The sequence below is a fragment of the Pollicipes pollicipes genome, unplaced genomic scaffold (assembly GCF_011947565.3).
Source record: "Pollicipes pollicipes isolate AB1234 unplaced genomic scaffold, Ppol_2.1 Scaffold_5724;HRSCAF=6776_pilon_pilon_pilon, whole genome shotgun sequence".
In the NCBI taxonomy this organism is placed as follows: Eukaryota; Metazoa; Arthropoda; class Thecostraca; order Pollicipedomorpha; family Pollicipedidae; genus Pollicipes; species Pollicipes pollicipes.
In genome coordinates, this window is record NW_023596746.1 from 20,327,197 (window position 1) to 20,398,971 (window position 71,775).

Here is a 71,775-nt window from a genome sequence, read left to right on the forward strand (position 1 = left end):
CTCATTTACTTTTAGCAAACATGAGCATAGTGGCGAACATATTTCAGGTCAACAGTATCCCCCTTGTTGTTACATATGGGCAGCCAATCATTGTTCCGAGGGTGTAGCCTCTTGACTGAAGCGAATTGCGCGGGTCATGAGCGGACCACGTGATATGTCGTAGCTGTCATTACCTTCATCCGCGTGATAATTTTGGCAACTGCAAGTTACCGCAACACAGCTGCGAATGTCACTTGCTGCAGCTTCACCCGTCGAACCGGCTGAAACAAATGTGTTCTGATACGAGTGTACTTTGTGATCGCTGGTTGGCGTAATTATTGGCGGGAGGCGTTAATATTGTCCAAGGTACAGAATGCCCAAAGACACAGAATGTCCAAAGTACCGAATGTCCAAGGTACAGAATGTCCAAATTTCATAACGTCCAAGGTACACAATGTTTAAGATGAGAAATAACTTCCGTGGAAGGGGCCCGTTTCGTAATGCCCAATATACAGAATGACCAGAATTTCGCTGCCCCAGGAGGGACAATGTTAAAATGGACGAATAATCTTGGAAGCTGGGTAGCCTTATATGCCAGATGACAGGTGAGTCGAGTAGGCAACAATATGCACCAGCGAGAAACAGCTCTAGATGCATATCTAGCATAACAGCCATGCCATTGGAATAAAGAGAGATAACAACCTCCATCCCTACCCCCCCCCCCCCCCCCTCCCGCCGGTCATCGGCGTCGCCTTCCACAAAAAGTTCCCGAAGAACACCCTGAGCTTGGCCCCCAACTTTTTGAAATGTTCCTACGCCTTTGACTGAGGCATATATGACAAGTTTGATGAAGTTTTTATGACAGTCCTTTTTCTATCGATTTCGGCAAAGAAGCTTGGCATGACCTAGTTCCATGAACGAAAACGCGCAAATGTCATCGGCGTGTCGCTGTGCGATCATGGTTTGACATGTCTTATAACTGGAAGAAAAGATGGATCCAGACATAGCACAAATAATAAAGTCCAGCAGGATTATAGTTCAGATACTACCGCTACACGTGAAAACACAAAACGTGGCAAATAATGCCACAACCTGCAGGAATATTCCGTTTCCAGAATGAACAGGGTCGGTACAGTGAGCGTAATCGAGGAAAACTTCATAGCATATCATTCTTCGGTATTACACCAACGAAGTGCTTCCTGACTGTTTCCAAGAACCATCTCACAGATTTGACAATAGCCTGGTGCTCTTCGCAAACTCAGTGCACAACTTGAACGTATAGCTATAGGTGATAGCCGTGCACCACCCCTAGCTCTAGCATTTGTTTTCATTCATCTGTCTTTCCAAATGAGGCTTAAATCAAGGTTGTACATCAGATGTATTGACGAAATTTGTTTCATCGGTGACTAGGAAACTGACTGGTTAGATTTCTTTGGTAAAATTAGAAACGCCACGCCAACATGTCTGTCATACCGGTACAGAGCGCCCAATAAAGTTGATTGCTTCTTCGACGCCTAATTTGTAGTACCGCTAGATGGGACCTACACCACAGGAATACTCTTCAAGCCCATGGTTACCCGATTATACTACACTTCGCGTCGGCACGCGCATGACTAAGCAACAAACAGCCATGAAATCTCTTAAGAGCGTTGCGCGTTTCTTCTGGCCTTCAGCCGTGTGAGCGTAATGTGTTTGAAATGGAATTAAATGGGAAGTGCTCCTTGTTTTCCATGACGATAAATATCCGTCAAAACGAGTGTCCGGTACCGTTTGTATTGCGCCTCCTCGATGCGATTCCTCTTCGCACCCATAAAGAAGCCGTGAAAAGGTGAAGCAAACGCATTCTGCATATGTGGAGCACATCTTTATAGATGACGCACGTGAGGACAGGGATATACCGCGCTACCACTGCACAACGAAATGATTACACACGGGGGCAGATCCAGCACTTCGTGAAGGGGGGGGGGGGGCACGTAATATTGTGGTGCCCGCTAGAGTCGAGTCGGTGCCCCCTCCCCGCTTGGGGCCTCGCCAAAAAAGTATGCCATTGCATTTTAAGATAAAAAGTATAGGTACATTACATCCCCAGCTTTGTAGCCAAAGTGGCGCTAGCTTTTGGCCTTAATTTTTAAAGCTTTTTTAGCCCTGGTTTTATATGGGCTGCGCAGTGTAACATAGGTTTCAATACTTATATGATTTATTATATGCATTTATATGCGTGCATATATATATATATATATATATATATATATATATGTATCTCTCTCTCTCTCTCTCTCTCTCTCTCTCTCTCTCTCTCTCTCTCTCTGTCTCTCTCTCTCTCTCTCTCTCTCTCTCTCTCTCTCTCTCTCTCTCTCTCTCTCTCTCTCTCTCTCTCTCTCTCTCTCTCTCTCTCTCTCTCTCTCTCTCTCTCTCTCTCTCTCCTCTCTCTCTCTCTCTCTCTAAATGCATATATGCAATAACAAATATGGGACCCCACGCAAAAAATATGCACGACCTTAGGGTAGTATAACTAGCAGTTCTTTTCTGAACTTCATTCTTGTTGACCGCTCCAGGAAAACCTAACGTTCCGTTGGCGGTAAAAGTTCGTCATGTATGCGCCAAAGGAATTGGAAATGAAATGAAAAAAGATGGGGTAAGATACAAAATATCCAGGAACTTTAGTACAGGGACAGTTCAGGTGCGATAATCGAAACGTAAGATTTCAGACCGGTTCATCGGACACCTCAATGGCGCACGTATACGAAAGGTGTGCACATCGTTGCAAGGAAAACATGACATGTAAACACGTTAAGTATACCTATTGTTGAATTAAGAAATTGCATCGCGTGGGTAGTTTGATAGATGCAGCATTGCACAAGAAACACTAGCTGTAAAGAAGATATTTTAACGGCAGGAGACAAGCATTCATATATTTAAATTGTTGCGCGCAATCGTCAACTTTGTTCGAGGCAAGTAAGCATGCATTATCTTGGGACGTCACATGAGCAGCGTTTTTCATGTGAAGTACATCTAGAAATGGCGCTTTAGTTATTGCCTTGAAGACCTTGACCTAATTCTTGGTGCTGTTCATCAATGACTTCAAATTCAACCGTCTCTGTTTCGATCGTCTCTCCGTACGCGCTGAATATGGGGTGTTTCTATGATACCACATTGAAGAATATTTACTCTCATTCAACGATATTCACTACCGAACAAGAAACATTTTTGATGCTAGCTTGCTATTGCTGAAAACCCATCCCATGGTAACCACAATGCTGGTGTACGATGCCGGAATCGATTGTTAACCAGAGCTTATTTGTTATTTGATTTTGTTTGAACTTATTAACCCGAACTTATATATCTGAATGATACTGACAATCGAGCAGTCAGGATCGGCATCCAGAATTGCCTAATGCTGGTGTCGATTTCGACAAACATATTTTCGGGCATAGTGCGGCTATAATTTCATTTCATTTTCCGCCCGATCTCAATGTTTTTTAGAAGCCCAAAATGCAGACAAACCATACCGCGCTCCACTTTGACAATCAGCGATTAATGCTTGGTGCGGCACCTCCATCCGGCTCCATTGCGTCGTGGAGCGGACATGGATTTGTTTCTAAGCTTGTAATCCGGCCGGGCAGCCTCAAGCGCGTGGTCTTTGTAATGGTGTGGACTGTATCGCGCGGCCGGCGCTGTCGTCGGGCAACGCGGCCCGCCAATAAGGGCGATTACTCATACCCTGGCGGCCGCTCCAGGAACTAGTTTGGAAGCTTTGGTCTTTGAACATTCTGTACCTTGGACAATATGTACATTGGCCACTTTGTACTTTGGACATTCTGTACCTTGGACATTCTGTGCATTGGGAATTATAATACGGACCTCTTCCACTCTGCACCATGTTAGAAGTTATTTCTCATTTTGGACGTTGTGTGCTTTGGACATTATGAACTTTGGACATTCTGTACCTTAGACATCCTGTATTTTGGGCATGCTGTACTTTTGGACATTCTGTACCTTGGACCATATGATACGGACCCGTAATTAGCTGCCACCTAAACTGCGGGTACTTCGTGTTGATTCTGGTCTGCCCTTTGTTGTCTACTCGATCCTTCGGCCGGACTGCAAAAAATTATTGTTTCCTGACCGTCAGGTTCCATGCTTGCCATATCCGAGCATCGCATTAAGCTGACATTGTTTATCGATGGTCTGACCCGGCAAGTAAATTCACAAATTCCACAAAAGTTGACCATCGCGCAAAACCTATTTTCTTATGGGATTAAAAATGTGGTCAGTTAAAATAAGGAACGCTGCATCCGTTAAGCAAAATTACTTGTGGGTAAGGTCAGGTGGCTCAGGCCTCGGTTCGGCATCCCAGTCATTGACAAGCATTGACACTCTTGTGTTTTCTTTAAAACAGGGACGAAACCCGGGAGATTAATGCTGCTATCGCAACCACAGAGATATTTCACAGACTGTACAACACATTCGGCATTAGTTTCATCACACCTAAATATGCTTTTATATGCCTATGTTTTTGTTGCTTACTTATACGTGTCCTACTTATCTAGCCATCAGAACTGCCCCTTGCTTCGAGAGCTGGCCTGGTTCTGAGAGGCCGCGTTTGTCCTCGCCGCCCGTCCAGGAACGGTGGAGCCTCATGGCTCGGAGGCCAGTGCACTTGGCCTCATGCCTCATGGCTTGGAGGTCATTGGAAATCCACCAATCGCGACCCCAGCTTGAATGCATGGAGCTGGGCTTACGCCAAACCACTGAATGGTAAGCAATAACAGCCCAGATGTGTCAAAAAACGCATAATCGCTACTCAGAAGAATGTTCTTAAGCTGATTTTAGGAGTGTGTTACCTCGTATGATGCGGCTTGCTTTAGAACCACCATGGGGCGTGCCGGTGTCATCTCCTTGACGGTCGCTTACCAGCGGTTACATGCGGCAGTGGTGGCATGCATTACATTTAGCCGTTATCCCAGTTCACTTCATAGCTTCTATTTTATTCAGTGGAGCAGCCAGCGGCCTTTAGTCCCCCCCCCCCGCCCTCTCAGGCTGGAGCGTAGTTTTTCACTACGACACTATTTGACATAATTCCGGAATCTGGTGATCAGGAGAACCGTTTTGCATTTGACGTCGTAGACACCAGCATGGGCAGCGACGTATAGAGCCCAGCCGAGATTTGGTAACAAGACCAGCAAACACCTGAATGCATTTGTACGGTATGCAACTGAAACAGCCGTGTAAGGCATCAGGGCAGGCCAACATGGGTAGTTCATTGACACGCTAGATACTGTGCTTATTAATATTTGTTTGTGTTTCTCTAGTCTCCTTGCAGTATGTAGGTACCGTCAGTTGGGTTGGGACTCGCTCGTAAGAACTGGTCCCCCCTCCCCTCCCGCCAGTTCAAAATTATGGCAGCACCTTTCTTCGAAAATCTTGACTGCACCCCTGCTTTCGCCCACGTAAGATTACGACCTCTGCAAGGTAATAAAACATGTTCTGAGCTGCATATTTTACGACGAACTTGGGGACAATTTTCATTTCTTATCTCACTTAATTCTCCGCTTTTAAAACCTGAAAACACCCTTTGAAAAGTGACGACTTTAAATAAAGTGGAAATTGTACCAAGAGAGCTTATTTTTTGCTAGCATATTATGTGGCGCAGGTAGATCGGCTTCTCGAATACAGATTGGGCATGTTATAACAACGCATATTTTAGAGTACATTAATCAAGATAATTTTTGTTGCACGTTCGCATGAGTTTTGTTGTCCAATGATGCTCGTTTCAAGGTCCAGTTGTGTGCATTCGAGACGTAATTTATCAGCATCATCCCGCCTGATTACTGGCACTCTTGCCGAACGAGCAATCATCCCGCCAGGTTACTGGCACTCATGCCGAATGAGCAATCATCCCGCTGGATTACTGACACTCCTGCCGAACGAGCAATCATCCCGCCTGATTACTGGCACTGCTGCCGAACCAGCAATCATCCCGCCTGATTACTGGCACTGCTGCCGAACGAGTAATCATCCCGCCTGATTACTGGCACTCCTGCCAAACGAGGACCGTTGAACTTTCTACCTGTCTGGCAGTAGAATCACCAGTGTGCAATGTCTACACGGTCAGATACTAAGGTAATATTAAGGTAAAAATAACCGTTTCTAGGACTATACAGCGTGGATAATAATTAAGAAATACCATGCTTTCTTTCAGTTATTTCCATAACAGCTGAAAACGCATGCTGCATCGCCCGGGGCGAGGTCATTCGGCCGTGAAGGATGCGTTGCTTTGTGTTTGAATGTTAATTGATCTCTTTAACATAGCGAATGAAATGCACTCCAATCCTCATCGACATGATTTTGGGTCCTGCTGGGTCCACGAATTGCTCCGGTATGCCAGACATGCGTCCATAACAACTGCGATCGCCTCTGTACTGTGCCAGCAATGGCTCCAGACATTTAGCTAGTTGTTTAGCACAAACCATTTTTTACTTTGATGATCATGATTTGGGGTAGTCTGTTGGTATTGGTCAAAACCAATACATTCAACTCGCGCTCGTTCACGCGTCGGAAGCCGCTTGCCTCTCGAGTAGCCTTGTCCTTCCGGTAGTGTGGGAAGCAAGGCATTTGACAGTGACAAAAGTGGGTCAGGCGCACTAGACAAGCAGCATTCTGAGACAAGACAAGCGAAAGAGGGACGGCACTTATCACTGTCAGCAGCAAATGATAATTCGACCGACAAAGGCTCCTAAGGTTGAATTGTTGACGAAATGAGAATTCTTACTAAGTGGTTGCATCCGAGAGCTTGTTATTGTGTGCATGTCATGTCATTGGGGCTTTACGACGCACTCAGTCCCTAAGGCTATATGGTGTCGCCTGCCTCTCATCCTGGCAGGAAGGGCAGGCACCGCGGGAAGTCGAACCCCGTACCCCTGGTTTCCCAGACACGCAGTGGTTAACGCAGACGCGTTAACCAATACACTACCGGCACCCCAAGAGCTTGTCATTGAAAACAAATACTGGAAGAGTTACTGCAGCCTGTCCTCAAAGTGTTAGAAAAGAAAAGATTAGTAGCTTTCAAATTTCATCACACTGCTTAGGCCAATGTTCGTTTCCAGCATTGGAAACCTCATTCCAGTGCTCGTTAAACCCGATCCATCCCAGTCAGTGCTCTTAATCTGCCGTTGGTCTTGTGGCAGAAGAAACCACGAAAGCCAGTATACCTGCGCCTCAGCTACGAGCAAATCCCTTCATCACACGTAGAGATGCCAGCGTGGACTGAAACCGCGCGGATCCAAGTCCCGGGAGACCTCGCACGAATTGGGTTAAAAGAACGGCTCCTGTTTGAGAGCCGGCGTGGGCGCGCAGCTGGTGTGGTGCGTCGCACCATGACCAGCCGGCTGGCAGGCGGCCTGCAGCTTTATGACGCATCTCCGCAACCAATGGGTTTGGGGAGATGGGATCAATAGGAAGGGGGGAGGGGGGAGGTGGAGATTAAAGCCAATGGGGTCGTATCACTGGTAGCTCCCTCCCTTAGCTACCTTTAGCTCTCATCATTCGCGCTTAGTTTTGTCGAAATTGAGTTTTTTCGGCCCAGAGCACACATGACCTATTACCTTCATGCATAAGTGAAACATCTTAGACCGACAGGGGCTGATTATGTTGACGCGTTGCTACTCCAAGCGTTCATTCTTGAAGGTGCCAAAATTTGGTAGTGCTTGTCTTCACCATGAGTATTCTATGAGCACGCTGTCCACGTATGGTGCAGTTCCATTAGATGCATTGCGGAAAGGTTGTCGTTGCGGCGCAGTTTGCAGACATCTTCCTCGTGCAACCGGCGATTTCATTATTACTCTGGATTGGCTGCGGCTAAGCAGCTGCGTCGAAGGTTTAAGCAGTGTCGGCATACGTTGAGTTAACGACCTTGGGTACACTTGGAGGCGTTTTTAAACAACGTTGTAGTATCGAATAACAAGTATATTCACGATTAATGTTTCACAAACGATTAGCGGACGATACACGGTCATATTGTTTGTTATAATCTCGCACTCGGGTGGGTAGGTGGGGGGAGGAGGAGGGATCAGTCAAATTGACCCCCGTCCGGAGGTTCTTCCAGAATGAATTCCGAACGCAGGAGTAACTTATAAGGTCGTTAGCCTATGGCAGGTCATAGTCACGCCATGGCTGTCAGCGAAGGGCATTTCTTAGGAATCGTTCAATGTGTTGTAACAACAGACCGTCAAATGAAGCCGCACATGTCTGAGATAGTTAATTTAGCAACAAACCAATTCAATTTAGAATTACCATCAATTCAAATGACTTAGCGTTAGCTATAAAGGTTGGAGCGACGTCAAAACTAACCTTTTTGCTCGAAGGCTTAGTTTTATGGAGTAGTTTCTGGTGCCGATTTATAATAAAATAATGACAGGGACGGCAACATACATGTTCCATGGTCTTTCTATAGGTCAGAGTAGGTAACTGACCAAAAATGTTTTAGGTCAATATTTTGTCTTCAGAAACCCACCGCCTAGCGTAATTCCTGAAGCTTATTCCAATGGTAAAATAGCAGTAATCCAGTAGGTTTTTGGCCATCTTCACGTTATGAAGGTCAAACAAGGTCACTGAATCCAATGACCTTTTGCTCAGAACATCAGAACAGGTACCTAGCGTTACAGCGGTTGTACGAGGAAGGCTGAGGGCAACTGGGACACCGATCTGGAGTTTGACTGTGTTTGACCAGACTTAACCGCAAAGTCATAACCAAGGAATCTCAAATTTTGATACAAGTGAGTTCACGCACAGGCTAATCTATTGTGCGAGTTTGGTGTACCTAGTGGCTTCAGTTTGCGCGAGTTCAGGGGAGGGGTCAGATTGGGCCACCATCCGAGCGAAGGGTATTTAACCGGCCACCCGGTACCTGGCTATTTTAGTTTGCAAGATCTCAGGGGAGGGGCCAAATTGACCAACTTCCAACTCCTACCCAGGCGAAAGGCATTCAGCTGGCCACCCGGGCGCGTATTAACAATCAACAGTTAACGAACGACGAAAAACCATATTCATATAATCGTTACCTAGCATTTTAATGTCGCTTAATCAGTACCTTCTAGAATACTGAAGGGCGTTAACTCAACATATGAACTTTTAACCCATAATGCCGAAAAAGAGGACCTGAAGGCCTTTCTTTCTCATGTTGAGTTACGGAAACTATAGGATTATAAAAAATTTCCGTAAGCCAAACCCTTCCACGCGGAAGTCGCTTAAATTTGAATGCTCCACATTTGAAGAGATTGATAAAAGCATCAGATAGAATGAAATAAATTCACTTATAGATATTGGTATACTTTCGAGTGTGAAAGACTGCTCTAGACAACGCAATTTCTCGGTTCATAAATATAGTCCTCAATACGTTATTGTTTAATAACCTCATCGTTCCTTGCGCAACATTGATTATTGAGAGCCAATTGACGGCATTTATATTTGGAAATTGTCCTCACGAACGCCAGATATGAACGACTCATAACAACGATATGAACGACTCAACGATATAAACGCCAGATATGAACGACCTCGACATTTTATTTTTCTTGGCCTTGCTCACAGCATGGCTAATGGAATGACATAATTCGAATGGCGTTATTACGGCGTCGCGGATGCTTAGGTGACCTTGAACTAGTATCCCGGAAATAGTCTGCACATCTCCGCGGACGTGTAACTCAAAAACTAGAGTGGTATAGGCCTTAAGCAGGACAGGGCTGTGAACCGCATCGAATGATCTTTAAAATGATCACATTTGAACGCCCCAGACACATGTGGAATGCTCCCTTTAAAGAGACTACTCTGCATTTGAAAAGATTGAGGCCAACATCAGATATGATAAGGAAAGCTCGTTTGTAACTACTGATCTGCTTTTAAACGCAACTGACTGCTCAAAATACATAATGCGATTTCGCTAATGTGGTTCGATTGTGTTCCGATCATAATATAGCTTCTTACATCTTTGTTTTTAACTTTAACTTTTGTCCTATGGGTTTTTTACGTGATCTCACCAATTATTAGATATGGTCCTGATTACGTCATGGTTTTATTGCGTCATGGAACATCTTTGTGAAGTGACAGTCCCTGCCAGAGTAAACGCGTCAGTCCCGCCGCTGTAGCGGACGGCGTGGCTAACATGTAGAGCTTCTACGCCATGACGCCACAACAACGGGGTGGCATAGTTGATTGATGGGCTTCAACAAAGGAGCGCATGCGCGTGTTCTGGCGTGTTTTTGGCTTTCTTACATATTTTCCGCGACATCATCCTGCCTACTTGCATTGTAATTGTCAGCTACGTCGCCATTGCTCAGTTTTCTTATTATCAGCTTTGTGTCTGTCGTTTCTAGTATTTACCCAAATGCCTGCGTTATTCATGGTGGAGCGCGGTTCGTAATCAAGATATGCCATCGGCAGCGAAATCCAACCACCAATCTTGTAGTTGGAACGTTTGGAGCAGCATCACCGCAATCACAAAAGATTAAGTGGCCATACCAAGTACCAAGTGGCCAGGTGCCTTTAAGTAGGATGCGTATATACTTCTTCTTTTCAGCCAATGCGATGGGGTGCTTGCTCGTGGAACAGTGCCTGCTTTCGGCAGCGTTCACTCCGCCTCTGCGCCTCGTGTTATGTGGCCTCGGTGCGTTGTTCCCGGGCTCCACTCTCCCACATCCATTCTGTGGGGTCGGGCCCAATCGGCTCTAAGAGCGTTTCGTTTGGCCTTTCGTAACTAGCTTTAAGGTTAATTACGAAAGTTCAAGGCCCCCACCACCACGTAGCAGCCAGGCTGCATTTATATTATTGATTACGATCATGCGGTCATCCTCGTAACCTGGCGCTCGGTTCCGAGTGAGCTGAAATAACGAAGGCACAATGGGTTGAAGATAATACCTAAGCGTTTATGGATAGATACTAACCGCGTGGGTTAGTACCGCAAGAAAATAGCGTGTTATATTTTACTTTTATTTTTTTCAGCTCTTCGACGCCCTGCGCACAGGCTCCTATCCCACTCAGCCAGCATTTCCATAGCCTCCAGCGCACAGTTGAAGGGACAATATCTCCCGAGTTCAAACAAGGGGGGAGGGGAAATAGCCGAATGAAGACGCCTCAGGAGCGGCGGGGCTCACTGGGTTGAAAACACAGCAATTGAAAGCTACAATGAAAGTAAGGGTGGAAACAACTGAAAATAATACTTGAATTACACCGTTTCATGTCAAATCCGGTCACTGTCAAAGACAAATCCACACCTTTTCAGGTTCGCTGGAGTGCAAAAAGCCACACATTTGCTGCATATATTCTCGTTACGATGAATGAGGCGTACGATCAACAACCGATCACAGGATGCAACGGTGATGGAAAACGGACATTGACACACGCCCCCCCCCCCCCCCACACACACACACGCGCGCTATCTCTCCAGCTCAGACCTCGACTTACCCTTGCCCTTAGGCATTTTCTTGTTAGTGGAGTCCTCCAGCTCTTTGCCCTTGTAGTAGTGCGGTGCCACCTCCAGCAGCCAGGCGCTCTCGATCTCCACAATCTGCCGCATGAACTCCTTCGTGGTGAAGACCAGCTCAAAGTAGATGACCCAGCGCGGCAGTTCCTCGAAGAGGCACGAGTTGGGATGGATGTGCACCGTCTGGACTCTGCTTGACCGTCTGGTAGCCGCCGCTCTTGGTGAGCCGCGCCGTGTGGTAGAAGAAGCCGGCCGTAATGGCCTTGCGGACACCGGTGTTGTCCTCCTTGCTGGCCGCCACCAGCGGCACCTCGATCCGCTCCATCATGCTGGCCAGCTGGTCCCGTACGTCGCGCGCGCGTTTCATCGACCTGCCGGCCAGAGCGGGAGGGTCATTGGCGGAGTCAGCGCGACCGAGACGCGCCGACACAACGGGCCACGGGCTGCTAACAGGCGTGACAAAGTCTCGGACACGTTCGAGGTCGGGCAACACATTCATGTCCAAACGTATCGATCTTATAGAACATAACTGGCCGACTGCCTTTTCTGGAGCGGAGAAAATATCGAAATTCCTAGAAGCAGTTGGAATCAATAATCTTTGAGTCACTTAACACTAATCTTTAAAACCAACCACCGCAGTGTCGACTACCGGCATTGGTGCGGCATTTAACCGTGAACAACTATGACCAGCTGCTCATGGTCTGCAAACCACGTCCGGGCCGTATCCTCCAGATGGACGTGCCCTGTGTTGCACATTGCCAAATAGGAAACCGACGGCAACGGAAACAACTATCAGAGCAATGTTACCGTCAGCATACGAAGGTACCAGAAAGCATTTCGCCAGTCAACAGGGATTAGTACAGTTACCGAGTATGCTTAAAATACGACTGAATCGTACAAGCCTGGCGCTGAAAATGGACGTAAGAATAGCTCAGGCTGAAAGGCATCTCTTCCAAGGATGACTTCCAGACCAAACCGACATTTCAGCAGAAAACACTGTCTCAACAAAAATCACAACCGCGCAGTCCGAACCACTCCCAACAGAATGACGGCTAGCATTGCGAACAGCTGCCGCTACAAGCGCGCAAGCTATGCAAATTAGCAAACAGACATCAAGGCTCCGCGGGTGCGCTACCGCCCGGTCATATTTGCATGCCCTCCGAACGCAGAGCATGCAAATAGCCTTGCCTTCGCCTCCACACGCAATCTGCGCTTGCGGTCTTGCTATGAAACTGACATCGAAAACGGCAGTGGCAGCTGACCGTCTTCCCAGGCGGGACAAAAGACGGCCGCTCTGATCAGCAGGGCCGTCCAATGAGCGACACAGCCCGCTACAAGACATGCCTCACTGTCGCAGTTCGTAATAAGCCCAGCCGGTCTCCAAATCCCGCAGTCCCAGCAGGGCGCGCGCGGAACGGCTCCACCGCCCGAAGCGGCGACGAAAAACCAGCCGACTCAAATTGCACGGTCGGCCGTGATTTGTTCTCATCATTTGGCCGGCGCGCAAACGACCTGCTGACAGGAGATTCGGCGCGAGTGCGGTAGCGCGAACGGCCGAGGCCGCCAGCCGCCGGCTGGCGCGAGCGGCCAATGGCCCTAGAGAGATCTCACGATGAAGACGCCGGCACTACTGCGCAACAAGAGGTGAAACGTGGCGTGAGACGGCGGTCAGAAACCAACACCGACCGACCGAAGTATAAATCCGCGCCACCACCACACGGGACTGCAGCTTCTAGGGACCATCACAGCGGGGTTGGGGGGTGGGGAGGTGCTAGGTGAGCAGTGTAGGAGCCCTCCACAGCTCAGGTACCCGTTACCACTGCAGTGCGAATATCAGGCTGCTTGGGAACCACCACAATAGAAACCGGGGTGTCTCCGGCTGCCACAACAGAGAACCAGGACGCATGAGGAGCACAGTACAGGGTCGAGGTGTCCATGGAGCGGGAAACCGGTGTGTGAGTGTGTGACGGTGCATGGCAGAGGAGAGGGAAACCACGGAGCCACAGAACAAGATACCACAGAACAGGGAGCCGGTGAGTGTGTGAAGGAGCACGGCAGAGGAGACAGAAACCATGGAGCCACAGAACAAGATCGCACAGAACAGGGAGCCGGTGATTGTATGAAGGAGCACGGCAGAGAAGACAGAAACCATGGAGCCACAGAGCAAGATACTGCACAACATGGAGCCGGTGAGTGTATGAAGGAACACGGCAGAGGAGGCCGGCGCTCGAGGAGGGGGAAAAGGAGGGCGGCGCTCGAGGAGGGGGGAAGAGGAGGGCGGCGCTCGAGGAGGGGGAAGAGGAGGGCGGTACTCGAGGAGGGGGAAGAGGAGGGCGGCGCTCGAGGAGGGGAAGAGGAGGGCGGCGCTCGAGGAGGGGGAAGAGGAGGCGGTGCTCGAGGGGGAAGAGGAGGGCGGCGCTCGAGAAGGGGGAGGAGGAGGCTGGCGTTCGAGGAGTGCGGGCCGAGGCTGGTCTTTGTCTGTGGCAGCCGGACCGCTCGATCAGTCCAGCTATTCTAAGCACGTGCTGTCGCAGGCGGGCGCTTTCAACTCCGCCCGGTCAACACGTCGCGAAGTCATAACGACGCGGCGAGGCCGGTGGCGTGCCCTCACGTCCGGTCGGCGCCGCGCCGCATCAAGAGTCGCCCGCGCCGTGCGCCGCATCAAGTCGTCCGCGCCGTGCCCCGCATCAAGTGTCGCCGGCGTCGGTGATTTACCGCGGCCGACGGGCCCTTCATTACGAGCCGAGCGGAGGCCGGTCGGGGGCGCCGCTACTCCGAACTTGGCGTCGGGGCCGCCAGCTGAACGCTCGTCGAAAGATCATGGTGTATGTTTAAGGTTAAAATAGGGGAGAAAAATGGCCCAGCGTGTAACGAGCCCCAATGGCATCGCAGTTTGGTTGACAGATGGGAGGCCTTCCAGGGAATTCTCGGAGGTCTAACGCGCAGCGTGAAAAATGTGAGTAAAATAACAGCTTTCATCCTCGTTCAAAATGCCACAAATTAAACGCTCGAGGACAGGCTAACTCACAACAGGCCACATACCAACGCCTACAACCACATGTCCAAGTTATTGCCAACTTAATGTGCTCTGTACCTTTTTGACATTACATCTTCTCTGTGCCCTGCATGGCCCATATCTGTATGCATCCATGAGCGAGCGATTGACCGCACATGTACGGGATTATGAGTGCGGATGTAAAATGCGCGCATGTTTTTTACAGAGACTGTGCGCATGCCTGCTTCAACTGCGGCATTGATGCAAGCAAGCATTACTCAGGGGTCCGGCAATGCACAGCAACTTAGCTGAGCCTTGCGAGACGTCATCCGGCCACCCTATAACCCCTACCTCGCGATTTAGGACGCCGGTGTCAAGTGCAAGGCTCCATGCAGCACATCCTCCCTCAACCCGACACAAATACCGGCCCATCACAGACCACAGTCGAATTCCGAGATGGTTTTGCGGCTATGCTCTCGGCTGTGAGCCTGGGACTGCCCAACCCGGCCCCGGTGAGCCACCCAGCGGGCCCCGACCCCGAACGTCGGAGCGCCGGCCGTCCGTCCGACAGAGACCTCTGGCAGTAGATTAGTCCAGCCGCGCACCGGCCGGCCGTCCGACAGAGACCTCTGTCAGTGGACTAGTCCCACCGCGCACCGGCCGTCAGTCCGACAGAGACGTCAGGCAACGGATCAGTCCCATCGCACACCGGCCGCCCGTCCGACAGAGACGTCTGGCCACGGATCAGGCCCACCGCGCACCGGCCGTCCGTCCGAAGGCGACGTCTGGCCACGGATCAGGCCCGTCGCACATCGGCCGTCCGTCCGACAGAGACGTCTGGCCACGGATCAGTCCCGCCGCACACCGGCCGTCCGCCCGACAGACGTCTGGCCACGGATCAGTACCGTCGCACACCGGCCGTCCGTCCGACAGGGACGTCTGGTCGCGGATCAGTCCCGCCGCACACCGGTCGTCCGCCCGACAGAGACGTCTGGTCGCGGATCAGTCCCGCCGCACACCGGCCGTCCGCCCGACAGGGACGTCTGGTCGCAGATCAGTCCCGCCGCACACCGGCCGTCCGTCCGACAGAGACGTCTGGTCGTGGATCAGGCCAGCCGCACACCGGCCGTCCGTCCGACAGAGACGTCTGATCGTGGATCAGGCCAGCCGCACACCGGCCGTCCGTCCGACAGACGTCTGGTCGTGGATCAGGCCAGCCGCACACCGGCCGTCCGTCCGACAGAGACGTCTGGTCGTGGATCAATCCCGCCGCACACCGGCCGTCCGTCCGACAGAGACGTCTGGTCGTGGATCAGGCCAGCCGCACACCGGCCGCCGTTACAGCACCCCGTGCGCCAGACTGCACGCACACAATGGCGCCGGCCGAACTGACGTGTGAGAGTATGCATCGCCAGCAACAGACGTCCAGTCGCAGGCGGCGGCAGGCGAGCCGGCGTGACCTGCCCAGAGTACCACGTGCACAAACACGTGTACCGTGTACCGAGTGCCGAAGTGCGGAACGAGACGTAACCAGCCCATCGCTATGTAGCGAGTACTACGCTCCGGGCGACGCGCACTGAGTAACACGCAGCCGGCACTACGCGCCGAGCAAGCTCACTGACCTGTACTGGATGAAGTTCTCGTAACACCACTGCGTGCTGAAGTCGGTCTCCGCCCACTGCTCGTACACGTTAAGCAGCACCAGGTGGTCGCCGCCCGGCACGAAGAAGTTCTTGCGCGCCGTGTCGGCGTGCACGGCCTTGTCCTTCGGTCGGTAGAAGACGGAGCTGTTGACGGAGAGCATGGCGGCGATGGTGACGATCTCCTCCGAGCACTTGTAGCGCTCGGACGCGATGATCATCTTGGAGAGCTGCGGGTCGACAGGCAGCTCGGACATGCGCCGGCCGAGCGTGGTCAGCTCGCCGCGGTGGTTTAGCGCCCCCAGCGCGTACAGCTGCTCCAGCGCCAGCATCAGCGTCTCCTGCGGCGGCCGGTCCAGGAAGTCGAAGCTCAGCAGGTCGTCGATGCCCAGCGACTTGAGCAGAAGCACCACGTTGCCCAGGTTGACGCGCTGAATCTCGGGGATGGCGTTGTCCTCCAGCTCGCTGCGCGAACGACCAGGCCGTGTAGAGGCGGAAGCACTTGCCGGCGGCGACGCGACCGGCGCGGCCGGCTCGCTGGTTGGCCGACGCCTTCGAGACGGGCGTCACGATCAGCGACTCCATGCCGGTGCGGGCGTTGTAGCTGTTCTGCTTGGAGAAGCCCGGGTCGATGACGTAGATGATGCCATCGATGGTGAGTGACGTTTCGGCTATGTTCGTGGCCAGGATGACCTTGCGCGCGCCCGGCGGCGTCGGCTCGAAGATCTTGGCCTGCATCTCGGACGGCAGGTTGGCGTAGATGGGCAGCACGATCATCTCCTTGATCTTGGAGCCGAGCCGGCGCGTGCGCTCGAGCAGCAGCTCCTGGCATGTCTCGATCTCCTCCTGACCGGTGAGGAAGACGAGCACGTCGCCCAACGGCTGCGTGACGTGGATCTGCAACACGGTCACCACGCAGGCGTCGATGTAGTCCGCCTCGGGCGCCTTCGTGTAGTAGATGTCCACCGGGTACCGCCGGCCGGGAATGCGGAATACCGGCGCATCGTCAAAGAACTCGGCGAACTTCTCGGCGTCGAGTGTGGCCGACGAGATGAGCAGCTTGAGGTCCTTGCGGAAGCGCGCGATGTCCTTCATCAGGCCGAACAGCACGTCCGTGTGCAGCGTGCGCTCGTGCGCCTCGTCGATGATCATGACGCTGTAGGAGGCCAGGTCGGGCTCCGAGAGGAATTCTCGCAACAGCATGCCATCCGTCATGTACTTCAGCCGCGTCCGCTCGGACGTGCAGTCCTCGAAGCGGATGCTGTAGCCGACCTCGTTGCCCAGCTTGACGCCCAGCTCCTCGGCTACGCGCGAGGCGACAGACATGGCGGCCACGCGGCGCGGCTGTGTGCAGCCGATCTTCATGTTGTTGTCGCAGAAGCCGGCGTGGTAGAGGTACTGCGGAATCTGGGTCGTCTTGCCACTGCCCGTCTCGCCCTCGATGATCAGCACCTGGTGGTCGCGGATCGCCTGGATCAGGTCGTCCCGGAACGGGAAGACGGGCAGGCTGCGCTGGCACTCCTCAATCTCTTTCATCTTCTTCTCGCGCGCCGACAGCTGGCGCTCCGCGTCCACATCCAGCTGCGACTTCACCTTGACTTTCTTCTTCTTCTTCTTCTTGCGTCGGCCGTCGCCGTCGCTGTCGTCCTCCTCCTCCGAGCTGGAGCTCTTCAGCGTACCGGGCATCTTCATCGCCTGCACAAACTCCACCGTATCCTCCAGCACCAGTTCGTACTTGGTCTCCTCCTTGGGCTTGGCGTCGCGCGCGCCGAACCGGTACTGTGCCGTCTGCAGCTTCTCCTCCTCCCACTTCTTCTGCTCGGAGTTGGGCACCCGCTCGCGCGCGTCCACCTCCGTGTAGCGTTTAGTCGGCTCCTCCTGCACGTCCTCGGGCATGTGGTAGCGCTGCACTTTCTCCAGCTCGCGGGCCCGCTCGTGGTCCTTGGCCAGCGCCAGCACGCGCTTCTTGTAGTCGCGCTCGCGGCGTTCGCGCTCGGTCAGCTGCGACGCGTCGAACAGGTATTCGTCAGTCGGCGATGTCGGCCTCCAGCTCCGTCATCTTGTCCTCCTTGCGCTTGGAGAGGTACTTACGGCGCGACTCGACGCGCAGCTTAGGCACCGCCTTGGCGCGGTCCTCGGCCTCCAGGCGCAGCCGCTTGGCGGCCTCTTCGAAGCCGCGTTTGTCTGGAGCGGAACCACCACACGGGTGTGAGCTGGACACGCGGTGACCACATGGCATGTGCAGGGTTTCAGACCCAGGTGATACAGCCAGGGTGAAACGGCTAAAAGCCGTCGCGCACTGCACACATCAGTGGCGCGTTAACGTGTAATTTAACAGACAAAGGGTGCGTCTCCCAAAGGCCAGGCCGGAAACGAGTTACAGCACACTGACTGGTGTGCCATGAGCAGGAACTGAAGGCAACAAATTCATCTGATTTCTGCAAAGACGAGTCACATGTCAGAAGTTGCAAGTCGGCGCAAGTTCTGGCGTTCCGCGAAGCAAAGAAGTTAGAACATAATCAGACGAAACACAAAACGAAAAACGTCATTGACGACAAGTAGTCACTCGAATTGCAATAGAACAAACCGGAACCGGGCTTTCCACAAATGATCTGATTTGACACGCAAATAGGCACACACATGAATGCCTACTGAGAGTAACAAATCGCAGGCGCATATGTAATTATACCGCATCATGAGATGCTCTCTTTCCGTGAAGGTTCACTTTTTCGAAACCGAAATATCATCCTGTCTAAGTCGACCAAATAATCTATTATCAATGCTGCCGGCAACCTGGTGGCCAAATGTATAGCTGTTAATATGTTTGTCATGCCATGCCTGCCCGCGAAGACGTTTTGACCACTTCGTGCAGGCCTTCTCAATGTCACCCAGTCATCCATAACGTCATCATAACGTCATTCATATCCTGCCAGTCCACTGGCCATGAGGCGATCAGGGCAAATACAAATATAATTGTCCAGTTGTTCATATCTGGCGTTCGTGAGCACCACTTCCGGATATAACGGCGATCAATTGGCTCTCAATCGCTGTTGTGCAAGGTACAAGGAGGCACCTTAATACTGACGCATCGAGGAGCATATTCACTCACAAGAGACTGTGTTGTCTAGTGCAGTCTTTTCCAGTTAAAAGCATATCAATTGTAAAAAGTGAGCTAATTTCATCATACCTGATGATTGCGTCAATATCTTCAAATGTGGAACATTTGGACGGCGTTTGCTTTGCAGCGGATACGCTACCAACTACAGTACCCCGGCAATCGGCAAGAACAAATGAAGGAACAAAACACGAACAAAGGGAAAGGGTGCCCAGGTTTATCAGTTATCGAACCAGTCGCTACTTCGAGAGGCAACATTCGCCACACGTCACAGCGTTCCGCGATACGGGAATGTTAGGAGCCAACTGATATATCATTCTTCTAAAAAAGTGTCTTTATCACCAATGGAGACTACTATTCTGCTGTCATCAATAAGTCCTAATCTCTATCGATTCGACAAATATTGCTGGAAGGTGACTGGCACGTCTCAAAAGTTGATGATAACCGAACCGTTCGAGCCTAACAGCTTGTGACTGTACGAAGTATGCGGGGTTTAGACATTGTCTGTTACATGATAACATTTGTGTGCAGCCAATCCATTCCCTGATATAACTGAGAGGTTTATGAAATAAATCTGCGAGCGCTGTGCAACACGTCCAACATGCCATCGCATTCAATTTCTAGCAATGTAAGCAGTGCAGCAGGCTAAACAAAAACAGACCAAAGTCAATGAACAGAACTTGAGAATTGTCCTTGACGTGGATCGCCTACCCTTGAAGCCCAAATTCAGGATTCGTGAGATATATTACACATCGAAATGCGTTACATTCCATCACGCGTGAGGGTTGCTAGAGCCCTGCATTCATACCTGATTTTTCTGCGACTTTCCTGGTCTTGTCCTTGTCCCGTTTTTTTATTCTCTCGGAGAAAGCGTCCCGTTCGGCCAGATCCTTGATGCGCTCCTTCTCCTCACGCTCCAGCTCGTCTTCGGAGCTGGTAGCGCCATCCTGCGGCGCGCCGCTAGCGCCACCCTGCGGCCGATCGTCGGGAGCCGAGTCAGAGCTGGACGACGTCTTCCGCTTCCTACGGGCACAAGGTGACATGGGACTGTCATTAAACACAGGTTCAGACGAAGCACCGAATGACAATCTGTGAGATGATTGAATAGACTCTGTTCAACGGTGACCTGGTGAAGGACAACACACCAAATTCCGTGACTGAAGCTCGTATTTTTCTGTATGTTATCCACTCCGCAACTAAATAACTGCAGAGTATGTTTCTGTGGAGCATGCCAAACGAGGATCATAAGAACAAAGATGGCGGCCAACAAGGAACGATATGGACGCCTAATTCACTCCTGCTGTAACATGTCATACAACATTGATAAACAGTGAAATGCATTGTTCATAACCTGATAGGCATAGTGTCTTCGGTCGTCACAATTCTGACGCATTCTAAGATGCACGAACGATTATCTACCACATTGGCGACATCGAGAGGGATGCATGACACATTTTCGGAGGATCAGCGAAGTAGTAGCTTATCTGAGCACTGATAATGGGCATGTACTGCAACTGGTCATGGTGTATGTTGAGACCACTGCCTTACCCCAATCTAGTGAGGAAAAATTGTCCCCAGCAGGCCTACGGACGTTAACAGACATGAACAGCTACGAACGATGGCACGCGTTTTTAGATCCAGTGCAGAGAACATAACTATAAGATTGGAACAAGCAACCATGGTAGCACATGGAATCATCACTTTATGCTGCCCTTGGGGTAGTGGTGGATATAGCGGCGTGGTGGTGCAGAAAGACATTGTGTTGCTGGTTTGCAATTAACTATGCTTTGTATTATCTTCCTTCTTTTCTGTTGCTGGAAAGTAATGTTGTAAATGTAAAATCTGTTCCATGACCCACCCTGTCGCCAATTTCTGACCATAAGTGGATGCAACAAAACCAACAAACCATTCAAAATCTGCTGCTTTTTTAGAACAAATGCTTGCAAGCCTCATTATTGGAATAAAGAGCTTGCTTGCCACGCCTCAGTGCACGTGATCTAACACCAGATGTAAGCCTCCAGCCCCCTGATGCCCCTCCCACCCCACCCACCTGATATGCTTCCTACGCTTGGCGGGCTTGGCTGTCGTGGCAGCCGCACCCGCCTCCTCGTCTTCGTCATCGTCGGAGAGCAGGCGGTACTGCTGGTTGCGGCGGTACACGTCGGCCAGCGCCGCTTCGCGGGCGCGCTGCGGCGGCGGCGCGGCGGCGGCGCGCGGCACGCGACCATGCAGCTGACGCGCAAACGCCGCCACCCGCTCGTCGACGTCGATGGTGCCCGTGTCACGGATCTTGTCCAGCAGCTGGTCAGCCGAGCCGCTGCGCTGCGCCAGCTCGATCAGGAACTGGCTGACATACTTGTCTGAGAGGCCGAGCACCTCGTGCAGCTGGTCGTCCACCCAGCCGCGTAGAGACATGGCAGCAGGCCTGCCAGCAGAGGGGCAGAGGGTCAAGTACTAAGACACTTCTCAGGTTAATATATTAGCTCACCAAAACACTCACAATAACTGGCAACTTGGTGTAGCTACCTATCTCCAACCAAAGAATGTTAGCACTGTATGACTGGCACAACAACAATCATGCTGCTTTGAGCCAGCCTTTCACCAGATGGTCTACAAGAACACTTGAGACAACCTAATACCCCTGGTTAGCACAAACCTTGCTGATTTGGTGTGTGCTGTTCCTTTCAGCACAACCACAACCACTTTCTCACAGTAAGCATGCCACAATTTTTAAATACCATTAGAAATTATAAAAATAGGGGGCTGAGCCCAATCACAAGAGACTGCTCAAATAAAAGAGTTACAAAAAATACAGCATGGAGCTGTAGTAGTGCTGGCAATTTGTGATATTGTGAAGCAGGCACCCACAGCCTGGATGCTCAAGTAGTTTCCTATATCAATGAGATATGAGACTTGTTTACAGTTGCAGTGCCAGTTGACACACACTCCTAATTTGAATATTGAGCACAATCTGACCTGACCAGAGTTTTTGTTACATGGTCATGAGGCTTAGCCCACAGATTTCATGAATGAATCCAGTATATGGCTTGGGTTTTTGTAAGACCACTGGCAAGGCAGTAGTATTAAAAAGCCACTTAGCCTGTGGTTCATATGACTGAGCAGCAACAATCTCAAATTAGGGATTGATCAGTGTGGGATGTCAAACATGATGCCAGCCCAGTATAAATCAAGCCTAGATTTGAACTCATCAATTTGGGTTAAGGATGCACCACCTCGGGGGGTTGGGGGATACAGAATATTCCAATCATTGACAGCCTCTGCGCTGAACAAGCTTTGATAGACAAGATACAGCTTTTCTTTGTACTTTCCTACATATGCAGATATGAATATGTTCCTTACTAAGAAGCATACATAGAGACACTAAGCAGGTAGGGCTCTCTAAGTGTGGTGAATTGTGTAAGTTTATTTATACGTGGTTCAGCTGCCTAACATTGAAGCATAAACAGCAACATGTGACAGTTTAAATCATTCAATGCCAATGTGCCACTGGTGACAGTATTTGTAAATGTTGTGAAATCAATGTGCAAGCATGCTGAAGCATCAGAATTTCCAGTAACTCCATTAGTAATGTTTGACAGTAGCTCAACATTCAGAGAACACAGCACTGAGCACAGTGCTCTAATTCCTACTACTTCTCATTTGATTTGCAAAAACAACTATCTTCAGTGTATTTGTGACCAAAACTACATATGCAATGCCACAATTCCTTCAATATTTTGTTTTCTATGCACTGAGACTGGTAGCAGCCTAGAAGAAAGCACTGGAAATTCGAAGTTACAACATACACATCAAAACTGTTGCTAAAATGCTGCTGCTGCACCGACATGCTCACTCTGGATACGTCCAGCAGCACGTGCATTTTTGTGGTCTGCTGCATCAATGGTTGAAATGTTTCTCCAAACCCAGTGAATGTCTATGGAAACCATGAGGGTCCTCCGGCGAGTCTTACCTTAGACGAAGGTTGTAACGACTTTCTCGGTATCAAACGCTACCTCCTACGGTGCGCTTAATACTCCACAATTCCGTAATTCCACGGTAATCCACATACCCAAGCATGTAACATCGCACACTGCGACTGTGAACAAGAACCAAGGCCGTGTAACAAGTTCAACGCGGTGCCCGTCTTGCCCTGGATTCGGGCGTACAGCTTCCTGGGCTGAAACGCTATAAAACGAACCTCATTTTTGCCGCTGTTGTGTCAATCTATGTCTCAAGCGAATTTGGTAGCTTTCACAAGCTAAAGGGAGTATACCACATTTTTGTACTTTTCACTTTTAGTTACGCGCGTACGTGTTTGTAACACGCCCGTCACCCGCGTCAGCCGAGGATCACCCTGCAGTGTTCTTAATATCGCTGTCTGCACTTCCGTTGCAGACCAGATGTTGAATTGGATGACCTTAAGCAATCCATCAAATATTGAATGATGGTTGAGACTTATCTACTCAAATCATCAAAGACGTACTTAACGTAACTAGCCCTGCAGGGGTGCAGTTTCCTATTCAGTTGAAGGAATTGTCTCCTGACCAGGGATGTAACACTAAATCACGTGTTGAAATCGCCCGCCAATAAAATAAACTTGAACATGAAGTTAGACGGGCCGGGCATACCGCAGCGGACACGGCTGGCTCATATGTCGGGTGGTAGACCGCCGCGGTCACATCGGACGCTCCGCGCTTATACTCAGAAAGCTTGATAGTGAAGATACGATTCTGTATTGTACTGATGCTGAGACGATATCATTCACATACGAGAAAACACAGCCACCTCTTTCGCTACAAAACCCGGCATGACTCAATATGTACACCGTACATGTCTCATCACGTCTGTAGAGATAAAACGCTTAAGTAAAGACCATACATGCACCGTGGTAAAGGCGGTGTCACGGTTTCCTTCCTGGAAACGAACGGCCCGAACACTGTGCCCGAAACGAATCATCCGCACAGCCGCACAGCGGCACGACCAGGCACAAAACGAGCGCGGCCCTCCCTGTCGGCATCAGCACCGGCGCTGCTGGCAGCGAGGGCCGCTGCCCGCCCGGTCAGCCGGCACAGGGAGGCGGGGGCCTGCACAGGATGCTTTCCAGCGACACAGCCACAGTTACACCCGCCACAAGGGTGGCAGAAATACAGCCAGAGGGGCTCCGCGCGGCCGGGATGCCGCCGCGAGTGGCGACGGGCGCCGGCTCGCGCGACCCAATCGGTGCCGGACATTAACACCTCGCACACATGAGCGAACCGAAAGCTCGTGATCTTCTCTCCCGGAATACAGCGGCGAGAGGGACTCGCCAGCAGCACACGACAATGGCGACGACATGGGTAACTTGGGACGACACGGTGGGCCGCACCGCCGGGCGGCCCCGCCGGGAAGTAAACCTACAGCTCGTCACGCGTATGACGACGACATATCTCTAGATCGCTGAGTGACAATTGCTTCAGACGGATTCAGCACTGATCCCACCCGAGCGGATGGACAACATGTCGGCCCCCGCGGCAAGCCTCAGATCTTCTGCTCTTCGCCGGCGCTCACTATTCGCCGTCGGACGACGCCGCCACCGCCGACGACGACTCGGGGTCGTGCCGACTGCGGCGCAGCAGCTCCTGCCAGACGTTGGTGCGGAAGCCCTCGTGGCCGGCCCACTGGACGAGCCAGACGCGCGGCCGCAGCGCCGGCCTCGCCGTCAGGTATCGCAGCAGCAGCCGCCACATGGCCGGCGACGGCTTCGTGAGGCCGAGCCGCGTACCCGGCCGGTCGACCAGCAGCATATCCAACAGGCGCGTGACGTGGCCGCGGCGCCGACAAGCGCGCCGCACCGCCACCATGTCCACCACGTCCATGGCGAACGCCTCGGGCCCGCCGTCGATCAGCTGACCACGCCGCTTGAGCGTGACGAAGCCAACGGCTTCGGAGCGGCTCCAGAGCAGCAGCGCCGAGTCCTCGAGCGGCGTGGGCATGATGGGCGGCTCGCCAGCAGCATCCGACCGCTCGCGCTCGCCGTACACGTACTGGCTGAGCAGGTAGAGCGCGGTGCGGTCGGACGGCGTGCGCACCGGACGCCAGCCATCGCGACCGTCGGGCGCGCGCAGCAGCGGCTCCAGCGTGGTCCAGCGCTGGCCCACCTGGATGGCGGCGCAGGCGTCGCACAGCGCGCAGAAGAGGCCGGGCAGACCGCGATCCAGGCCGCTGCTGCTATCCGGGTCAGCCACGATGAAGTGAGTGGGTACGGCGACTCGCGGCAACTCGTACCATGCCCGCGCACGCCGCTGGTGCTCCTCGCGTACACGGGACGGGCAGCCGGGCCGTGGACACGGCACTGCAATAAAGGCAGTTTCAGGGTGATGTTGGCTGCCACAGCGCCACACAAGCACTTTTTTGTACATATATACGACCCCGTAATATTTTCTGAAATATTGACCGCATATCTTACATTGAAAAATCCTTAAAATGAATATACTTAAGATATCCTGTCGGCGAAGCAGTTGGCCATACTTTTAATATTGATCACAAGTACTAAGGGTCCACCCCAATATGCTTTGAAATATGCTTCAACAGTGGGAAACTCTCCATAAACACGCCTGTGGGACGGAGTTGGATTGCCGGGCTCTCGGCTTCTCCACGAGTTGGTGGACCACGGTGGCCACGCCGGGACCGTGTCACTGCAGACGGCCGCAGCCGGCACCGGCCCGTCGTCAGCTGGCGCGACGACAGCCCACGGCCACGGACAAGTGCGAACGACTGCCGTGATGGCAACGGTCAGGCCTGAGGTGTGACACGCGCGGTGACAGCTCCGCACGCGCAGCAGACGGCCCACTCACCTTCGTAGTTGCCGCCACGGGACCGGACGAGCTGGTGTCGGTTGGCGGCCGCCTCCAACCGCTGGCACACGGTCAGACCATCTGCCTCCACGACCACCGGCTGTGGGGTGGTGCCGCACGAGGTCAGGCGACGCTTTCAAAACAAAAATATTTTTGGCGTCCACCCTGGGCTTTTTCTTGGTAGTAGCAAGCTAGTTAAAACACGATGTCTACACGGCAGATATTTCACTTTTTCGGCACCCTTGCGGAACAGTCTTGGTCGAAACGCTTATTGTCGGACATCCCAGGTGGCACCACTGGCGTGCGCGGGTCTGGTGAGGCGTAAATACAGCGCACAGCGTAAATCCCGCGACAAGGCGACCTCTCCCCAGTTACTACCATCTCCTGGGTACGAGCCACTCGAGAAAAGTTTGCCACGAGTTAGAATCGAATCCAACACCTTCCGCCAACCAGTGAGGCCTGATTTGGACAGTCGCCCTAACCGACTGCTCTCCGAGGGTGGTAGGTCAGGCGAGGTCATGCCACCAGCAGTTGTAGCGCGACAAAGGGGGATTCCTCACTCTTCACGGGACGGGGGGGAAGGGGGCGGGGGGCAGGCGCCAGGAGTGCCGAGGAAATACTCCGAGGAAATCCAATTACAATAAATCACTCACATCTATTGTGGGGTCACGGGTGCTGCAACTGCAAAGCCATGTAACATAACTGAGCTGTATGGTACTCCCGACAGTGTATAACTACGAAACAGTGGAAGACATCCACGGCTGGGCGATGCAACCCCAAATCCTCGCAGTCCCATCCGATGCCTCATGTGAGCGCGTGACGAGCCAGCAACGGTCGGCATCTCCAGACAGGAACACAGCGACAACAGTCACACGCCAGTCAAGCCACCCGGACGCCATGACACCCAATGTGCGCCCGACGTCCGCAGCCGCCTGTGTGCCGCGGGAGCGGAGAGCGCGTTCACCTGCATGGTGTCGGTCTCGGAAGCGGCGACGGCGCGGCGCACCGGCGCTAGACGGCAGGAGGCTCGCTTCAGGCGCCAGGCGGCGTGCGGCTGCTTGGGCGTGTCGAGGCCGGCGGCCGGCCTGTAGAGGTAGGACCCCAGTCAGCATGGCAACTGACACGGGCGGATGAACCACCCACAGCATAGGGGTTCGCAGGGGTCCGCCCGGACGGAGCGCCAGAGGGGAGATTACCCACGGTACAGGGGTCCGCCCAGACGGAAAGTTAGAGGGGAGACTACACACGGTACAGGGGTGGACCCAAGGCGGCACGCCAGGGGAGAGACTATCCACAGTACAATGGTCCACCCAGACGGAACGCCGGAGGGGAGACTACCCACGGTACAGGGGTCCGCCCAGACGGCACGTCAAAGGGGAGACTACCCACGGTACAGGGGTCCGCCCAGACGGCACGTCAGAGGGGAGACCACCCACAGCACAGTGGTCCGCCCAGACGGCACGTCAGAGGGGAGACTACCCACGGTACAGGGGTAGACCCAGACGGCACGTCAGAGGGGAGACTACCCACGGCACAGGGGTCCACCCAGACGGCACGTCAAAGGGGAGGCCACCCACAGCACAGGGGTCCGCCCAGACGGAATGCCAGAGACGAGACTACCCACGATACAGGGGTCCACCAAGACGGCACATCAGAGAGGAGACTACCCACGGCACAGGGGTCCACCCAGACGGCACGTCAGAGGGGAGACTACCCACAGCACAGGGGTCCGCCCAGACGGAATACTAGCGAGGGGACTACCCACGGTACAGGGGTCCACCCAGACGGCACGCCAGAGGGGAGACTACCCACGTTACAGGGGTCCACCCAGACGGCACATCAGACAGGAGACTACCCACGGTACAGGGGTCCGCCCAGACGGCACGCCAGGGAGGAAACTACCCACAGCACAGGGGTCCGCATATGCGTAACGTCATAGGGTGGAGCCACCTACAGCACAAGGGTCCGCACAGATGGAACGTGAGGTGGGGAGGGGGGGGGGGGAAGGGCAATGACATTCGTAACTAGGGTCCGTACAGACCCTAGGTCGTAGGTCGTTCCCCCCCCCCTCCCCCCCCCCGCTGACGCACCGTCAGCGGGGGGGAGGGGGGGGGGACGACCGGAACACAGGGTCCGCACAGATGGAACGTCAGCGGGGGGCATGGACCACCCGAAACACAGGGTCCGCATATACGGACCGTCACGACCGGGACAGGCGCCTGTGTGCACACGGTTGAGTGAGGCACGGGAACAACGTCAATCTTTGAGCGCAGACAGGTACAAGGGAAAACAAAGCCGCATGGTGTTTGTGATCGATAAATGCGGGATATATGTATATAAAAGCAAGATACTTGAGCACGCATCAAAACAACGCATCGAGATAGCTGTTAGCAAGGAAAATATTTAACGACTGAGGGAATCAAAGCAGTCAAACCGTGCTAGGAAATAAGAACGCTTAATGCAGGTACCGAGAGAGATTTCAAATCAGAGTGTTCGCACGGGCCTTTCCCACCTAGTTTGAATGGTTAAGAATTCCATTCAATTTAGCACGGATCAACATGTCTCAGCCGAGACGGAGCCTGCTGGTACAGGCCGGCCACAATACAGCCGGTAACGATGGTGCACTGGCCGCCGGTGCTGTGCGCCGTCGGCTTCTCAGTCGCCCCCTCCCCTCCGCTCCCTCAGCGGCTGCTTGCCGTAGCTGTGCTGCCCGACACTGCTCCGCCCCGGCTGCAGTGTCGGGCAGCACTGTCGGTCTGTACACATGTCTGTGCACAGGCGATGGTGCAGCGCCCGACTCTTTGTCCGCACACTGGGCTGGTGCAGTGCCCGTACTCTTTGTCCGCACACTGGCGCTAGTGCAGCGTCGGTACTGTTTGTCTGCACACTGGCGCTGGTGCAGCGCCCGTACTATATGTCTGCACACCGGCGCTGGTGCAGCGTCGGTACTCTTTCTCGGCACACTGGCGCTGGTGCAGTGCCCGTACTCTATGTCTGTACACAGGCGCAGGCGCAGTGCCCGTACTATATGTCTGCACACTGGCGCTGGTGCAGTGCCCGTAATCTTTGGAGGTTGTGTACGCACAGCCTTTCCGTAAAGTTGTCGTTATCTTGCAAAATACCATGGACAGAGCCAGGCCTGTTTTGCTGTCTCAATACGTCATGCTTGTCACCGTGCATGCCTTATGCAATGTGACAAGTTGAGGCAGGATGAAATGATTCCTTTGTTGCAATAACCAACTGCGCCAGAAAAGGCAACATTAGTTGATTACAGTGTAAAAAACACACACCTTACTTGTAGCTTTCAATGATACCTGACATTCAAACTTCATGTGCCTGCTTTTCCCCGCTGCAATTTTGGCAATAGGCGATTGGTAAGAAAATGTCCCCCAGCTGTGGCACCATGATGAATAAACACGATCATTCCTACCCTGAGAGAGATACATGTCATGTTGTTGGCCGAGCCCGATAACGAATCCAAAGGTGGTGCACTACACCGCATGTACTCACCACTTCCCCGTGAGCGGCCGGGGCACGTCGGGGACGTCCTCTTCGCCGATGGCCGCCTCGGCCGCACGGGCCGCACCGAGCTCTTTCTTCGGTACACAGAAGTCCGTCGGCGAGATGATGACAACCTCGTCGCCACTCGAAGAGCAGTGCCGCACCGTCTGCGACAGGAAGATGACGTCGTCGTCCACCGTCTCGGCTCCCGCGCCGGGCTTCAGCAGACTGGACCTCGCCTCCGACGACCTGCGGAGACAGATGCAGTTCAAGCTTCGTCAACCGGCCGCCTCACAGCGTGACCAGACCTACAGATCGGCGGCGCGACGGCTGAGCGCGCCCAAACCGCCCCACCTGCCGCCCAGCATAGCAAAACTGAGCGGAGGCTTCGCCCAATTAGAAATAGGTCTAAGTCTGCCCGCAAACGCCATGGCGCAGCACGCACCGCGGACCTGTGTTGCGGACAATACCGAGACACACCTGGATGCGTTCTAAGCGCCCGAAATGAAACTCGCACGGCGCAGGCTTGAGCTCAAATTCAAGACGCAGTCGGAGCCAAATCAAAAACTTTGCCATTCATAAAATGTGGACGATTCACATTATGTAAACAGATCACATTTGAGCGAAGAAATAAGTCACAGAATGTTACCACCCGCCAGTAATTACCATAACTACCTTTCCCATGAGTAGCAACAACCCTAGCTCACAACTGCAAACAGAATATCAGAGAACGTGAGCGGGATGCAACAAGACATACGGAAGCCCACCACCAATAAAATTCAATGAAGAAAAACAAATGAAAGACAGATGAAAGTCACGCGCTGGTTAAACAAAACTGCAACTTGGTTCCCCAGTCCAGCTCTAGATCCAGCATAATAAGAAAAGCACGTTTTCGGAAATTACCTAACCCGCAATATAAACTCCTCGCGGTTGCGCCGAGCACCACGAACAAGTACCTAAACAGCAGCAAATAAGAACCGCTGCGTTCTTACCTGGTTAACAGTTTCTGTTAATGACGTAGCAGTGCCATGCTCCACTTTCACCGTACATTTATCAATAAACGACTCCCACTTTGCATGCCTACGTTTAGACGACGCATTTGACGACGCATTTGTGTATATATATATATATATATATATATATATATATATATATATATATATATATATATATAATTGCCAAGGTAGATCCGGGAGGGGGCGGGGGGTACGTGGGGTCGCCCGCCCAGTTTTCTACAGGCACAGTGCGTCATAGTTTAGGATTTTACATTTTTATCCCCTATGATGAAACAGGTGGATGACACAAGCTGCATAAAGTCGTTTGTTCTCATACTTTCGAACGCACCCAGACCACACCTTTTCGGCCGGTCCACGGCACCGGGTGGCGCCTGGAATAAGTTTCGAACGGCCCGACACTCCCTCGGGGGGTGATCACCGCAAGGGTGACCCCGGTGCTAAAGGGGCGAACGACGCATCACACACGGCCAGGTGGAACCGGAGAGATACCCTCCACGTCCTGAACGTGGTTCAGCGCCGCCGCCCCTTGACCCTTAAGCCATCACACGCGGCATACAATGCAAGCAGCAGGCTGCTAGACCCATATGAAGCCCCACGGCCCACCGCGCCTTCGGATATCCTGGCTTAAAAGGAATGTTCCACATTTGTATGTATTTCCGCAAGCATCAGATACGAAGAAAAAAATTCATTTATAAACATTGGTATACCTTTAGTGGAAAAGGCCGCTGTGGACAGTACAACTTCTCTGTTTAGCAAATGTCCTCCTGGACACGTCCCCGCTTGATTACACCATTGTACCTTGCACAAAGTTGATTGAGAGCCAATTGACAGCCGGCATGTCTGGAAGCCGTGCTTACGAACACCAGATATGAACGACTCGACAGTGACATTTTTCGTGGCCGATTGTTGCATGGCCAACGGAATGGAAAGATTTGAGTGACCTTATTATGGCGTCATGGATGTCTGGGTGACCTTGAAAAGGTTTCCGCGAAATAGTCCGCACACCTTCGCGGGTATGTAGCTCAAAAACTAAAGGGATTTCGGTTTTAAGAAGGGCAGGGCTGTGAACTGCACCGAGTGATCTCCAAGATAGCTATTCCAGTTCAAAATCCCATACAAATGTGCCCCACTCCCTTCAAGTGGACAGCTGGAACGTGCCGCAATTAGCCCTCAGGGCGCGTCGATCAGTCCCCAGGATCGGATCAACCCGGGGACGAGGGCGAGGAGACACGGCGAACCCAATACAACGAGAATGACGGATGAAAAAAGCGAGATGCGTGCGCGGACGCGGGGGGGGGGGAGGTGAGGCAGGAAGTTAGGGCTCACGTACCGGCCGGGTCGCTAGGCCCTGAAACGCACACCTACTGTCCAGCCACTACTGGAGCCGGGAACCGCGGCGGCGCTGGTCCCCTCCACTAGCCGAGGCCTCAAGCCTCAATTCCTCTACGGGCCGCACATGTCGGGCAAAGAGTGACTTTGAGTGACTTTAATTTTAAAGCAGACTAAGAGACATGCGACAAATTACCAAACGTATCTGCGATGCAGCCACCAAATGCATGCATGCCAGCACTCCAAGTGCCAAAATCCACCACTTCTCATCCGGTTGGACGTGCCTGCGCCTGCGGTGGCGACGCCCGGACCGACAGGGAGAGGGGAGGGGGATGGGGCGGGGTGGGCGGCGGTCCACCTCACTCCTGCATCGCCACTGTCGCCGGCTAGGGGCGATCCGCGGCGGCGAGAGCGTGTCGGGACGCGACACCAGCGGCACGGCTCACGCGCCACCGCCGTAACCAGACCAGACGGAAGTGCGCGCCACTCGGACCGGTCGGAGACGACAAAAGCCGGCCAGGTGGCCCGGAGCACCGGCCGCGCATTGGACAACCAAACTGCAGTGTTGGAGGGAAGGACCTGAGTTTACAACGCTGCATCGATGTTGGGACTTTCGACGTTAATGATCACAGCGCTCAGACGCACCCTTCAACTAAAAGGCGGGATATGACCATACCTTTAGCAGACACATAAGACGCCAAATATACATAGCCTGTTTGCCGTGCATCTCATAGTGCTTTTGTTTGATTTCTGGACTCGTAAATCCGGATGTGCGTACCTTGCACTTCGCGGTCGTACCCCACCATGTCAGTTGACAATGGCGGCGGGTTGGCGGATCAAAGCGCGCACAGCCGAGAGGGTGCACAGTTGCGGCACGCGCCGCGCAAGCTTGGCGAATTTGTGAGGGACGAGCTTACATCGTGTAGGATGTCACACGTCAAACTCATATGGTTAAAGCCCAAACTTGTGCAATTTCTGGTCGAAGTGAACTGGGTCCCTCCAGTCAGTTTTCCACAGTTTGTGACTCAACACCCGAAAATGAAGGATCACTTACCCAATGCCCCCTGTGTTTGCAGGTTCATCCATATAAAAGCAACATAACATTACATGCAAAACAGATCTAAAACAGGAGCAAGTACTTGCCTGATGAGGGAGGAGCATAATTTACTTATTCATAATGTGCATTTGTTCTTTATCTGTATCCCAGCCACAATGTACTGTTCAATTCCACCAATTCCACCTGGCCTGCTAACTCCACATGGCCTCTACCTCTCTCCTTTGCTAAGCATCAACAATGACTGCCCATATAGACAGGATGTTGCCCAGTCAGCTTGTCACCCCCATCTCCACCCCCATTCCCGGATGAAACTATCACCAGGGCCTACCCCCACCTGGTGCGGCCAGTCCTGCTGTGGTGCCGCCTGCCGCCAGGCCGCATCTGTTGTTCATGGTCAACCCGCCAGGGGCGCATGAGCCACCGGAGCCGACCCACCTCTTCGCACTTGTGCAGCTCACCATGAAGCTCAGACAGCTGTTGACAACATGGTGGTGAGCATAAGTTAAGACAATGCAGTGCAGCAGCAGTGGAATGTAACAGGTACCAGATCAGTCAGGCATACTGCAGCATCTCCTGGCCAGAATGAAAAACAATGAAAAATTTGTGATTCATTGCTAACAGTGTGACATTAATCAGAAACATAAAATTAGGGTAATCATTATTGTCAGTATGGTGGAGAAGTGCACCAGCTTAGGCTATCCTGACTCCAGGTGATGGGTGACATCAGGCAGAACAAGCAGTGCTTTAAGCAATGGCCTTGATACTAACACTGAGATGTCTCAAACCTTGCATAGTCTGCAATGACACTGACCATGTCCAAGATACATAGCAAAAGGACCATCAACAAGTCTGTAAGCATTACATAGGTTGCACAGATCACCACTGATTCAATAATCAGCCTTCACATGAAAAGCTATGGACGCCATCCATACCCTCCCAGCACAACCCCAACAATACAGCACCTGCACTCCTTATTTCTTCATTTCCTCTAGTTCACTGAGACTGACATTTACCTACTGTAATGACAACTGAATGCAAAATCACCAGCTTACCAAAGGTGATCCAAAAGCAATGCCATTTTCTTGGTTCATAATGCTGCTTATGCAAACCAGCACAGCAAGCAACACCATAATGCAAAAGGTTGATTCATTGTTGAATTTCTGTGCAGCTGGAGATTGCCACACCTGCAGGATAGACAACAGTTAACTCAATGTCCATGATAATAATCACAATTGGCAGCTTGAGTTACAACTGCATGCTAAGAGAACATACCCCTGAAGTTATCACACTTTGGTGCACCTGGAACAAGCCACACATCAACATCATATGAAAAATCAGTCAATGATACACATGGGAGCAAGGGGGTCACAGGGGCATGGCCCCTCTCTTCTTGCTGTAGTTTAGTCATTGATACACATGGGAATGGGGGGGGGGGGGGTAACAGGGACATGACCTCCCACTTCTTGCTGTATTTTAAGAAAGAGCTTTTGGCTGATCACCTTCGGCAGAGAACTTCTTAGAAGTACTCCTGGTTCTTTCACTTTTGAGGTATCTCAAATATTTAAGTATATTTTTTCAGCATATGTGAGTCTGCGTATAGGTCACATTAGTTAAAACGGCCACCCGAAAATATTCGCCCACCCATTTTCTCTGCAAGCCCATTTATTTTCCACATTGAAATATGACATGCACACATAATACCCGTACAACATTTTGTTTTTCAAAATCATTGGGATAACTCACAACTTTGGCATAAGGTTCCCTGGTGCACCCAAACAATAAAAAGCCACACATATGCCAACCGCGAACAATACGCGGCACGGCGCCCTGACGCGGCGGACTGAAATTTACCTGCTGCAAGGCCGTATATACTACGAAAAGTCATCGAGCAATGCCTTTACTCCATGTGATCCGCAACATGACGTCACTGAAAACCAGTTGGCCACTGGGCCGAGGCAAGCACTGACACGCGACCGAGATTTCAGCCGACAGACGACTCGGGCTATGTAACGCAATTTTGGCGGACGTAGTAGTGTGCCACATGACTCATACGCACCGTGCATTTAGTGTCCTCGTGTCCTCCTTCGGCCGTCACCGGCGCGTCTGCCGTCGTCGCCGCCGTGGCCGCCAGCGGCGAGGCAGCCCCGCCGCTGCTTTTCGACCGCTGCCGCCACTCTACGATCCGTCACGAGCGGACGTAGGTCGGGAAGATACCGGTAGTTGCCCCAGCGCAGTCGCCCGTTGAACCGTCTACCGACGTCCGTCACGCCCCTCTCCCCGACCGGTCCCACAGACCTGTCTCGGGTCCTGCACAAAGACCCGTACCGTAGATCCGTACTCCGTACCTTCCGGTACGGAGGCGCCTGAGCGGACCGAAGGCTTGCGGCGAAGCGTTCGACTGTGACCAGACCGGATCCCTGCATTCGTCAAAGACCTCCTGATGCTGCGCCGGCACGGCCTCCTACACATGAAGAATAGTGCACCTCCAGGAGCTCGTGGGCATAGGTCAAGCGTTAGTCCCAGGCCCCTTCGGCCCTCAGAACCGACGATAAAAGGCCAGATTGAAGAGCTCGAAGGTCCCGAAAGGCTGGCCAGAGTTCGACCGAAAAGGAATGCTGTTGCGTGAATGAGGGCCTCTGCGTAGATCAGGGTCAGGGCTGCTCGGGTCAGAGAGCTCCCCGTGCTAGGAAGCGGACCAATGTATGATTTATCCAAATAAGGACCCCCCGGATCAGTTCGGGGAACCCGCTCCCCGTGCATGAATGGGAGCCGGTATGACAACCAGCGGGCACTCCGCGCTGAAACGGAATGACCCTTCTGCCTCTGAACGAGAAAGATCATGTGCCCTTTAGCTTTCTAACAACAGGGTCCTTTTGTTCAACACGATGGATCAAAATGAGATAAAAAATGAAAAAGACAACACCATGCCCACTTGAAAACGTCCATCCTCTTTTACCCTACCTGTGAAGCAAATGAGATGAAAGGGTATGAAACTGCGCGCTCACAGCCTCGAGGGCAAAAATACCGATTGCCGGAATCGCAGTTCCTACCAAACCGAGCACTGCAGCTGGATGGCCGTAGCACTGGATGGCCGTAGCCGGACGTGCGAGAACGATCGTTGTGAAAAAAGCTTCAGAATATATTTCAAATTGAAAGCTTTCACTTCACCGTGGAATTCAGCCGCATCATTTATAAGGTTGCCCTATGACCAAATTTGCAGTTACGAGGTGTTCTACAGCGTGGAAAGGTACTTCCTTCAGACGCGTTATCGTTTTCGCCGCTTGGCGACTGCTCCGCAGTGTAAGCTGCGGGGCCGACGCCGCGCGGCCTGAAGAGACTGCAACGCTCAGAGGGTGTTTGCTTCTAAAACTTGCGAGCGAGTATGGTCAAACTACACATGCATTTTTTCACTACTTAATTGTGAGCAAAGGTTGGACATTCCCAGAGGAGCGTGGGTTGGCCATGTCAATGTTAAATGATGACCACTTTTCGGTCTATAATGCTCGTTCACGGGGTGCCCATTATTCCTGCATAATCCAGACAAATGCCAGCAGAGCCCCTGAGTGGCATCATAGAGCCCCTGGGTGTCAAGACAAAACATAGCGTCACTGAAAAGCACCGGTGGCTTATTCCATACGGGCATTTAGCATCTGGTCCATTCACTTTATTAGCTAAATGTGCAAACATAATCGCATCTTCCGGCATCTTCTGGCTCCTGTTTCAGTGCAAAAGGAAATATTAAAACATAATGAGCATTACTGCGTCCCCTCAAAACTAAGCGATAAAGTGGGCCATATCCGGTAATAATATTCTTAAGGGAGAGGGGGGAGGCAGGCACCAACAAAAGGCCTTTGTAAGCTATGCCCCCCTCCCATCCTGACTGAGACTCTGGCTGCGTATCTGATAGCGCCACCATTAGGGCATGGGGCACAGGTTGCAGATTGCGACATCCCTTGCTCGACTCCCGCTTATCCTTAATGCGGGCCGGAGGATGTTTGTCATCATCGTGTTGCAATCCAAGCCAGAACTAATGGTGAGCTTGACACGCAAAATCCGGCTTCAGATTAGTCCGTTGGGTATGCTGACATATCTTGCGTTGGGTCTAGCATAGATGGCTTGGTTAGTTTTGCTCGGGCCTGAAAGGAAACTTGATGATAACCACGGAAAAAGTACGCCGGTTCTGTCAAGTTTTTGGGACATGTAAAGACAATAATAACACCAAAGCTATTTGTAGATTGTGCAAAGCCTCAGGAGAAATGGAAATCGCTGAATCCATTGACTGTTATCAGTCAGAATCGGCTATTCATGAGCATGAAGGCGAGCGTCATTTCCACTGGCAGTTCCTTCTTTGCACGGCTGTTACTAATTTCTGTAATTGCTAGTTTCGTAAAGAAAAGTTTCGCAATTGCAGCATAGACTGGCTGCTCTCCACTGACGCTGAAACAAAGAAAAAAAAATACAGTGTGAAAAGTGAAAACAGAAAGTGTCCAAAATAAAGCATGCCTGTTGGAAACAAAATTGATACTTGACGTTATTTGATTGTCCTTATTTTAGGTTGAACGATGATGACTGGAATGGAATTCTGGACCCCCTCAGTGCGGACACTCGGGTGACTTCTGCTCACTCCTTGGTGCGGGTCTGGGCTGCATTCGAGGAACCTCTTATCAGTTCGGTCAAAATCGGCTGTTCATGAGCATGAAGGCATGCGTCAATTCCCTGGCAGATACGTCGTTGCACGACTGTTGCCTTCAGAGTTTGCTCGCCTCAGGTCAGGAAAAGTCTCCGACCGGATGTTTCGAACACCATCTTGGTATGGCGGATGGTAAATGTCTTGCATCGGCTTGTTGGCGATGGCCCCGCATCTCGTTGGTCAGCCAACCTCATCTTGTTCCGTGGGTTGGCCAATACCCGAGTATCTGCAGGAAAACAAATACGCCTGAGCAATGATATGCGTCATCATCACAGACTGAGCTGAAATATGACCGCACGAGGAACCGCGATTATCTCTCGTTTCCAACGTATTTCCACTTCTGATGCACGTCAAAAGCACGATGCTCCCCCCCCCCCGCCCCTCCCATACGGTTCTTATCGCGGTGTGCAATGTTTGCCCATCTGCTCATAAATCCCTTCCCCAGAACCGATGAAGAGGCGTGATGTCATATCGCTGTGCCCATATTGCCGGGCGGGTCAGCAGCGCAGCGGAGCAGGCGTCACTGCCAGTGTGAAAGCCGCGTCGGAGACATCGCCGGGTCGCACCACCCACCAGCTGCTTCGCCCACTGGACGATCCGCAAGCCACCATGTCCCGGCTGACGTCCTGCTGCTGCTGCATGGACCTCCGCAGTGGGTCATGCGCCATCGGCATCGTCTTGGTCGTGCTGGATGTCCTGCGATTGATCGGCTTCGCCATCCTTCTGGCAACGTTCGTCACCGTCGGGGACCGGAGTGACGTGACTCAAGCGGACAAATACTCGGCAGAGGTGCTGCTGAAGATAGGGCTTGGCATCGGTGCGGCGCTGAGTGTGGTTTCGCTGTTCTTCGACAGCTCGCTGATCCACGGGGTAAACCGAGATAAACCCTGCATGATTCTATCCTGGCTGATCTGGGCTGGAATCAACTTCGCTCTGGTCACCCTTGAGGGAGTGCTCCAGATGATAGTCTTCATGTACAACGGCTTCGGCGCTATGATGGCCACAGCAGTGGTGCTTTTGTTGCTGTGCGGCATGTTCTGGTACTGGTTCGCCGTGGTCCTGACCCACTACCAAAACCTGAAACAACAGATTTTGCCTCAGGTTTGGGGGGCAGGAGTCGCCCAGCGTGGCTAGTTGTCGAAGAAGGTCCTGGGACGCCTTACAGCAAGCATTTGGTTCGACCGTACGAAGTAGTAGTAGTAGTAGTAATAGTAGTATAGTAGTAGTAGTAGTAGTAGTAGGTGAGTAGTAATAGTTGTACAAAGTAAGCGTGCATTTAATTGTGCGGCCCCTGGTGTTTGCCGCAGCGAATCATGCAATCTAGTCCACCCATTGTCCACAGCTCATGTTAAATGGGCCTAGTTGCAATACGACTTTGCTGCCTGGCTTCTGTCGTCCAGAAACCGCTGTCCATGAATTGCCAATTAAATTAAAGGAAACCGCACGTTTGTCTCTGGGTTGGGTGTGCCAGGCATGCGCTGCGGTCGAAATGTAAATACATTTGTGCATATCTGTTTAAAGTTGTTATAGCCGTTACCAAGACCCTGTGTACCACTCCCACATTATGCTATCACGTGAACAAGTGGTAGCTTTTCCAATCCAGCGTCCTCACACCAATTCACAATGCATCCATCGTACATTACGGCAATGCCCGACAGAGGGCGAACGCCTCGAATAAACGAGACCACCTGCAATTTGAACCGGTCCTGAGAACAGAACTCTAGCATGCCGCACGGACGGTATCAGCCTTGTTGCGAAGCTGGCGGGAGGAGCGTAACTTCGCCTAACATGCCAGACGTATCCTCTGATAAAGTGTAGCCATAGTTCTGGCCGTGGACGGCGCTCTGTTAATCAAGAACAGGGAACACCTAGAAGCAAGCACGGGGCTAAAGGCTCTGAATCATCCGATTCATAGCCAGCTGGTCCGAATAATCCGATTTGGTCAAAAGAGGAAGCCATTTTCCTAGAAAGTGTACGCCACCGTCCATGCAGGTCATGTACACTGAGCAAAAACCATGGATATGACTATTTTATGAGTGCTCAAAGCGATTTTCATTGGAAAAAGTTCCCATCAACTTGAAGTGGAAATTTGTCCCCACGATTCAAAATTTACGGGTTGGTTTTGTCGTGCGGTGGCTCAAATTGGCTACCGACTCGTGAACACTCTTTTCAAATAGATTAACAGTTTGAAAATCGTTATCGATAGTACTTACAATTAAGAGGCGACGCACACTGTGGTAATTAGGATTCAAATGTGGCCGAGATTTCAATTCTGCTGGAAAACGTTTGCTTCAGTTGTTTTCTATCGCCGAATTGATCACACCATGCAACATCACCCTCAGAGCTCACCTGGGCCATTTTGCATTCCTTTCACATGTGGATGAGGTTACAACTTTTTGGAAAGCCCTTACTCTGCCATAAATTGGCAAGGTGTTTGTCGTAAATTATTTGGCAATAGAAACAAAAAGACCAAAGCATAGTTGTATGGAAGGGATCAAAAGATGGCGTTCTATCTACCAATGCATCAAAATTGTTTCATGTGACATTTAAAGGAGGAAAATATGTGGTTTGGAACAAATGCATGACACCATAAATATTATCCAAATTTAAGATACATGGAGACCAACAAAAAAAGTATGTGCCAGTTCCCACTTTTTATTGTGTTCTAAGTGCTCACTATGTGTGAGTAACTATTTCAAACAATCGTTATGGCGACAGAAAGGGTCCGAAGGAACTTTAAATGTTTTAGTAAGCTCGCGTCAGCCGGCCAGCCCGGCTGCCTGGCGGCGCGGCCACCGTGTGCGGCGGCGCGGCGGCTGGCCGGCCGCAAAGCCCTGTTTGCCTGGACTGACCGAGGAAATGGGCTGACATTTGACACCTTCTGGGAGGGTTTAATGCGAGGTGAGACGTGGGGTTTAGCCTGCTTCGTCAAGCATCAGGTTCAGTGCTTCGTCAAGCATCAGGTTAAAAGTTTGGTAAAGCGTCAGTCAGTGGAGGTGTTCCGATTGACTGAGAAACGGCCGGCTCATTGTTGCTCATTGCTTTCGGCTCATCGAGTAGGGGTGACGGTTGTTCTCCGACCGTCGAGCGCGCAACATGGAAGTGCGACTGAGCAATATGGCCTTCTTTCACACCAAAGTGAAAGGAGGCCTTTTGTCCAAGCGAGAGAACACCAAACTACGTGCAGTTGAGCTGGGAGTAAGCTTAGCAAAGGTAAAGTGTGTCGTCGAGCTGACGGACGAATGTGAGGAAGACCTACAACACGCCTTATCTTATTTTGTTTAGGCCACACAAAACAAATGGAGCAAATATGGGCACTGCAAGGGCAGAGTGCCGGCTAAAAACGAGCCGTTTTTACGGGCAGCATTGTGGTGCTGATTGATGGGGTCAGGACGGCACCGGCTCAGCCGATGACCGACCACAGCCGCCGAGTTCAGGCGGACGTCCGAACACGCCCTGTGCCGAGCTGATCGAAAGGACCAAGCGGCGGGCCTCCAAGCATCTATCTACGGACACGGCGCTCAAAACCTAGTAAATACGGCTAAACAGAATGGGCGTGCCGGAGGTACAGCGGATTTGTCCTATGTCCTGACAGGAATCATGGCATCGCCCGGCAAGCCAAAGAAGGTACGGCATGCGCTGAATGGATCCGCCCGCCGTTCACCAGTTGCATGCACGTCACCTGACAAAGCCTTGGCTATGTGCGTGGCCAGCGACTTAACTGCGCATGTGTTCAGAGTGACGCGGAATGCAACTCATAACGTTCCACTGCATGTTTTCCCCGCGTACAACAAAGTGCAGTCAACAAAACTCGACTGTCACCCACCTGTCGCAACAGTGGTTCAGTGACACCAGTGCTCAAGTGACACTGCAAGCACTGTTCGACCGCACTATTCGCCATCTGGTGGAAGCGCATGGCACCCTGGTGACGTTGGACCGACCGATTGTCCGCCCGGGGCCCAGCACACAGGCCATCCGTGGTGCTCTCGAAGTAAAGGAGATATTCGATGGAGCCACATCCCAATCAGTAAACAAGCAGGCAGTTTGCGAAGAGGAGGAGGAAGTGGGAATAGCGCAAAAGTCTGCGTTGTACAATGGTGCCTTTGCGACTCTTCGTCGACAACTTAGTACTCTGGCAGAACAGTGTGCTGTCATCATGTTGGCCGCGCGAACCTCTATGCATCAAAGACATCCGCGAGACTGCAGATATATCGAGAGAGGAGAGCAGACGGATGAAAGCAGAGGTCAGACGGTTGAAGCCGACAATCTGAACTACTCCGGGTGACATTCGTGTAGAAGTTTATCATGAGCTTTTTCCCACGATGATGACAGGAAAGTCATCACTGCTTTGACAGACACCAAGAGCAGTGCGTCTTACACTGTGTGCCGGACAAGACTCAGGTAAATGAATGACCTGAATGCGTTATTAGCTCGCCCCTCACGCAAAGGGGCTTACCAATTTGGTCGATGCACGGTTGGATTCGTATTTTAGTGCGTCATTCACGTAACAGACCGGTTGCCAGTTCACACACGCTCGGGTGGGGGTCAAATTGCCTCCCCCCAAAGGTTTTTTCCGGAATGGTTTCCGGACGGTGCGGCGTAGCCGCGCCAAATTTTGCATAGCTGTAGACAATTAAATAGCGAATCGTTTGACATCTTAAATTTAGATTTACTGTGTAAGGTCACCGAGCTATGGCGGGTCAAATTCAGACCATGGTTTCAGGGAAGGCAATTTCTAGGGAATCGTTCAATCTGATGCAACAACGGACTGTTTGACGAAGCCATACATCTCTGAGATGCTTTCTTAGGCACCACATATATTGAATGAGCAAATTACGTTGACCTAAGGTCAGGTATGAAGGTCAGACCAAGGTAAAAACCAACCTGATTCATTACTCTAGGGCTTGCGGTATGGGATAGTTTCTGGTGCTCATTTCAAATTTGACAGCAGGAACCGTATTATCCATATTTCATTGACTTCTTAGAGGTCAGAGCAGGTCATTGACCTAGGATGACCCGGATCGACATTTTGTTCTAGGAACATATTGCCTAGCGTAATCTTTGTCGCTTATTCAAATACAAAACTCAGAGCAGTCTTGCATGATTTTGGTTACCATGACCTTCAAAAGGTAAAAAAGGTCACTGACCTCCAATGGGCTTGTGATTTTTTGCTGAGAAACAGTTGCCTAGGTTCTGTGGCACCTTGGTGACCAACCTGGAATTTGACCTTGTTTGACCTTATTTTACCTGAAGGTCATGACTTAGGAAGCTCAAACCTTGACCTAAGTGAATTCAGGCACAGTTCAAGACACCCTGTAAATTTGGTGCTTCCAGATCTCTTAGTTCTCGAGATCTCAGGAGGGGGTCAAATCGACTCCCCCACCCGAGCGAAGGGTATCTAGCCGGCCACCCTGGCGCGTGTTAGGACTTGGGCGGTGACATCAAAATACAAAGCGACCGGAAGTGAACGGAAGAAAACGGTGCAACGGTGTTTTCGGGAGGTGATGAGTTCGGCAATGGATCAGTCGAGAGCAGGGGGAAGTAGCACATCAAACGATGGCAACACGACACGTGCATTCCGAGATGTCAACAAGCTCAGTGAAGTGATAGGTGTGGACCCGGTCTTCTTCGTAGATTCGTCGTTGTCCTATCTGCTCTGTCTTCATTTTCACCCATCAACACCCGAAAGCACACGCAATATGTCATGAAGACCAGTTGCTCCTGTCATGGTATCTATGGTGATATATGCCTTCGTCTGTGCACAAACTGCTGATTCATGGGTGGACTTGATCAAGTCATTGCTACTTCCCATTGGTATACACAGCGAGGAAGTGCAGGAAGCCAGACACAAACAACCGGTAGTATCCACTCAGCCACGCCAGGAAGACGTCCAGTCAGCACTCAATAGTGAACCAGTATCACCACCAGCTGGTGACCAGCGATCTACTGATCGCCAGCATCACCGAACTCGACATAGGCCCAGGAGCCGACGGCGGCCCTTACAGGCCAGTTCGAGCGCAGTGGACATCAGTGCACTCCTCAAGGACTTCGAAAGACGAAATAGCGACACAGATGAATATGAGGGGAATGCAGTGTCGCGGACAAGCAATAGCAGTAGGTCTGGCCGATTCGTTTCAAATGGAATAGGTATTCCTTGCAAGTAGGTAGCTTATGCCGACAAATATTTTCGCTTCCTTTGTTTTCTTTTTGCTTGTTTCATGTTTGAGGCCATCTCATTATTACGACCTAAATCGAAAAGCTTATACTCATTCAATCTGGTGTAAAATCAGTCACGCTGTGAAAGCGTTTAATGCGTAGCGTAAATTAGACCGATACAAATGGATCATGCAACAGCAAATCGTGTCACTATGCCTAACACAATTAAACGTACACTGTCGTGTATGTGTGTCAAGTTTAAATGACTTTTGTTATGCGTACCATGTTCGGTGATTCTTTCTGCCTTGTTTTAGCTTCGGTGGTGTTAAAAGGAGCACGTGTGAATGACACGAGAAAATGTCGAGAGCACTCGGAACGCTGCATGTCGGGCTTATTTCTTTCTGTTTATTACCGTATTTAACGGATACTTCTTGACACATCTCCATTGGTCAGTTTGTCTGTTAAATAGACATTGGATGGGAACAGGTTTGTGTGTTAAGGCATAAGTAATTGTTGAAGACGTGCAATTTTCAACGCTTTGACTATGCCATTTCAGAAAACTATTTTTAATATGATACGAATAATTGCATTTGCTGTGATACATATCAGCTCGTCAACTGAGTGATGGCAACCGCAGTCACAATGTGACATTTGGTAACATGTGACAAATGGATAGGTGACGCTTATTTTGTCACAAAACAAGTAAAATACACGTCTGGATTTCATATGAGCCCTAAATGATGTTTCTATGTTGAATGGTTGCTAAGTTAGAGGTGTTGACCACCACTGGATTCGAATTAGCACAATGTGCGACGAGGTGGTGTAAAACACAGTTTGTAACGTTGCATGTTAGTGGATCTAAGTTATGAGCAGACGAACAAATGGTACGGCCAACCCAGCAACGTATTATTCAATGCAGACTGACACCGCACAGTTTTCTCTCAGAAAATGTGTATAAAGTACTGAATAAAGTCATCACTGAAGCTTCATTACCCGAACTACATCGTAAGAAGAGGGACGGGTCCGCTACAGTGGCGCAGCTGGGAATGGGAGAGGGCGTAGGGGGCACTTCTCCCCGCAGGTGGGAGTGGGAGAAGGCGCAGGGGGCACTTCTCCCCGCAGGTGGGAGTGGGAGAAGGCGCAGGGGCTCCCCGTAGGTGGGAGGATGGGGGACTGGTGTCTCTGTTCTAGTTATCATATAAAAGGTCCATCGATGTCACTATATATACACACACACACACACACACACACACACACACACACATACATATATATATATATATATATATATATATATATATATATATATATATATATATATACATATATAATCTAAGATGGCTATTTCATTACGGATCCCCAGATAAATGTAAAACACTCCCTCCAAGGCCGATGAGTACGTTGGTGCAGTTCAAGCATAAGCCGTCGCATGTTCGGAAAAAGGCGAGAATCTGTTTGGTCAGCAGCCGTGTCACGACCACAAATGGCACATAACAAAATTAACGCACTATGTTACGACACACCTACTGGAACAATACCAGTGTTGGAGAAAAAGGTCTTGCATAGTAGAATTCACCCACACAAATCACTCGCCACTGATTTGTTGTCGTTGTTAACCTTTTTTTATGTGACGTATCACATGTTATAGTTGGAGAATTGTTATGTTATTTCGAGTTTGATTGATTGCCCGAGTATAAGTGCCTACAAAAAGTAGCAAAGGTTTTCATAGTTACTAAAATTTGGATCTCCTACCATTAGAAATGCAAGACAATGTACAGTCAAAACTGCATGTCCAGACAAAATACCTTATCAACGGTGCGAAGCTGGAGCACATCGACGAGACTCCCGACCTTCGTGTCACTCTACACGCAAAGCTCACCTTCACCCTACATATTCCGAACATTACCAGCCGACCCATTTCCTTGTCATTGTTAGACGGCCCGTCGGATTGTTGATTCGTTTCATTCAAGACTGGCTCTAACTCGAATCGGCGTGCTGTGCTATCCACGTAAAAGCCAACCGTGATTACAGTCCCGTCAAAATGGCCACGCATACCACGCAGACATGGCACGTCTTGAAGACATACACTGAAAAACAGCCGGGAGCCCTTTTCTGAAAAATGGTCCTTTCGAATAGGGCGCAGAACGCATTTTAGGAAACCGAAATCTCTTGTGAGATCTATTTGACCCAGGAGGAAGTATTGAGGCGTATTGACGCAGCCATACAGTTCTCCATTCAGTGATGATACTTAGACAGGCTCTCAGCCAGAAACACGGAGTCCAGGGTGTATCAAAACCTTTTTTAGGATACTACTGGGTCTTTGAGCCTTATTTCGCACCCACCGTTTACAAACGCGTCCACCATATTTATGAGTCAGGCTGACAGGTCTGCTGCATGAACTTTAATGGTAAAACGCTGTTTTTTTACATCTGTGCCAAGCTACCATGCCCCATAAAATGATGGGTATTCGCGAGTGCTTCAAGTTGAATGACAACATTTCATCTTTGAGTGTCGAATAAGGAAATGCTGCCAGGAAACTAGGGGACAAAAACCATCTCCAAACTGGCAGCATACTGAAATGTGCATACGTCAGTAGCTGCTAGATGGGAGTCGGAGGTGGCAGTCACTAACAACGGCTTTAGATCTCAGTGGTTCAGGACTCTCAGATGCATAAAACATGGATGCCCAATTCCTGGACTGCAAGTTTGTTTTAGCAATTAAAAATGAAATCACGGAAATCACTGAAAGCTCGGGAACAGAGTGATGGGAATACCATAAAAAACAACGATGTAAAACTGTTCCAGCATTGTGATGGCATGACAGAATTCGTTAGGACGAACAAACTGTCTCTAATGTGGTTGAGGTGGTAAATGAATGTGGAAAGTTGCTGGACTTGCATCGAATCAGCAAAAGGAGGCAGAATTTAAGTTCATTGTGTGGGCAACGGACAGTAGAAAAGGTAAGAGCTCCGGGCTTGTGGCTCAGTGTGAATGACAAATGCCATCAAGAAAGTATTAAGCCAGGTTTTGCAGAGATAAAACGGTCTCTTGACGTCTGGCCACAAAGCGACCTGACGCGTAAACGTGCTATTGCAGTGGCAAGGTTACTCATCATTGCTCAACTGTCACACGTGATGGCTCGCAGCCAGGTTGATAGAACCAATTTAGAGATGATCTAGACCCACAAAATGCCATTTTTATGGTGAGGACGTCCACCCAATGTAGCCAAAGTGACGCTGTTTCAAAGCATAGAGGAAAGGGGCTTAAAAACGCCAATATCATTATTGGTATAACAAACTAGCTGGCATACATGGATGGGTGAGATAGGAAACACCACGGCAGCTTTATTCGTCGAAATACTGGCAGACAGAATACAGTCGTTACAGCTAGATGTGCTGAAATACAACTAACACTATGCACGGGTTGAAGGAACGTCAATACTCCCTTCTACAGAGAAATGCTGGGATGGTTCTAAGAGGTATGCCCATTAAAAGCTCCCGTGACAGAAAAATATGTGAGGAGCCAATCCATCTGGCTCAGCAAAGATATAAGCAGTAAACTGGAGACCGATCATTCTTGAATCCTTAAACTGAAATGGAATTAAAACTCCGATTATATAAGACCCTCCAGACCCTCCGATTATATAAGCTGTAAAGTTGAGTTTGAAATCTTTTCCTCTCATCATGTATGCTCAGGTTAAAAAACAGCATGACTGCCCGGAATGAATGAAGGCAATTTTTCATATTGCGCGGACACGGGCTAAATGTCACAGTAGCCCATTTCACTTAAGCAGTATTCACAGAGACCCCACTGACACCAAATCTGAAATGCTCAAATGTTAGCATGAGCAAGAATAAAACCCATGGCCTGACGTCAGGGCAATCAAAATAGCAAACATTTTACTACGTTTTGTCTCATTATTATGCACCTAATTCCCATGTCACATTTGCGGTGCGGTATGATTTGGTCTCATGGGACCCAATACACAAAGTAAGGTGAGGAAATGGTACATAATGAAAAATGATAGCAGCGTAATGTACACCGACCATTTTTACAGCCTAACGACAAACGACTGGTTTCGTCCCCTGTTTGTCCTATTTTCTATGCATATTATATGCATATCATATATGTATATATATATATATATATATATATATATATATATATATATTCACTGGAATGTCACGCGACAATATCAGGTATCAGTTGAATAAACACCAGCATGAAAAGGGCTGAACGGCTATGAGGTGAAGTGAGGTGGTAGTTCCGGATGTCCCCACTTAAATTTGGAAGCGGTTCCACTTCTAGAAGCATCACTAGTGCATATAGCCACGCCTCTAATGCTGCGAAATATCAGGTTTATGAACAACTGCCCTTAGTTAACGAGGTTAAACCGAGCGCGATAACAGGATTTCCGTGGAGAGATGACATACGGTTACTCCCAATTGTAGGCATCTCCTAGATGCTTTATGAACGAGGCGCACATGCACATGCCATTTGGAAGAAGAACCCAGACAAGGACCTGTGGCTAGCATTCTTAACACTTTTCTTTTGTTTAGCATGTCATTTTACAATACCCGTATTAAATAAAAAGGGCTTCTTGACAGTACCGCTGAGGTTTATACCGCAATCAAGGATTGGGTAATTAAGTAAGTGCATCCTGGCCCTCGCACCATCTACAGATCCGACGTTACACGCCCCCCATTCACTGCCGTCCCAGGTTAATTGGTGACGTGCTCCTCCGACACAGCTCATCTACATGCACGGTGCGTTCCATCGGTCACTGCTTTCCTACATTTCCCAGTTTGTCATTCACGTAGGCTGTCTAATCCGAAATAAGCAATGTCAGGATATGCACCGCTCTTAGGACTCGGTAGGGAGGTGGTGGAAAAGAGGGGAGTGGGCGAAGGTAGTGGAGTTACCCCGCTGTTACTCTTGTGGCGACACTTGTATAACACTGTAGACTACTGTAAGCGCATACAGATTGTCTCTCTAGAGATGGCTGCCTTTAAGATTTTCCCAACCCAACGACGGTCCGTGACATCGATAGAGTTTGGTACTCCTATAGTGGCATCTTCGTCTATTTTATGTTTATCTTGCCCCCTACCCCCACTTCCCCATACAGAGCCCGAGCCACCGGGAAATGACGCAGAAAATGTAAAATCGCTGACAGTCGTAAAATCGTATTTGTCACGAAAACTGTGATCGGCATTTCCCATGACGGCCTGCACCTTTTTATCAGCGGAAGATAGCGACTGGCAGTTTCCGACGTGCTACGCCGCCGGCTATCGCGACCCACCCCGCCAAAGCAAACTGTTGGTGTCAACTAAAGTCCTGTCTGTAGATATGGCAATATGTGATATCAGGAAGGAAAACCGAAGGTGAGCTGATAGCCTCTGCACGCGAATCACGATAAAACGGAAACATGCCGCCTTGTATACCGTTCATTGAATGTGGTCGGAGGTGCAAAACAGACGGTTTTATGTACATGGCGCGGCCTGCTACATGCAGATCAGGGGCTTTGGAAAATATTATATATATATATATATATACATATATATATATATATATATATATATATATATATATATATATATCTCTCTCTCTCTCTCTCTCTCTCTCTCTCTCTCTCTCACTCTCCTCTCTCTCTCTCTCTCTCTCCTCTCTCTCTCTCTCTCTCTCTCTCTCTCTCTCTCTCTTTCTCTCTCTCTCTGCATGTTCTATTTTCGATTTTCGATTTTTCGATTTTTCGAGTTTCGATTTTCATCCTGTAAAACTCTTAACCTATTTATTGTGCCATTTCAAGGCCCTAGGTGCCATTCAGTCTTTTCCGACGATGAGATAAGATCTCGAAACGTAAGAATGCAAAGATGAACGAATACGCGAGTTATTTTGGGCCTGCCATCTTTAAGCTAGCCGACAATGCTGAGTCAAAAGCCCGGGAGCTAAAACGATGCATAGAAAAGTTTGTCAATGCTGAGTCAGCGGTCATTTTTAAGCAAACATGCATAGATGAAAAGGGTCTGTCGAATCATGTATTTAGATCATAGTAACTACAAAATCAAGTCTCAAATGCAGCTGTTATGCTCCTCCAACCTTTTTTAACACTGTCTGTGTGTTGTGAACAAACATTCAGAGTCATCAGGTATGTCATGTTAATTAGTCTGAGTGATCATTCTACTGCGTGACAATTCCATGGTCTCCTTGCACATTCTTGGCACAAGTGCTTGGTTACTTTGCTCACCATGGAAGCTGCTGGTAAAATATGAATGCAAGTGGTAGCAGTTTGTGCTATGCATTTCAGTTTTGTTACCCCGTCACATGCATTGACAGCATTATCTCGCAAAATATCTGCTATATCTTGCAATGCAGCCTCCATGGTTTACAGAGGTAGGTGGGTTCAATTCCCACTGATGGCGTTTTACGTTACCGAAGCAGCGCACGTCTTGATGCTGGTTAGAAAAGGAAGATTGCCAGGTGGCCCGGCTCATAGTATTGTAACACTAATTTGTAATGAGGAAAGTAGCCAATGTCTCATCCCATGAAAGTTATTTTTCATTTTTTGATTTGTCCTCATACTTATGTCGTCCTTACTTCGAGTAGGCGGTAAGGGTGAAGCCATTTCATGCCATGTCAGGTCAGGTCAGGACGATTTCAATGCAATTAAGGTAAGGACAGGCCATAGCTTAATGTGTACAGAACAGATTGTTAAAAATTATGCATATGACCTTTATCATCAATAACAAATTTTCGACTATGACAATTGTATACTCCTGTCTTGTACTTCCACATGCCTCAATACCACTAGCAATGAATCAGTGAAATTAAGCTCACATCCCCGTTATCTTTTAATAAGGTGTGCTGAAATACATACCAGTCCTTAATCTGTCAACATAAATTTTAGATAATAGCACCATAACGCACTATTCAACGTCGGGGTTCCAAAACTCCACCTCCATGCGGTTCACAACCTGCCAGGCACGCAGCAGGGCAGTGAAGAAGTGACTTGGAAAACAAGGGCAACCATATCCATAATATAAGTTGCATGCAGCACAGCAATCATGCTTACAGATCACACAAACGCAAGTTTGTTTGGTTAATCTATACCAACCCATGTCAGTGCAGTCTGGTAATTCAAAATATTCAAGCAGACCTATGAAACAAACCAGCTTGCATTACAGGCTTGCTTTCACTGATTTAATGCAGTAGCACCTGGGCAAAGGATTTAAGTAACAATGCATATAAACGTGCACTTGCGGTTGAACCACTACACAGACAATGACGGCTGACACATCGGTGTACCTACTGCGCCTCGGCCAGGTATGCCGTGACCTGCAACCCCTGACGACATATCATTAAGGGAAAGAAAATAAGTCCGACTAATGGATTTTTCAACCAGCAGTAGTCAACTACTCTATGGCAAAAGCGTAACTTAGAAATCGCAGATCTAGGGGGCTAGAGGAAACCCTCCACATCCACCCTACTCCATCCGCAAATGCCACACCCACGGAAAATGTTTGCAGGACCTGATAGTGACTGGACCCAAGCTCGGTGAAAACGTTCGGATGTCCAAGCTGTGGTCGGACACGAGGTTTGCTGCACACGCCGCAAACGTTATCGAACTGTTCCAGCTGAACAAGCCAACCATGTGCCATCTCCTATCAGCTCGTGTCTGGGATGGCAGTGCGGAAAAATGTATTCTAAAGCATGTCCAAAAGTTGAGAGGTACGTTCCAAATAGATGTAGATGAATACATTCATCGCTTTGTCAATTACACAGCTGTCGCACATTCGTTGAGGATAAATTGTCAAAACACTTCCTGCAGTGATCAAGATATGTCTTGCATATTTCAATCTTACATAATTTTGTTGCACTTTCACGAGCATGGTCAAAATTGTGGCATTGGTTTGAATACGATTCACACTATCCGCTCATAATTTGCCATATGTGTTACTTATCGTCGCTTTCAAACAGCACAAGCTGCTTCAAATTACAATTATGTGCTGCAGCTGAATTTATAGACTAGCGATCGGAGTGAGCTGCATATTTCACGTTGGTTGGGTTTGTGTGTATTTTCGCTAGGGCTGCAGTCGTTGCAATACTTATTGCTACACTGTGTGATCCAAATGCGATGTTTCCCCGGCAAGCCATTCAGTGTGTGCACTGCGGTGCTTCGTGACGCGTACGAGGTGCTGGATGAGCGCAGCAAGGAGCAGCAAGATCTGCAACGGCTGCCGTAGGAGCGCCACAGGTCATACAGCGCCATGGTTGGGAAGCTTGACGACGTGGCAGACTCCATCAAAAATGGCCTGGACCCGGACGATTGGCTCTGGCCCACCCTTGCGCTGCATCATGAAAACATCGCAGAAGAGGCTAGTGATGCGTCACAAAATTTGTTTGATCGGCGATTAGTTGTGCCCCCGCGTTTGTTTGTCATTATAGACCCGGTATTCAAAGTTCGCTGGCTGCCGTTTTATCATTTCACCATACGTTTGCATCCCTCATGTATCTAGTGCTTCTGTCATCTTGGCGTTACCGTCACGGTCACGTCACCTTACGGTTACTGCCATAGTACGTATATAACGGCTCTTCCGTCCCACCACTTCCTCAAACCAGTGCCAGATTTGTTTATCAGCTCCCGAACCATTGACGGCGGCACTGTCAGTGATGTGTGTGTAATTATGAGGAAAATAAGATAGTAGTTATAGCATATTGCTTAACAGTAGCATATTACTTTCCTGATACACTAAGTGGTTTTGTCGCACTTCGGCTTTGATTACATGCACAAGTCATATGGATATAGAGAGGCGTGTGATTGAGCGGACGTTACACGGGCGCGCATTGAAAAGTTATGTGGTGCACACTTTGCCAGGCTGGACTTACCCGGGTGTTTTTGTGTGGCCTCGTCACAAAGCTGATCGCGCGAGGACGTGGCGTAAATGCCCAAGGCCGGGAACTCAGTTGTTCGAACCGGAAGCTGAATGGGGCCATGGACAGCGTGGAACGAGTCGGCGATCTCTGCAAGCTGAGAGGTCTGAAGCACGAGACCAGCGTCGTCTTCGCGACGTCAGCAGTGGACGAGCTGGTAATTCTGCAGCTGATCCCGCCTGCTGCCGTCGCCACAAAGGAGAACGTTATCGCGGCGGGGGGGGGGGGGGGGGGGAGTGTGTGTTCAGTGCCACCATCAGGAGGAAAATCGGGGCCTTTACAAGGTACTGTCCGCGGAGTCCCGCACAAATCCAGTGGTTGTTATGTCGCGCTGGTTACGAGGCTTTGCCTTATTTGTCCTGCGGAGTCCATCGTAGAAAGTAGGGCGAGTGTAATAAGGGATGTTTTTGGAGATCACCGCCAGTTAAAACACGATAACGCGGCCAGAGAGCTGATCATTCGGTGTAATGGTCCGGAGCCGGAACGGGCTGAGCTTTAAGTCGACTGACTACAGAAAAGGCAGCCGTACCGGTTTGAGCGGTGCAGCGAGCGGGGCATCTCGATATTCGAGGAAGGGACAGTCATGCAGCGGCTTGTGAACGAAATACGCCGTCGTGTGTCAGTGTTCTGTGTTGAGTGAGTCAATGTGAGTGTCATGGGCACGTGTCTGCGCTCATTTGAGCAATAACTACGAGTGCCACCGTGGTGTACCCAATGTGACCAGTTGTGTTACCGCTGGTAACGTGATGCAATACATGGCGCCCATCATACACCGTGTATGATGGTGCTCAGATGATACGACATGTCTTTGGGTGCTGTCCATCTGTAATGTTCTGGGTAGATCGAGCCGCAGGATTCATTTCGAAATGAACACGTGAAATGCTCCGCATCTCTCGAGCTCAGTGTCCATTCCTACACTTGAATTCTACATTATGCTCGCATGACCCGTTATTTAAGGGAATGACACTGGGGCTCCACTGAATATTTTTATCGGTTTATCTCCAAGCTTTCATTATGATGAGGAATAAGCGATGTATTTTTTGTGCATTCTGACGTCTTCAGTCCTTCATGTAAAGAAAGGGAAATAGCGCGTGTCGCAGAAGTGGAGAGGTAGTCCGGCACCACCGCTTGGATTTTAACGTGGGGTGCAATTGGCGCAGTTGGTTGGATGGGGGGGGGGGGGGAGGCGCCACGTGATCCTGCTGCCGGCGTGCCCGAAAACCCAAACTTCCACCGCCAGTGGGGGGACGCTAAAGCGTGGAGACCTAGCGCGCTATTGATAATCCTTTAACCGTCCGCGGAGGTAAATATGGCTGCACAGTGGAGTCGCATGACGCGCGGCGCGAAAAACCACTGTGGATGTTCGTTGGAACAGAGCGATATTTAGGTACTGGGCAACAATAAATTGTTTCTGGCTCGTGGTAGGCAGCACGCCAGACAGTTTCTTGACTTCTGGGCGATGCAGCGGCTGCCAGTCTTTGACCTAGCATGTCTATATCGGTTCGCCTTCAGACGAGGCTTGCGGCAGCTTGTCGTTTCAGCCTGCACCAGTAGGGTAGCGGAACATAAGCTGGAGCTTGCGGATGGGGTCGAGGACGCTATAGCGCTGACCTAGAACATTTCTCTGTTGGACGCGTGCATGTGATACAGCGCATTTGTATCGAAGCCCGACATATTTGCTGTACACATGTTCGTCCCGGAACCTTGCAGTTCCGCCAGCGTGGTCAGCGGCGCGCCCAGTGAGCGTGGGACGGAGCCAATGTCGGCTACCAATCGCCTGGCGCTGCCAGCGATATTTTACGACAAGGACCGTGGCGATGCCTGTGGCGCCACCTGCCAATATGAGAGCTTTTTCATCCATCGCCGCTGTCAAGCTGTGTCTGCATCCAGGTTTTATATTTGTCATGTACTTCAGAAGCCGATGCTTACGCGCCTCTGAGTTGTTGAACACATTTTTGCTTACCAGGCACGGATCACGCGAGGCTTAAGTGTTATTGCCAGTGACGTGTGCCTACCTATTCTATGTCGTGTGTGTGTGTGTGTGTGTGTGTGTGTGTGTGTGTGTGTGTGTGTGTGTGTGTGTGTGTGTGTGTGTGTGTGTGTGTGTGTGTGTGTGTGTGTGTGTTTGTGTGTGTGTTTGTGTGTGTGTGTGTGTGTGTGTGTGTGTGTCTGTGTGTGTCTGTGTCTGTGTCTGTGTCTGTGTCTGTGTCTGTGTAGCGTGCTGCGGCCAAGCGGCGAGGCGATGTGCTTAAAGTGGCCAATGAAGTGAGCGTCAGATAAGACGCGTCAGCGGCTCGGAAAGACCCAACATGATCGCGGCGGGTGGTATGTCTTCCGGGCGCTCCGGGGGCCTTGCGTCCGCTGCAGTCTGGTGAGTGCATTCCAACCATGTGTGGTTGTGGTTACCTAAACGGTGTCACCCGATGAGCTGATAAGCGTGTTGTCCGAACATAGCTGTGCACCATGGCCCCTTCTTATCTGCGCTGGCTGCGGTCGTAGCGTTACCTACACGAATCGTGACACGCTGACGAGGATGTCGCCGACTGAGGTCAGAGCTAGCTGTCCACTGCCCAGTTCAACTGAACAAGCTCAACAAAAGATGTGCTTCCAGCGGATATTAAAGCACCGGTGTTAACCAATTATTGGAGTGCTAATGTGCACGAGCCATACCGCAGTGTGTACTTTCCACAGTTTCGAGCCATCAATCGGTCTGTTTTGTTTTCTTCACGGCAACTACTGGTCGCTGATCTCTCGCGGTCGCTGGCATCAGGGGTTGATTTCTAACGTTGGCGAACTCCATGTGGGTGTTACAGTGAGGCTGGATATATATATATACATATGTACACAGAAAATATATTCATATGTACATACACATATATATATATATATATATACATATGTACACAGAAAATATATTCATATGTACATACACATATATATATATATATATATATATATATATATATATATATATATATATATGTGTGTGTGTGTGTGTGTGTGTGTGTGTGTGTGTGTGTGTGTGTGTGTGTGTGTGTGTGTGTGTGTGTGTGTGTGTGTGTGTGTGTGTGCGTGCGTGCGTGCATGCGTGCGTGCGTGCGTGCGTGCGTGCGTGCGTGTGTGCGTGCGTGCGTGTACGTGTGCATGTGCGAGTGTGTGTGTGCGTGTTTTGATATATGTATGATACGTAAGGATAAGTTCTGTGTTTTGACGAGCAATCATGCCAACAAACAAAACAAATCTCAGCTCTACCTCACACAAGTTTTAATGTCAAAGACGCACAACGGATGCCCGATAGGCAACTGAAAATTTGGGCACGATTGCACGACATGCTGGGGATGTATCCCCGGACTCTACTAACAGCCTGCAGCGTCCCAAAAGTATAGAGACTTCGATCTCATGAGTCCCAAACGGCTAAGTGGGTCCTACGGCGTCAAGCAGGGGCCTACGAAACATCCAGGGTGGCATGGCACACGAAGTCCTCTTAAAGCATGCTACTGAGCGCGTTTCAAGACGGCCAAGGCGTATAACTGTCCAAAACTGATACTTGAGTAACCAGGCGGGCCGCTAAGAGATCTGAACCTTACTTCCAGACATAAAAAGGCAGGAAATAAAAAAAAATGTCTTTTTAATCTTCGACCAGAGGTCTGTCAATTTACCCTACATGGGAGGAACAAGGCAACATCCATGATGCTTCATGAACTCTTGGAAGCACACTTTTGGGATACTTTTCTGCCCGAAGGCACGAGGATTGATGTACACGGATATTTTATAATTGCTCACGATAGTTAAATACTATCTCCATATAGTAATGCGATGCGTGGAAAATATTTCAACTCTTTCCGTGCTCATGTATCTACGTCAAGGAACAACAATTTCCAGAAAACTTTAATTTTAAACTTCTTATGCCATCTTCACTTATACGTGAGAGTCTTCAAACGTCTCGGGGGCTCTGGAACGCCTTGGATAAGCCCTGGGTGGGGCACTCAAGGATACCTCCTGTGGTCCTCAAAAAACAAGGGAGCCCAGGACCCCCTGGACCGCCCCTAACTGCGCCACTGAAAGGTGCCTGCTGCCTATGGCAAACCATGAGGAGGTAGTTTGTATTGTAAAACGACATTTCTACTGGCTGCGCAACGTGGTTGCCGAACACATGTCTATTTTCCTGACCTTTGAGGTTCGCACCTGACTAAAACCCATTACTATTGCGGATATCAATCAGAGGCGAAAAAGAAGTGGAGAGGCCATTCAATTTGCTGTCAGGCCACAACAACGATTACCGTAATATAATGTTTCTGGATTCTTTCAAAATTGCTTCGCAATAACTATAATAGCAGCATCATTTCGCGGTACGGTAACGACCAATCCGTTATCATTTATCTAAAATTCGCACAAATGAGATGTACCCCCGGAACACCTCTAAATGTACGATCTTCTGTCCTAAAGCGCTCGAAGATATTTCATTGAAATGCGTCCTCCTGTTAGCCACAGCTTAGTGCTGAGCGCAAGGACGACGCTGTGCAGCCTATGGAGACTGCAATGTCTGGCGTCGAAGTTTTTGCTGCCAAGATATGCGAGCGCGCATGCTCAAAACTACGTCACGTAAGTTGTATCAGTAATCGATTCTGACCGAATCTTCAACATTTACAGATAAACACGGCTTGGCCATGGTAATATAAATTGCTGACCGATTTTGCTCTTAAATGTACGTTTGCGGGGTCCTTGATGTACCTGTACAACCCAGATAGAGATTCCGACAAAGGTTCTGAGTTCCTTCGGTTTAAAAAAGTCCGCTGGACCATTGTAAAATGAAGAGCGCCGGCGATTTATGTCACGATTTATGGCGATTTCTGTCAGTAGTTAAAGGCATGATTTTCTCTGTTGGCTATAAACTTCAGGTAGAATTGATCTCACCGTAGCGTCTGGCTCCTGTTCCAGTTAAAGTAGACAAGGATATATAATAGATACACATATATGTATATATTGATCCAGAAATCAAAGAAAATATATCATCATTAACAAATGGGCCATATATCCGACGACTTTTTGGCGGGGGAGCGTATTACTATCAGATACTCTTGATCAACCCTGTGCCGCATTCTTTGCCAAGACCCTGGCTGCGCGCCTCGGGCCATAGTTACCTAATTACCTGGTTGGACAATGGGAATACCGCCTGCAAAGGCATTAACATTGCGCGCTTCCATTGCAAGCGGACGACTTCCATTGTGACGAAGCTCATTTAAAAGATACTGAGGTTCACCGAAGGTATAGCAAATGAGTTGCAGCTTGCGAGACCGTTGGCGAAGGTGGAGGGCTGCCTTAAAGCCAGAGGCTGCACTCGTTCCAGATCTTCCACATTGTCGCAGAGAATGCGCGCCCAACTGGCTCTCTGGATCTGTTTCACCTGCTCTTCCGTGAAGCTGTGTGGCTGCTCTGCGTGGTCGAAGAAGAATCTACGGACAAACGTTTAGCTCACATCAGCAATGTTTCCGAAAGTGTCTAAAAAAGTTTGACCCTTAAAACGCTTGCATCAATCGCTGATCACCAGACTTAACCATAGCCTGTCACCTTAGAACTTTTACTATTGGGTGGGGGCAAGCTGCACGTCGATTCCAAATTCATATATCGGGCACTTGATAACAAAGGCAAATCACGAGTACAACACCATTGAAAATGCCACAAAATCATTAATTATCATTGGAATATCATGTTCACACCATTCCATTCGCCTGAACCGAAAATATAGACAATTGTTCACAATCTTGCACAACGAATCAACGAGCGGCATTCATACCCATCGTTCGACTCAAAAACTAAATCTCACCGATCGGCGTATCTCAGGGTGAAGAACTGCTGGCCGATGATGCACTGAAACGTCTCTCCCACCACGGCGCCCAGCTTCGACTTCTCCGTCAGACCACCGATGTAGAGGTCTATGTCGTACGGGCTGCTGTACACCGACTGCAGCCGCTCCAGCACCGCCGGCTCGAAGAACTTTTTCAGGCCCTCCCATCCGTCCCCAATCTTGCGCTCTAGGCAGTTCTCCAGCACGTTGATGTACGTGGGCAGGCCGTGGTCCCGGCCGCGGTTGATGTTAAGCGCCAGCAGGTCTATGCCCGCGTCCCGAGGCGTCTGGAACAGATGCTCGTGCACGGCGGGCGACACTGTCCGGTCGACAGATCGCGGCTTCTGCCGCGTCAGGCTGCGTGCCATCTGCGCCACGGCCCCAGGCTCCAACAGCAAGTTGTCTTTGAAGAACGCATCCGCCATGTTCAGCGTCTTGAGCAGGCGGCCAGTCTCGCTCTCCAGTATGAATGCGTCCTGAACCTGTCGACCCGGTATTCCTCATCAGTGGTACGTCGTGCATCTCTTGGCGATGTGTCGTGGCGGCAGCGGGAGACAAAATCGGGCCGCTAAGATCTATGCAACGTTGCATGCCGGTAAACATGTGCCTGGTTCCCAAGGACCATTCTTGGTGGACTGGTCCCTGGTTCCGGAACTAGGAAATCCATGTAACAAACCATTTTGAACTATTTTGAAAACATCTAGTCTATAGCTAATTTTATTTATGAAAAACTCACCAACAAAATTCATAAATACATCACCAAGTAGGATGATGATATCAGCTTAGCATTGTTTTGCATTTACCCTGGTGCCTTAGCTTCACGGACAGTGAATGGAGTACTAATAATCGGCTGATAAAGCCACACTAGCGACTTCCCCCCGGTTTTGCCAGTATCTGATATCTGATCTATATTTCGTCCACATCACGTGTTAAATGGCCTTGATTTCTGACGCAGCTCAGGTCTCTGTCTAAAATGTGGACATGCACGCATCTTGATTTGATATCACCAAGAAAGGTACCATTTGATAGGAACTTGCAAGCATGACAGCCAAAAAGGACATGACCACAGCATAGCCGATTCTATAGACCTTCTGACATTTTGCTGACATCGGACCGGACTGGGCAATACAAGTGTTCCCAGTTTGGTGGCGAGGATCAGGGATAAAAAAGGTTCTGATTTATCGGACATGATCGGTAATAAAAACTGAAACTTTTGCGAATCAACTGGTGACAAAAATGCAAAAATGCAAAAAAATTTCAATACACTAGACCATAGTACAACTTATTATCCCAGCTTAACGACATCTTAAGATTAGTAGTGGTCTGCCCTCGTTAAGACTTGCAGCGTGAGCATGTGTAGATCATATATCGAAACGTTCACATTTCGCTGTATGAGCAAGTTGAGTCATAAGATGCTGCCAAACAGAGTACCTTTAATCGGGATAGTTTTTAGCGGGTGCCAGAAATATACTAAAAACTGTACTATTCAGTGCTGACGTCACAGATCAGCGGTGACGTGGTGATTTTCCATTGCCCATCAGGCCAGCGTCATTCACAGATTTTTCAGGCAAGCTCCACTTCACATACTAAACAATTTCAAAATACCAAATAACTAAGCTTATGACTAGTCGTAAATATCGTGGCTGGCCGCAGCGTTTTACGACGAGCATGATTAGTTTGCTGCGCAGCGTTTTAAAGCGTCGTGCCATTTGAGACGGATGGGCTCGAACGCTCACCACGCGGTGACACGTTGGATTCAGTGCAAGGCTGTGGGCTGCTGTTAGTTGTGTTGATGCCGTGAGAAGCTGACTGACTAGAAGAAGACACCTAATCGTTAGCTTTATGATGTAATAGCCTTAAACAGCCCTGCCGATCTAGGAGAATTGCACTCAAAGAAATAAAAATTCCCGTGGGGTGTTTTTCAGGTATATGGACGGGGTCAGATACCCCAACGATTCCACTAAAGGTGTTGGTCAAAAATGTGCTCTCCTCTCAAACGCTTCTAGAAGTGTAAGGCGAGTGGACGAGGGTGTTTTGGGGGCATTCCTTCAGTGTCAGACTTCCTACCGATTCCAATAAAAACGAATCTGTGCACTCCACAAACACCTTTTAAGGTGCACGCGGAGGACGCATGAATTTGTACGGGTGTTTTTAAGGAATGATGAAACGTCTCCCACTGATTCCCCTGAGGTGTCGGCCGGATATTTGTACGCCCCACGGACACCGTTTCCTGCGATACAATAATAATACTCATAATGCTTATTATACTTATTCTCATAATACTTATTATGAAGCGAGCGTGATATTGGCATTCGAATACAGCGACGAGTTCCGATTCCAACGGAATGTCGCTCATGCGTCAACCCCATATAGAATAAATTCTATGGCGCCACATTTGTCTCCCGAAGGTGTCAAGGAGACCTAGGGGCCTACCAAACAAATTTGGGACCTACTATCCGATTTCCTATATACAATTATCCGCTGGGGTTTCTCCCACTTTTTCAAAGGTATTTGAAGGTAGAAACATCGGCTTACATGCGCAGAAATCCCTCTTAGCCCGTGGCGCCTCCGGTTTTTTCATCGGGTCTCCTTTTGGGATGACTCAGTTTAAGACACCAGCAGGGCTTCTAGGGCAAAACTGGCCCCCGAGGCATCAAAATAGGGTGCTGAGCCTATAAAGTTCCCCTGGAATAAAACAACAGGGCCCCTTGAATAAGGCGCTCCTATGGCCCGATTCCGACTCCTCCTGGGCCCAACCCTGGCTAGCCACTAATAGTGTCTGATGGCGGCCATCTAGAGCCTCCTACGGGACAGTCATTGTCGTTATTGTGCTATTGCGTATTATGTTATATTTTTTCAGTACCGAAGCTTGAGTCCATGCAAAACCTTAAGTTATCTTTCCTTAAAAATCTCAAATCATCTTTCCTTTAAAGAAAAGAAAAAGCGTAAACAAAATATGGGTTTTGCTGTTGGACAGCGCATACTCTCCGCGACTTTAAGGTAGAATGCTGGAAGCAGTGAAAGTCTTAAACGCGTGGAGGGGATGGGTGATAGGAGGCGGGAACACGTCCTATTGGAAGACCGATTCTTAACGTTACCTTACATAAATGGCCATTTGCTTTGGAAAATAAAGCACATTGTTAAAAAATCAAAACTGCCAGTACGCGTAGCTTGGGAGAACGACAATAACCATAAAAAGTATCTGGTGAAATCTTCCATCTCAAAGCCTAAGTGCCCGGGTGGCAACAGATGTCATTTACGCAGAGTTTCAAGTGTTTGCACGCAAAAAAGTGTTTTACGAAATCAAGTGTAAACTGTGTGAAAAACATGGGAGGGAGATAGTCTCTGCCGGGGAATCCATGCGCCCTATTCGTTTTTATTCTATATGAGCATCTGCGAGACACTAAAAACAACAGAGAATACCCCTTTTAATGACGTTTTTTTGGCAAAACACGTTCAGGTTGAAATCGAGGAAAGTACGGACCCTTTTAGAGCGCAAGATCATCTACAGAGCACAGCACCACCCAGACAGGAAAATAAGTGGATTTGCTTTTATAAGAATTCGGCGACCAAATCTTAACATACAGGGCTCACTTTGGTCTATTATTAAAACGTGGTATGTGCATTTATGTGTGATGTGTGCTAGCTTCAAATCATTTACACGTGTAAGTGATACCTGACGCGTGGTGTGCGATGCCTTTTGAAATCTTCCTTCAATTGCTTTCAACTGAAATCGTTTGCATGCATAATTGATGGGCGATGTGTGATGCTTTTTTACTTCAACTCGCTTGCATGCTTGAAGGAAGCGTGATACGTGATGCTTATTTGCTTGAATTTGTTTGCGTGTAGAGGTATGTTCGCGCATTTTAATTATTCGATGGGCACTGTACCGTGGTCATGGCTGGCAATCGCTCTTTGTTTAATCGTCTGAATGCTGGTGTCCAGTAAAAACTGTGGCTTGCCTTAAAAAAGCCTGAAAAATCGAGTAGGATCACCGGCAGGCAATTTAGAATTCATTTTTGCCACTGTTTTGATAAAGGCATATTGCCGAAATATCAACACAACTATATCTTCATCCTCCTGGTATCTCCCTGAGGAATAAGGCTAATACTTCTGCCTTATCTCTAAGCAATGATCCAAACTAACGGAAAGCTTTGTTAGTTGTGGTGGTGGTATCACGACTAGCTGGTTGCTCTACTAGCTTGTGGTGTGTGACTTTTAATTGTTGTGAAACCAAGCGTATCTGGGCTATCCTGTGCAACTTGTATGACTTCGTGGCTGCTAAGAACCAAGAATCAGGATCTTGTACGTATGAAAAATCAGTAACAACCATTAATCGACGTTCAATGTTCTTGAACGAACCGATTGCAACTAGGAACGAGGAACGAGGCCCATAACCTGCCAAGGAATCAGCGAGAATCAAGAAACAGGGTTATAAAGCGCTCACTGACCTGAGAATGTCCGAACCGGAAGGCGGCCGTGGAGAACTCAGAGGTAATCCTGGGGTCCAGCTGCTCCTGGTAATTGAACGAGTAGCCACGTTCTGGGTCAAGCCCGTGCTGGCGGGCGTACCGGTATCCGACCACGGCCGGCACGTACTCATTGTACACGATATGCTGGTACTCGCCGATGACGATCCTGCGCGCTTCCTGGTACAGTTTCTCGTCGTCCCAGTTGGGGTGACTCTTCGCCAGTGCTCTTGCCACTCGATTATGCTCGCGCATCCAAACTATGTGTAGGAACGTCAGGCCAGGGTTCTCGCTACTTCTACCCTCGCCGGCGATGAACTGACGGCTGTCGCGTGGAGGTAGGTTCTCTGCCGTCATTTTTAAGAGACCTCCGGAGAAGGCTCGCAACAAATCCGCCTGCATTTTGCTGCTGCCGTACACGTTAGACGCGTCCAGGAAATGTGTAAGCCCATTGCGCTGGCTGTTCGGTGCCAAGATGCAGTCCTCCGGGAGTACTACCATCGAGCGTACCTGGTGGATGCAGGTGCGATTGAACTTGGCAAAATGTGGGTCGTCGTCAGGCACTCGAATTGGAATGCAACCGGGCGGACGAGCGTCCTCAGGGAACGAGTTATTCGGGCCACAGCACGAGACGCGTGCACCTGGCGTCCCGAGTTGCTGTGTTGGTGTTGAGATGGTGTCGTGCGCGATAAACTGCCCATACGCCATGACGGACAGCGAACGGGTACGGTCGGCGCTCGGCGAGGTGTCGAGCACGCGCTGGCTGACGAGCCTCGGCGACGGGAGGGTTCCACCCACGCCGATGGTGCGCGGTTCAGAGATGCCGTTGTCGTAGCTGGCCGGGAAGAGGCGAGTAAAGCCTGTGTTCGCCCGGCCCCACCGCGGCTCATTCAGGTTGTTGCACGCGCCGTTGTGACGCCGGTACCGCTCGGAGGCGTTGCAATCCGGCTGCTTGGGTGGTTTGCATCCCGGCAATTTGTCGTCTTGGAAGAGCGGGTCGCTCGGGAAGCCAAACGCTCCTGCATGAGCGGTGGTTTCCAAGAACGGCGGCAGATTGGCGATCAGCGGCCGCGAGCTAATCGCGCCTATGTTCCGTAGCTCGTTAAGCACCTGAAGCGACTGTAAGGTGCCAGCGGGGTCGCTGATGTCCTCTGGGGATTGCAGTTGTCCGAAGCGCCGCTGCAGGTCCTCGGGCACCGTCACATTCGACAGGCTCTGACTTAACTCCTCTAGCCTCTTCGTGTTGCGCTCAGCGTCCGCCAGAAAGGCCTGCGCCTTCCGCTCCACTTCCGATTCCTGGAAGCGTCGGTCAACAATTAAGCACCGTTCTTGAAAACATTTGGTAACGAGAATTAGGCAGGTGTCAGCTCACCGCCTGTTCATGTACACACTCCTGGGCGACATCAAGAGAATAGCTCTGCCACGTGCCTGTGCAGTGTCCAAGCGATCAATGGCAACGGTAGGACACAGTGATGGCAGATACAGGACTATCGGCAACAGAATTTATGCAAACTGTTACGAAGATGTCGGCAAAGCAATGGTTTCATTGGACCTTGAAGCCAGAGGTGTGGGGTTTGATTCCCTGCGACGCTCACTCTTTCTGCTAGGATCAGTCAGGCAGCGCCATGTGGCTGCAGCTGCTGAGTGCATCGTAAATTTCCAATGACAACAGTATTCCTCGAATCCTACAGCCTACACGTTCATTCTATCTTACAATTCTCCCTCAAACGCTGTCAATAAAGCGTGGCAGTGTGTTGGCAAATGGAACACTAATGTTAGGGGCATTTCACCAAAGATCAGCCACCGAAATGTGATAATAATATCCTTGTGTCCCCGACTACGATATGAGCTCTTCCATGGCGTTATGTCATGCTCTAAGCTCCTTCCGGAAATTTTTAGCTTGGTCCGAATGACGACATTTTAGTTGAAATGTGTATAAAGCTTTGCATTTGACGGCAAAGGTATCGTATTAGGAGTCTATACGTTGTATAAAAATGTGAATATGCAATTATTATATATTTTTTGGAGGTCCGTGGTTTGAAGTTTAGGATGCATATGTTGATTTTAGTTTTGAACAAAACATGACCCGGGAACCTGATGACATTTGATAACGTGTCTGCCTTCATCCGGCGTGAGTTCAATCCATGACTTGTGGAGGCGTCAAAATAAATCTTCAGATCTTGTCCTTTAACTGAAAAGGCTGTAGTTTTGAGCCTCCAAGAGTACTGTTCTTACGTCATGTCATTGTGTGCACCATTTCCCACAAAGGAGGCTCGGCTCTGTCGCAGGAAATATGAATAAAAGCGAACATGTTTTGATAAGAAAATGAACAAGAAAGGCTGGTGTTTTATGAAGAGATCACAAATACTAAGATCACAAATAATAGTCTAAATATATTTACCTCTGTCCATAACCATCAAGTTAGCGTTCCCGTTCGTGCATGAATGTAGGTCAATGCCCAGCTAGTTGAAGTTTGCTGAATATAAATCGTAAATCACAAGGCTTTCTACCACCGTATGTCATGATGGCATAGAGCGGATTTGGTTTTCATGAACGACAAACATAAGATGCCTATTAATGCGCTATTGGTGTTTCTGGAAAGGTCACTGCAACTTGACCGCATGTTCCCAGGCTGGTCAGCGTGTGACTCGTGCGTGTAAGGCAGAAGACGATGGGTTGCCGGGTATCACCGCGCAGCTATCCCCGTGTAAGCGCGAATGCTCATTTGGTCGCCGCGGGGCTATTCGCTAATAAATAATAAAATAGGCTATTTTATGCTGGTAATTTACGAAATTAACGTATCAACTTTACCAAAAGTGCCGTTTCCTCAAGGCACCAGAGAGCCTGCCCCAAGAGCCCGGGACCGGGGTGACAAAAGAGGTAAATGCGTCACATAATGACCTCTTATATCGTTTAGTTCCAATTGGCGTGAGCCCAGCCCGACGAAATGGACACTTCATGCGAGTGTTATTCGAGAGATTTTGAAATATGAATGAGTCCATACATGCAAAGTTCGTGGTGTAAAACATATGACCAATTACGTACGTTGCTCTAATATTTAATCCTTTTCACATGAGACTGAGGAGTTGGCAAAGGTGTCAACTGAGGGCAAGGATAACTTCAGTTGTGATTAAGAACATCCATGCATTGCGGATTTTTAGAATCTGGTAAGGGTTACGTCTTAAAAATCATATGGCTGATCGACCTAAAAATGTCGTAATTGAATTTAGACCACGAAATATCTATCTATAATATATAATATATAATGCATGCTATGAGATATGACGGTGCCATGCTACCATTGATCTGCTGTGGAATGCCAATGCCAATGCCACATCAATCGTTGACACACTGGGCAGATGAAAATGAGCAGCAACACTCGAGCGGCCACTGCCTGCACCTTCACGCGATTGGAGAGGAATAACTGCTGCGGGCTGGAGAGGCGCTGCCGCAGGGGCTCGAATCTCAGTTGTTCAGAGGGAGCATCGGCACTGAAGCTGGCGGCGAATCCTCCACTCCCTGGTGATCTGCAAACGACAATACCAGGTGTGTGAATACGCACTGGCCATGCATTGGTGCGGAGATTGTGCCAGTCCTTGGCGCTGTCCGCCCATTATGTCAGACCTGCTACCGACGAGGAAATGGCATGATTTTGTGGCTGTATTTTGGAAAATCTCAAAATTCGCCTCGTCTCAGCAGTTGCAATCCATCTTTGGTGCGACTAGCTCATTCAGGTTATAGAACTGAATGAATCGTCGTTTGCACTTACAAACGGACTGAATGTTGTTGGTCTTGAGGAGCAATACGTCAAAACATTGCGTTTGAGTAAGCTGGTGCGTTTGATGCGCCACTCATTTTTTTTTGGCAGGTTTTTCAAGTCGATTATCCGGCTGACTACGGCGCAAAATTTTACGCGATGGAGCAAAGGCACTCTTCAGTACACATTGTCTCCGTCCACCAGCCGTCCAGAAGGTAAATAGAAGGTAGTGCCTGTTGGAGCCGCTGTGAGGCCGGGTCACTCCTCTTACTGGAGCGGCACCGGAGGGCAGCGCACACCCTCAGAGCCATCGCTGAGCTGGCACGGTCTGACGGCTCTGAGGGGGTTCTCGTCCGTCTCCGACTCCAGCAGCCGCTTGCAGCCCAGCAGCGGCACACACACCTGCGCCGCTGACCCAGCGGTCAGCAACGCCAGCGTCCAGCAGCCCACCTGCAACGTATCAGCAGCAACCGGCTACACGAGGATAAAGCCACGGAGGATCACCAAGTTCTGCGACGGATTACAACGAACGGAATCGTGTTATCTGTTCAGATTAAGGAAAATGTGTAACTGAACCTGGCAACTCCGCGGTATTTCACCACCCGCGTGCACCGGAAATGAGAGTGGGATGTAAAAGTGACCTCATTGTATGTCAGAATCTGACCGCAGAACCAGCAGGGACAGCCGACACGCCTGGTCAATGTCACCCAACAATCGTAGTGTTCGTGTTTTTCACGTAATTGGTGACGTCATAGGCAGTGCGAGATGCCTGAAATAATGTTCACATATTCGAAAGCCTTCAAGATTATCTGGCATCCGTAATTCTTTTCAAAAGCTTTGTAACTGACAACAAACAAACAGGCTTGTTTGTGAACTCGAGAATTATACTTGAACATTAAAAAGGTCGCGCCGAGGCGCCAGGGGTTAAGTGTTCTGTCACATCACGGTCATGCCACCACATTGGACAAAATTCTTGCTTCTTCTTATTTACGTGTCATGTCAAAGTCGCTACTTAAGGGTCTGCCAGTCGTACCGAGTCATTGATCACAAATGGGGCCCAACAGATCGCTCGAGTTCAATGCATGATGCATGAACGCCACCCACACATGACATCTGAGGCGATATAGTGTGAGCTTGAATGGTGTGGCAGGTTTCGACTGAGTGATAGTGAAACCAATTGATTAATTCCATAAAACCCATCGAAACCGAGAAAGGCACCCTCGAATTGTCACTACCGTGAGCAAAGTCGTGAAAACCTTCAGCTGTGGATTGCAACTAAATGACCGGGCGAAAATAAGAGACAAAATGGCCAAGCAAATCTTTGCTATTAATTTGCATTTAAGTCACCTGAGCCAAAAATTGGAATTCCACAATGTGCTAACCAAATCACTTTCAAGCTGCAAAAGCTTCAAGCACAGCTAGTAGATTTCGAAAATTGTTTCTGAAACCCAGGGAAGCACCTTTACGACCTCTGCCTACTTGGTCACCGATTAATGAAGGCGGATTTTGTTCTCGAAACCTGTGGAATGATATTTCCCCATCCCTCCTTTCCAAGGTGGCAGCAAATTAATAAAAACAGCGATCAATAATCTAAAGAAATCTGGGGCTAAAGGCCAACGTATGGAAGCTTACTCAATGATGAAAACCAAGGGAAAATAAATGCCTGGAGCTCAGGTGGAGTGAGGAGAACGGTACACGTGGGGAAAACGTACACTTGCAAAAGCATGAGACCATGTTTTCATCTTGAAGAATATAGGTCTGACCTCCCTCCCGCACGTCACCTACATCACACCTGCTATACGAGACGTAATATCTAAGTTCTATGCATATGCAGCTTCACATCATTGTTGTTGCGGACTTTTGCTAAACAAAGTAACGCAAACCCACTGCAGCTTCCCGCGGTAAGCATAAGGGATCAAGCATGGATTGAGTCTTCACGGAGACGGGCGCCACGAGAGTTTACATCTAAAGGGCAATTTGGGAATTGAACTGTAGGTAGACGTTCCCTCTCCTACTATTTTCTTGGCCGAACAAAGTGTTGAATAGAATATTGAATGATATTGAATATGCAGCCAACAGGCTACGCCCAAACCATGCTTTGCGAAAAACAAAGAGAAGAGGTCAGCTCAGGTCACCGACTTATGGGACAACATTTTTCGGGATGGGATTTATGCGAGTGACGCAGACAGGTCTAAAACAGAGCTTGCCGATCAGCTAAGCTTTATAACTACAGATAAGTAGTCGGAACTAAAGGTTAACTGGAGTAACTGTCGTATAAATATCTCAAAATATCACTTAAGTGTTACAGAATAGCTTTACTTTGCACCGCAGCACACAGAATAGCACTACCAGAAAAAACAGCTACAAGAGCAATGAGCAAGGAACTTATTTATAAGGCGCTACTCACCGCAAAGGCTGCATCGTAAAACGCCTTTCTTGGGATCACCCTTCCTAAAAGTCGTCAAGGCTGCAGACCTGCTAAGGCCTATCCATAATATAATCATGTTATGTTAGAAATTGACCCAGTTTTATGTACCAAATTTGTTACGGCCATCTCAAGTAGTTAAAAGCCCAGTCCATTCAGCTAAAGAAGATAAAAAAATACGATTAGGCCTCCTGAAAATGAGGGAGAATAGCTCCGGTGTTTTTTGACCCGGATTTTTTACCAGCATCGGTCCTTCGTCAGGCCTGGCATCGCCCCTCTCCCCTCCCTCACCACGACTCCGGCTGCGGCCTTGGTAAACAGAAGTCCGTACGCCTCAATACTTGAGCACTTAGGTACGAGTACACGACACAAATTCCACTCGCTGAGCCCATGGAACCCAAAACACAACCTTCAAATGACGAAAGCCCGTTATGGTCCCCAGAGTGCTGGAAATGGCCCATTTGCCCCTTCAGCAGGAGGCTGTACCCATGTTGCCAATGGCAGAGTGTGGTTGAATTTCCAAGCTCGGCACCATTAATCCCGTGGAAGCTTGCTATACGAGCGGAGAGGAGTGGGAGGGGGGGGGGGGGAGGAGGAGATGGAGAGCTGGCACATCTAAAAACTACGTGATGCCTGCACTTAACCTGCGCTTTACGCCCGTATTGCGTATTTATCTGATTGATGCAAATTTGACGATGGGCGCCCTGTTTCAACTCGTGCACGCAGGTCAAAGTTAGTGTCCTCGTATCTTTTGCCCTTGCTTTTCATGTTGATAGTGATATTCTCCCTCTCTCTCCCTCCCTCCCCACCCCCTCTCTCTCTCTCTCTCTCACCAAAATTTGAAACTGATACAAGGGCACCACGAACATCACACATTTGAACAGTGGGTGTCTCAAAAATCGGGTGCAACCTGACTGGCACGAAAAACGCGGTAGAAAGCAACAAGGACCATTGTTATGGGGTTTTAATTTTGTAAGTGACATTTCTTAATGTATTAAGGGTCTGCAAACACAAGTTATAGCAGCAATCTGCCAGCCAGGGTCCACCGCCTTCACCCTGTTCTAGACAATCACAGCCTAACAGTCACTACACAAGTTGAGAAATGCCGAATTATCGGTCTCCCCTGCGACTGGGAAGTCAAAACATTGCCTACCACGCGACAACTTCCAATAATCTGCTAAACACCTTCTCTCACTCACGTATAACGGACGCATCCTAGCAGTCCGCCAGGCGAGACCGCGGCCACATACTGCCAGCCGACCTTCGGGGGAGCTTTTATTACCTGGCGCAGCCAGCCTGCGGCCAGGCTCGTCCGGTTCTCGTATGACGCTCTCGGACGGGCTAAGCTTTGAAACGGCGGCTGATTGGCGATTGACCCCGACCTGCTTCGGTGGTCAGGGCACGCGTTGGTGCGGGTCCAACGTCGGCTCAGCCCCACCGTCGGTACAGCCCCACCGTAGGTACAGCCCCACCGTCAGTACAGCGCCACCGTAGGTATAGCTCCACCGGTGGCGGGGCCCCACCGTCGGTACAGCCCCACCGTTGGTATGTCCCCACCGTCGGTACGGCCCCACCGCCGATTATACACATTTACGAGATGTTGAAAATTAGCATGGATACAACGTATATGAAGACAAACATCATAACGGGCGCTGAAATGTCTCACCGTGCTAGAAGGAGAAAATGATGATCACTCCAAAAAGCAGCTTCTCAACACCGCTTTGTACTAAGCAACAGAAGCGTAATTTACCATGGCTACAGCTCACTCTGTCCTGACGCTAAGCCACCATCAGACAACACTCGCTTCAGTTCGTTTATAATGTCAGAAAGAAACGCGAGCACACGTATTTGGAGAGCGCAGTGTCCACCAAAGCCAGACGTTGCGCTGTCCTTTATCAGTTCTCTGGTATGGTATGTACCTGAGGTGTTTATTTATAACAAACTGGCTAACCAACCCTGCCCTGGCTGGGTATCTGTTCGTGCGCCCATTAAATATCAGTTTTACAAGCACTTGTGCTCTTGATCTCCCTGTGAAGGCCGTGGAACTGGCAAAGGCAGCTAAGGGGGACATATCACGCCCCGCACGACGCAGATCGGGCGGCAACCCGTGCGTCGGCGCCACACACGCGGCTGCCGACACGTGGACACCGGCAGCATCACCGCGGCGCCAGGTGTGCTGACGCCCATCCCACGACAGTATCAGATATCGCGCTCCTGACCGCCTACCACAGAATCCAGCACAACCGCGGGGAACCCTTCGCCCTTGGTCCCACGAACGCCAGGTAGACTGGCAGCCCCCCCCCCCTGATGTTTGGCGCGAGCGCGGTGGAACCATCCGGGACAGCGGTGGTGCCGCAACGGCCAGCAGCGCTGGGCCCACGCTCCACATGCTTTACGGACAGACGTCTCCACGGATACGACTGCAGCTATCCCCGCGGGGCTCTAGAGCGCCAAGTAGACAGAAAGATAGCGGCCCCACCATCGCTTGGTGTCAGTACGAAGCACCGTCCGCCTGCGCGGACGGTGCTTCGTCAAAGTTGATTTCTAGTTGCTCCACGCATCCCA

General features: G+C 50.0%; 3 protein-coding genes across 5 annotated transcripts; all 3 read right to left on the reverse strand.

Moving 5' to 3' along the window:
* Positions 1-10,979: 10,979 nt before the first annotated feature.
* LOC119103298 (pre-mRNA-splicing factor ATP-dependent RNA helicase DHX16-like) lies at positions 10,980-23,359 on the reverse strand. Its single transcript, XM_037226767.1, is given in 8 exon segments — positions 10,980-11,641; positions 11,643-11,826; positions 16,073-16,560; positions 16,562-18,118; positions 18,120-18,274; positions 20,014-20,228; positions 21,256-21,630; positions 23,176-23,359. Coding segments are annotated over 7 exon segments (3,198 nt in total). The 5' UTR covers positions 21,621-21,630; positions 23,176-23,359; the 3' UTR covers positions 10,980-11,407.
* Positions 23,360-23,928: 569 nt separating this feature from the next.
* LOC119103299 (uncharacterized) lies at positions 23,929-34,877 on the reverse strand. Of its 3 annotated transcripts, none has more exons than XM_037226770.1 (7): positions 34,793-34,877; positions 33,994-34,125; positions 33,276-33,415; positions 29,549-29,788; positions 27,003-27,123; positions 26,039-26,138; positions 23,929-25,536 (listed from the first exon to the last, which is right to left on the reverse strand). In XM_037226770.1, exons 2-7 carry the CDS (start codon positions 34,069-34,071, stop codon positions 24,752-24,754), a joined length of 1,464 nt encoding a protein of 487 aa, XP_037082665.1. In that variant the 5' UTR covers positions 34,072-34,125; positions 34,793-34,877; the 3' UTR covers positions 23,929-24,751. The 3 variants fall into 3 exon arrangements, with proteins under 3 accessions (XP_037082665.1, XP_037082663.1, XP_037082664.1); XM_037226768.1 differs by lacking the exon at positions 34,793-34,877 and adding an exon at positions 34,685-34,767; XM_037226769.1 differs by lacking the exon at positions 34,793-34,877 and adding an exon at positions 34,441-34,660.
* Positions 34,878-57,707: 22,830 nt separating this feature from the next.
* On the reverse strand, positions 57,708-67,111 carry LOC119103522 (chorion peroxidase). Its single transcript, XM_037227101.1, has 5 exons — positions 67,057-67,111; positions 66,429-66,555; positions 63,011-64,324; positions 58,539-59,041; positions 57,708-58,167 (listed from the first exon to the last, which is right to left on the reverse strand). Exons 3-5 carry the CDS (start codon positions 63,734-63,736, stop codon positions 57,954-57,956), a joined length of 1,443 nt encoding a protein of 480 aa, XP_037082996.1. The 5' UTR covers positions 63,737-64,324; positions 66,429-66,555; positions 67,057-67,111; the 3' UTR covers positions 57,708-57,953.
* Positions 67,112-71,775: the final 4,664 nt, after the last annotated feature.

Coding starts and splice junctions, on each gene's coding strand:
- LOC119103522 (XM_037227101.1), bottom strand. CDS start 63,736: ATGGCGTATGGGCAGTTTATCGCGCACGACACCATCTCAACACCAACA. Junction 59,042..63,010: donor TCCGGTTCGGACATTCTCAG/GTCAGTGAGCGC, acceptor CCGGGTCGACAG/GTTCAGGACGCATTCATACT. Junction 58,168..58,538: donor ACCCTGAGATACGCCGATCG/GTGAGATTTAGT, acceptor GTTTGTCCGTAG/ATTCTTCTTCGACCACGCAG.
- LOC119103299 (XM_037226768.1), bottom strand. CDS start 34,735: ATGTGTGGCTTTTTATTGTTTGGGTGCACCAGGGAACCTTATGCCAAA. Junction 33,416..33,993: donor TTGCTTTTGGATCACCTTTG/GTAAGCTGGTGA, acceptor TGTTGTCAACAG/CTGTCTGAGCTTCATGGTGA. Junction 26,139..27,002: donor CCGAGACCGACACCATGCAG/GTGAACGCGCTC, acceptor ACCACCCCACAG/CCGGTGGTCGTGGAGGCAGA.